The sequence below is a fragment of the Oryx dammah genome, unplaced genomic scaffold (genome assembly GCF_014754425.2).
Source record: "Oryx dammah isolate SB20612 unplaced genomic scaffold, SCBI_Odam_1.1 HiC_scaffold_27, whole genome shotgun sequence".
Classification (NCBI taxonomy): Eukaryota; Metazoa; Chordata; class Mammalia; order Artiodactyla; family Bovidae; genus Oryx; species Oryx dammah.
In genome coordinates, this window is record NW_024070211.1 from 47,363,741 (window position 1) to 47,435,829 (window position 72,089).

The following is a 72,089-nucleotide window of genomic DNA, read 5'->3' on the forward strand; positions in this document are numbered from 1 at the left end:
AATTATAGCCAATTAAACATTTTGTCTATAAAATTAGATTTTAATTACATCTGTTAGGAGAAATGCTTTTTCTACATCGATAATCCCATTAGGTTCCCAGTAGTGCCCTTAGCATCTGATGCTCCTCATAGTTTGTGCTTGAATATTTTTTTTCAAGTCAGAGGAGAAAAATTCACGTTTGAAAAAGAGGAAGAAACTTTAAGTCTATTGTGTCATCTTTCAATTTTGCTCTCCTTTTAGATTTAGAATAGAGGCATATAAATACATATTTAGGTCAAATGCCCAATGACTTAGTATTATATCAACAATTTTCAGAGGCTGAAGCTGGATATCATCATAGAATAAACTTCTTGGATAGAAGAAGAAATGTGAAGTATACTTGCAATTACCCTTTTACAATAAAAAAAATCTCAGTAATAAAATTTTATAAATTTGATATCATGATACAGGAATAAATATTCATATTATCATCAATCTAGTCCGCATTTCTCCATTCAACAACTTAAAAGTTTTTTTTTTTTTTAACAAGATCATCTGCCTCCACAGTTTTCCCAAATTTTGTAACACTTTGCTCTTCCAGTACTTCCAGCATACGAGGAACTTTTAATTCCAGTTGTAGCTGTACATTCAAAGTTAATATTCAAATATTAACCAGTGTGTTAGAATGTCTTACCTTGTTGGCCTTATGAGCTCCTTTGCTGACAGTAAAGATGCAGATATGAAGATGATGACGTAGGTATATGGCTATTTGACTTTCCAAAAGCCAAAGGGCAGGATGTAATTGAAGCCAAATAGAAATTTTGGCCAAATATCAAAAGTTGAAGTCAAATTTCAACTAAGTCCCTAATTCAGAGTTCAGTAGAGCATTTCAATAAGCAAAGAATGTCCAAAATTTTAAAAATAGTTTCTCTATTTTATTTTTCTCCTTATCTACAGAAATATTTATAACTAGACATTTCAAACTGAAATCAATGAATTCCTCTAAAATCCACAAGATGGTGCTATGAAGCGGCATTTAGAAAAATTTTAAAAACCATATGCCTTCTAGGAGTAATTTTTAGGCAAGGCCAAATAAGTACCATTTAATAACATCCACTAGAGATAATATACTGTTTTTATAAAAAGCAAAACCAGATCCATTGATATAAGAAAGGCATACTTATTGCTTTTTAATAATTTATCCCATAGACTATACTTCTGTTAACTCTGTTATTGATCTCAGGTTTTAAGAATATTTTGGAGAGGACTAAGAGCTGAACTTGGATCTCAGCAGGGAGAAGTCTTAATAGGAAAAGTACTGGAATGAAACAGAGACCAGAGTTTTAATATCTGCCTTCGACTTGAATTGCCACCTCCAGTCATCATTCCATCTACTCCCGCTGTTCCTAACCAAGGGCACATTTACCTTTGGCAAAGACTAGAGGCATTTTTGATTGTCACAACCTGAGGGGTTTGCTGCTGCTGGCATCTAGTGGAGAGATGTCAAGGATGCTGCTAGACGCTCTACAATGCACAGAGCAACCTCCACAAAGAATTATCCTCCCCTAAATACTGATAGTGAAGTGAAGTTGCTCAGCCGTGTCCGACTCTTTGCGACCCCATGAACTGTAGCCTACCAGGCTCCTCCGTCCATGGGATTCTCCAGGCAAGAATATTGGAGTGGGTTGCCATTTCCTTCTCCAGGGGATCTTCCCAACCCAGGGATCGAACCCAGGTTTCCCACATTGGAGGCAGACGCTTTAGCCTCTGAGCCACCAGGGAAGCCTTGTGCTAAGATAAAAAAAATGACCTATTTATTCACTCCTTTGTTGGTTTGTCAGTTCATTCATCAAATAGTTCATATATATAAGTTTATGCATAAATGGATAAATCAGTCCATTAATTCACTCTTCAACAAATTCTTACAAAGTGTCTACAACTCAAGACTGCACTAAACTCTAGGGGTTAAAATGACAAAAATTACCTTATTCCTGTTGAGTCTAACAGAAGAAGAGAGACACTTATGAAATAATATAACAATAATATATGATAAATATTTCAGTGGTAAGATGTTCTGAGAACACAGAAGAGTATGATGAATTTTGGAGAAGATGGCAGAATTCAGGAAGGTGTCCTAGAGGTGGAGATTGTTTACTAGGTGGGGAGAGGGTGGTCATAGAATAAAATTTTGAACAAAGCACAAGCAAAGCTAGAGACATACAGTAGTTCAAAGTGTGTTTTGGTGAATAGTATACTGTTGTGCTATGAGATTAGAGAAGGATTAGGAAAAGGAAAGGAGAAAATCTGTTAAAAGTATATAGATGGGACCCCACTGAGAAAGGTCTTGTATTCCATCTTCCAAACACTGAATTTTTAAAATAGAAGACTGATGCTAGACATGGGCTTCTCTGGTGCTTCAGACAGTAAAGAATCTGCCTGCAATGCAGGAGACCTGGGTTAAATCCCTGAATTAGGAAGATCCCCTAGTGAAGAGAATGGCTACCCACTCCAATATTCTAGCCTGGAGAATTCCATGGACAGAAGAACCTACCGTGGGCTACAGTCCATGAGGTCACAAAGAGTCAGACATGACTGAGCAACTAACACACACACACACACACACACACACACATATGGCAATCACTTAACTTTTTAAGGTCTGGGTTTCACATCCTTAAAGTGTTTGATGAGATATATTTCAGGTTTATTTTTGGTTTTAACACTGTTTTATAAAGTCAATCCATTAGATATATTAAATGCTATATATTCTTTGATTTATATTACAACCATCAAAGTCAGTATCTGTAAAGAAAATACTACTTTTCATCTATAAAATTTGTATTATTATAGATATTTTAACTTCATTATAATGAACAAAGTATAATATATTCCTATTAATGTATTTGGTGTTTAAGGCTGGACATATTTGAGAAGATCAAGTTATCTTGCAGAATATACAGTCTTCTGATTAGTTTATTCCTATTTCAGTAACTACTATCGGTTGACCCAGGATAAATTTTTCAAACATCTTTTCTGCACACAGTCTTCTCTATTTGTACTTTTATCAATGTTTTAAACAATCTAATTAGATTGGAATAGTTAACATATGCTTTATACTCTGAATAGTTACTTCAAAAATGTTTTAGGGAAATGAAACATTGGGGTCTTTTAAAAATGTTTTTCATTGAAGTATATAGTTGATTTGCAGTGTTGTATTAGTTTCAGGTATATAGCAAAGTGATTCAGTTTTACATATGATATATATAAAAGAATATTTACATTCTTTTTCTGATTTCTTTCCCATATAGGTAATTACAAAATATTGAGTATAGTTCCCCATGCTATACTGTAGACCCCTGTTGTTTATCTATTTTATATATAGTAGTATGTATATGTTCCTCTCAAATCTCTAATTTCTCTCTTCTTCCCACCTTTCCCCTCTGGTAACCGTAAGTTTGTTTTCTATGTCTGTGAGTCTGTTTCTGTTCTGTAAAAAAGTTTATTTGTATCAATTTTTTTAGATGCCACATAGAATGATATCATATGATATTTGCCTTTCTCTGTCTGACTTACTTCAATTAGTATGATAATCTCTAGGTCCATTCATGTTGGCATAAAAAACACTGGGCTCTTTTCTATGTCTTACATTAATAAATGAAGAAAACTCAAAGATTAAGAATTATTTGAATTTCACTTGAGTAAATTAGTAGTAAATTAGTATCAATATCCATGATCTTGATTTACAAAATGTATTTTCATTATATATTTTTCACTTAATATTTTAACATTTGTAATTTAAATTCACCTTTAAAATATGAGTAGCTGAAACTGCTGCTACAGACCAGTTCTGTTGTCATTCAGAATATAAGCCTATCGATCAAATGGCATAACATGAAAGAAAAAAAATTGAAAGGGGGTTTTCAGAAAAGAAAAATGGGCTCCATATATAAATAAAATACAGAAATCTCCTATGAGGAACACTGCCATTCTTTTGCCCCAAATAGGGAAATGAAAATACTGATGTCAAAAGTGACAGCGGCACCAAGAAGGGCTGGGCGGTATCACAGTTTCATGAACCCATTAGTGATACAGTATCTAAATCACTTTCATCCTTGCCTGTTGTCTGACTATAACTGTCTACTCTATTTGATTATATCTTTTTGAGTCTTTTTTTGCTTCTTCCCCCCTATCTTTATCCTTCTGCTTTCTGTACCACATTTCCACAAGTATTAATTAAAACCCTTGATAGATCATTTCAGATTTGAATATCCATTTGTATTTATTTTCCTCCACAGAAAAATACTATTAAAACCAATCCAATAATTTTAAAAAGTAGTGTGGATTTTTTACAGTGCTTGTGTTTTGAGGCAGTATCATGGGTTCAATTCAGTATAGAAGGTTAATATTAAAAAGATGAGAACTTTGTATGATGTTACAAAAAGGGTTTCAAATCCCAGAAAAGTAGTTAAACTAGTCAGTTGTTTTCAAAGCCACCTTAGAGTTGAGGGCCCATGGAAGCAGCAGTTAGCGGGTTAAAATGCAGGACTGCAGGGACACCCCCACTGCCTAGTCTAACCCTACTTTATCACCCTACTGCCTATTTGTTCCAGGTCCAACACTGTTTGAACAAACATTATAAGAATTTCTACGGTCCCTTCTGACCTTAGATTCTATGAGTTTTTATTTTCAAATCTTTTTTAAAAACACAGAACTTCAAGTAAGATTTCAATAATAATTGAGAGGCATAAGGTAGGATAAAGAAAAAATTAAAAATAACTAACAAAAATTTTAATTTTTCCACTTCTTCCTCTGAAATTAGACATTTTCTATTTAAATGTAATGAAAAGTCATGAATTTAAAAAGTTAAATCCTTTCAAACACTGAACCAGACAGTAAAAGACAAACAAATCAGCGGTACAAATCCAGAAGGTTCAAAATCCCTTGAACCTTCAGTTTGAATTCCCTGCAGAGACTGACCTTGCAGATCTGCCTAAGAACAGGAGAACTGGTTCTCTCCTTTTCAGAGCAAGGGATGGCTCTGAACACAAGTGGGAATTAGGGCCTGCAGACGTCACAGGATGCTTCTGCTCAGGTCTCAGATTCCTGTGCATGCGAGAGGTTATCCTGTTGTTGTCAATAAGAGCTGGCATTCACTTGCATGTACCAGGACATTAAACAACAATAACACAAAAGTGCCTACAAGTGCACAGAGCATGACTGAACACTACTGGACTGTCTGTCACAAGACTTGTCATTTTTCTTAATAAAGTTGGCAGTCATCACCTACTAGTTGGATTTCTTAAGTAGATACCGATTAAACCTCATAATGCACCAAAAATTCATGTTTTTTGAGGAAATGTTTCTAAACATTCTCAGCATTTTTGTGGATAAAATAAGATACATTTTATGAATTAATGTAGTCTCATAAATTAAGACAAATTTTCAGCAAAAACTCAAAGTCAATTTAGGGATTGCTCTTCCTCTGCAGTATAAACAATAGGTTGTTTTTTTTTTTTTTTTTAACAAAACAACAGCTTTGGAGAGAGGCTTTGGGAGACACTTCTTTCCATTTGACACCTAGGCTGCATAATGAAGGAATGGATAAGGAAATGACCATGTGGAAGGCAGGAAAGGAAAGGAATTAATTAAAGGATGAATAGATCATAGACTTACTTTTTTTTGCTAGTTACAGGAGATATTCCAGCTATGAAGGAACAGAATGCATAACAAGGGATTGCAACGTAGGCTAATACCTATGCTTACATTGTAGTCTACTGTTCTTTCATGATAAAGAAGTCAGTCAACTAAAGAGGAAGAATCCAGCCCATGTTGTGTAAAGGGAAAGATATTTCCCAAATATTAATAAAGATGAAAACTTGCTAATTCTGGCAGTTTCTCTTTTTCCCACCCCCCCTTCATTAAGACAAAAATGGCCAGAGTTCCATTTCCCATAATTAAAGGTAGAAATGTAAGGCCAATGGAATTTTTTCTCTTGTTTATTGTAACTTCTTTCTGGATATCAAGCTCCTTTTCTTTGTTTAAAATAAATGAATAGCACAGTTTCCCCATGCTAAATAAGGCAGCACTGAAGCCTATTTGCTATTTAGAAAATGACTAATAGAACACATTTTTCATAATATCACATAATTCAAATAATTTAATCCAAACAAGTAAATCCGCTTCTGCACTTAACTTGTCCCAGAGTGACAACTAAAGTCGCTCTTTTTTAATTCTTCATTTGTCAAACCACATTTATATGAAAGAAGAAACAAAATTCTTCTCAAGTTCCCAGAGAAGGGAAGAAGGCAGTATGAAATCTGACATAGTGCAAAAATATGGTGAAAGTGTAATCTTAGAAAAATTGCACAAGGAATTAGACTTCTTTTTTCCTCTTTTTTTTTCTGCACTGCTTGGGGATACCAACCCCAAGAATCGAACTGTGCTGTGAACCCTGCTGTGGAAGCTCAGAGTTGTAACCACTGGATTGTCTATCTTTCCAAGAAAAAATTTCTACTCCTATTTCCCTGAACACAGATAAATGCTAGAATATGAAAAGAGAAAATGATTCATTGTATTAATTAAAATGTGCTTTAAAACATTATTTCAAAATTCCACAGCACAGTAGGACGCTTTCTGATTATCATATTCTGAAATGCATCAGGTAAGTAGGTAGTGGAATGGATTGTTAGTAGTGCTGGTTCTTTTGCTTGTCCTAATAAGGATTTGTCTTCAGATTGGCCAAGTCTCCTATACATGAAACTCTTGTGTGTGTTATGCGAGTTGCTCAGTCGTGTCTGACCCCCTGCGACCCCTTGGACTATAGCCCGTCAGGCTCCTCTGTCCATGGAATTCTCCAAGCAAGAATAATAAAACTCTTGAACAAACTATAAATTATATGTATCTTCTGCTGGCCTGGAAATTTCTACCCTTGATATTTTTGGTTTTGTTGCCCATTTCAGGGGCAGAAGAGAGGATGTAGGTAAGGCAGAGTGGCGTAGTTTCTTCTCAACCCTACCATCAGAAATGGGCTGGCACGAAGGGGAATACAACCACAGGGTAAGGTGAGTGTGACTGAGCCGACAAGTGCAAAACAGGCTCCTGATGTTACTTAAAATTTTGATATTTTGCTCAGCACTGATTTATTGTTTTGTATTGGCTTCTTAAAGTATTGCATTACTGAAGTTTTTGGCACCACTTGTATTTTGTGCCTGAGCTGAATGGCTCCCTCACTCACCCTAGTCCCAGCCCCATTCAAGCAGCACTGGGCTCTGGATTCAAGTGGATCTGTGGAGCCCTGCCTGAACGCAGCCTCCCTTTTTGACCCGCCTCAACTCTGATGGGCCAAGAACAAGAACTGTTTTCTCTCTGCTTGCAAAAATGAAAATGAAGAATATAGAAAAGTGTCCTTTTGTCTCACAGGGAAGCGATGGGAGTGTTCAGAAGCAGTTGTCATTGATCGAAGTGACCCTGGGACTTTGAGCTGTTCTCTGTTTCCAGTACTTACTTGTTTCTGGACAGAATCCACGATGAGCAAAACAACTAATGCCTAGAATGTGGATTTACAGCAGGAGAAATCAGGAATCAAAGTAACACATTCACCCAAAAAGTATGAAAATGTCCCTCCGAAGCATGCTAAGTTAAACAAAAATGAGATGTTTAATAATATGTAATTGTAAATGTGACGTACACTCTTTTAAAACAGGGCAGAATTATATGTGAATAACTAACACCGAGGGTACTTTTCCATTCCTGAAGACAGCAAAAGACTTTCAATCTCAATGCTAAACTTCTCTTTAGCCTTGCTGTTATCCGTCTCCTTGTCTTTTTCAAAAAGATATGCTCTCAGTCGTCAGGCAGGGGCAGAGGCTGCCCCCTTTCTAAAAGAACCCTGGGCCCTGCTTTCTCTCCATTGTGTTTGACATGACTAGAGTGGAGAAAAGGACAAGGTTTACTAAGTAACTCCTCTGTGTTGATGCTTTGAGAGGCCTTATCTTACTTGATGCCCCAGCAGTCCTGGAAGCAAGAGTGATTCTCACAAAGAGGATTAGGAGATATGGCGAGGAAGATTTAGTCCAGCTATAATCATGAAGCCCCTGTCTTCTCTGGAGGGATATCAGAAGACTAGGTGTAATGTTACTACTCTGTCTTTTGTTTTAGCAAGTTATCTCATGGGATTGTTGGAAAGGTGAAAAATAAGGGCTTCACTTCTATTGTCCTCCATGGAAAGAAACTTTGGATACTTAGGTACTTTTTTGAAACTGGAAGTTAAAGCTATGGGCAATAAGAATTTCTGGAAAGAAGAGAAAGATAGGAATGTTGATCTGGTTAAAGAGCTCTCAAAATTATCTGCTGACATTAGATAACAGATATTAACATGCATATAAATCTATTTTATACATTTTTTATGCAGATTCAATAGGAAAAAACCCTCAAATATATATTTAATTCCTTAGGGTCCCAAAGCACTTTGAGGATTTAAACTGATAAACCAACTTCAAAGGGACTGATTCTTGCAACTAAAACACAGACACCTCTGGGGTGAAATGTGGCAACAGTTTGACAGGCATAGCAGTAGCTTAGGCCAGAAAGGATTTATCCAATTAAAATTATGGGATGAATTTTGGCTGGCAGAATGTAATTACCAGCCTTGGAAAGGATCCAGGATCCTGAGGTTAACACCCCTCCTCTTGCCAACAACCCTCCTACCTGCCAACACTCTGAGATGGAGAAGGCTGGATCTGACACAATCGCACATAATACTGTTGTGACATCCAAGTACAATGATGATGATGTGAGAAGCATCATGAACCTGGTTTTTTTTAACACTCATTATGTTACTTATTTTTATGCCACATTAGGCTAGAAACCAAATGTCCACATAAATGTTAATTTCCTCAAATCTGTGTTTAAAAAGTATAATTAGAAAATAAAAAATAGATTTAAAAATTAATGTATTCCGCCCAAGTAGTTATTTAGTGATTATTTCACTTCAGGAACAAAATTGGACCAAAATGGTGACATTTAATCCTTGTTACAGTAAAAAGAAAAAAAGCAGGTCCTGATTTTTTTTTTTTTTTTTTTGGAAGAGAAATGTATTCTCAAGGTTCACTGGCCTAGAAAAAAGGGAAATGCTTAATGCCTGGTTCCTACTCGTTGTAATTTTGACTAAACGGGTATATGCTTTTGTCTTGGTCCAGATCATATTGACAGTCGCTCGCGTACAGTGTTTCTTAGGAGGGAATTTATCAAAGGGGTGTGTGTGTGCCGGGCGGGGGTGGGGCGGGAATGTGTGTTTCTGTGTAAATAGAGAAAAGAGCCCCCTGCTGGTGTACGATCAATAAGTAATGACCTCATCATTAGATTCTAATTCCCTTTTAAAAAGTCATTCATTTACAAGAGAACCGTGGAGAGTTCCAAGTTAAAGCAGGCGGGGTGGGAAGGCACTTCTAGAAGAAAGGTTAAGCTCTCCCGGACGCAGCACGCGGTCGGGTCGGGTCGCGTAGAGTCAGGCAGGAAGCTCAGAGCCCAGCCAGCGGGCGGCGGGGCTGGAGCGCGCCCGGGAGGCGGGGCCGGCGGCGGAAGCGGCGCACTGGTCACGCGCGGCGACTGAGGCTGGGCGCCGTCCTACCCCGCCGCCATCCGCGCGCGCAGGTGGCTTCCGCGCAAACCGCCGAGCGGCCGGGGTGGCTGCAAGCTCGAGGCAGGTCCCCGGTGGCGTCGCCGCCGGCCGCCCCTGGCTCGCGGCCCCGCCTCCCGCGGACGCTGATCCCCTTGCTGTTTTCCCCCGGGGGCCCACAGCGAGTCCCTGGGTTTTACCCCTCGGCCCACCCCCTCGCCTCCCGTGGCCCTGGGCCACTCCACGCTAGAACCCGCGCGGAACCTCACAGGGAGTGCCAGTGGCGGCGTCTGCCCCACACTGCGCTGTGCCTCCTGGACGAGCCTCTGCGGCCCGAAAAGTGCTAACGGTGGTGCGTGCGCCGGACGCAGGTGATGTGGCAGAGCGTTGGGGACTGCTCTGCCCCGCACAGGTCCACTCAGTTCCTCCGAGGGAGGCAGGTTTTGGGTCTCTAGCCGGAAGTAATCCCAAAGGTGATGCAAGGGGTGGGCGAATTACGATCATCCTGTCAAACCACCAGTGTTTGGGGTCTTGCTCCGGGTCAAATCCTTAGAGGAGGAGGAGGAAGAAGAGAAAGCCTTGCCCTTTCTACTAATAAGCCTGAGTGCTTGCCAAAAGCCTGATATTGCCGCTAATTTCAGCTTTTGCAATGAAGGTAGACTTTTCTAACACCATCTTTGTGTGATTTAGCTGTCCACAGGGAGTCAAACTGTGGAATGAGAGGATGAAACTAATCCTTTCTTTTGCACTGTTAGGGGTTGCCATAAACACCATTTGTTAAAAAGCATAATTATGTTGGGAAAGTGCCTGATGAGACAATTAAGCTACATAAACACACTGAAAACAAATGAAAGCCAGAAGACGCCCACACCCCTTGTGTAAAGCAATTTTTTGTTTACATAAAAACGAAAGAGGTCTGAGCTGCTCTATTGCAACAGTGTTATTAATGTCTACAGAATCCTAGTGACCCTATTTTTTCTGAATTTTCAATTGTGAGATGATGGTCACAATGTGAAAACTTGGAACTAACAGTGAAGCCCTGTTATCTCCTCTTCGGTTAAAATGATCAGGCCTAGTGAACAGAAGCCATTGGATTTATACACGGAGAACACTATTAATTACACCACAGCATGTTAGCTTTAACTTATGAGCTTAATGTGTGTCTCAGAGTTGTACACCATTCTCTGCAGTATCCCTCGCAGGGAGGACTTTTTACCTGTCACAAAATGTTCCACAGTAAAATTTACTGAACTAGTTCATGAGGGCCACGTTCACTTTTAGCTATATTTAAAAGAGGTGGAAATACGATGACCTGATCTTTAAAAAGGGGAATTTTTTTTTTGCAATATTTAAACTTAAGTTCATAATATCATTTGAAGTTTGGAAAGATAACTAGTTGAAAATACCATTCTGGGGTATTGAAGAAAGTCAAAGCAACCTCCAAAACTTGTATGATGATTCCATTTTCAAAGAAATCAGTCACATTTTTGGCTGATTATTGAGTAACATATCTGAGTACTCCATGTCACCTTTCAGTTCAACGTACAAAGTCCTGTGAAAGATTTTAAACTGGTTTAGGGACTATGGAGATCAAAGTACAAGAGGAACTTAGTCAAATAGTTGTCATTTAAAACCTCCAAGTGAATCTCCTTTATTTGTTCATCCATGGCATGGCTGGTGGAGGTACCCTTTCTGTCCGAATAGTTTTTGTAAGAATCAGCATATTAAGTAATCTCTTGTTTCTCTTTTCTGTATTTCCCCAATAATCTTATTTAACAAAAGTATCATGCTTCTTCAAAAACAGGATTAAGCTATAGAAGGCAATATTTAAAAGAGTGACATACTTAAAAGTTTCCCGTGACAGAATTCAGACTGAGTGCTTGATGGCTATTTTCTAGTGTGTTACTGTCTTCACATATTCACATGTGCATGACCGCATGTGCATGGTTTTTTGGCTGAGTCAATGTGAGATACAATCCTTTAGGTGTTACCTACGAATGAAATAGTAAAGTATTCATGTTATGGCTACCTGGTTTCCAAACAGCTATGACTTTTTAAATGTTTAATGAATGTGAAAATATGAATAAACTGTAGAAACCAAAATGAAGACTCGTTTTTCTCCTTTCCTAGAAGGAAATCACCATGTCTTCTTGCCGAGTGGGGCTCCGTTTGGCTGCCTGTTTATTAAACATTTCAGAAGCCAGAAAAAAGTACGTTGTTGAGAACATAGCAAAAGCTGCTCTTCTTGAAAGAAATGGTAGGAACAACAGGCAATAGATGTGAATATGTAGTGTTTTGATAATAATAATTTTTTTTATTCTGCTGACAGTGTCTGTAGAACACACTTCTGCTTTCTTCCTGAATTTTCTCCCTTGTTTTTGGGCTATCATAGCTTGGCTTCAGGATGCTGAGATAGATCACTTACTCAGATGTGCATATACACTCTTTTCCAAATGCCTGCATACCATCCACAAGCATACTGATATTGGAGAGTGTGTCTGAAATGCACGTTGTTCAGGATATTGACAGACTCCTGAAGAGGATATATTTACATACAGATTTAATGTTTCCCTCATGGGCCATGTGTATGATCATTAATAGAATGAGCATAATTCATTATGCTTTTTATTCAGCAGGTTAAATAAAAAATAAACTTGTCAAATACCAAGTACTTTTCAAAAGCACTCCTGCCAGCAAAGCACAGGCTGTCATTATAGCATTAATATTTCTACTCCATTTTCTCCGTGTAAAGACTCTTAGGCGTTTAAGAGATGTGTGTAAGATCATTCAGCCATTCAGATTCAGAAGACTGAAACTCAAGTCTTCTTTACCCCCAGACCAATATTTACTATTAGAGATGCTACTCGTTCTCTTTTTTCTTAACCTTTGTTAAAATGTTCATGTGATGACATATAGTTCTAAATATTATTTGTTTTTACTTTCACACATACACAAAACACAGTGTATTTACAGGTTTACCATCACTTAAATACAAAAGCTTTGTTATTAAATCAACGGCTTTTTGGCAACAGGTGAGTATTAGGGTCATAGCCCTGAAGCATTTGAAACCGTCTATTTTAATTTCTGGTTGTCATTTTTTATTTGGTTATTGCTTTTCATGAGAGAGAGGTGCTTTTCTTAGGCCTGTTTCTAACACTGAGCACATTTAAATTACCATCTAGCAACTTTGGGGGGCTAGGAATGTCTGTGAAAATTCCTGATAATTGCTGATAGGAAAACTCCTCTGGAGTCAGCATGCAGGTGTGCTTTTGCATTCTCTTTGTGGGAAGAGCCAGTTTGGGCCCCACATTGTTAGATAGTACATCTAATGGGATTGGGTGAATGTGCAGAGACACATTCTGTGATTAAGTGACCGGGCAGAGACATTTGTGGAAGTCACACACTGATGGACACCTGGGTCTCAACTCACAGTTTTTATCAGCTAATTAGTGGCAGCAGCTCAAATGGAATTATAGCTATTATAATCTATTACAAATACCAAACAATTTACTTCTGCTGAGATTCATACTGACAGCTCCTCCTGCCAGAAGTAATTTTTTTTTTTTATATGCATGCTTAAGAAATTGCAGGAGAGAGTGTTTCATTCTTTCAGCATTTGAATCAATTGAATCATATGAAACTGAGAATAAAAGCTTTTCAGAAGAAGATTTCGGATGAAAAAAATAAAATTATCTCTTTTCTTCTAAAAGCTATAGTATGTTGAAAAAAACACATAAAAAGGAGGTTGTATGATCTCGTTTCTGCTCCGTCTTTCATAGTTTTTAAAATGCAGGGAAGGTAGCACTAGTTAAGAAAATGACCTGCTGTTTTACAGATAATTTAAAGGCATTTACTTTTAAGTGAGTGGAATCAAACTATATCACCTATATTTTTTCCAATTAAGCAATGTGAAAACATTTAAATGGTCTGAAAGGTCTTATGTAAAGAAAGCTGAGTTATAAATTTTAGACCTACACCAGGGTAGGTCTCTATAGATGCTCATTTGGCTAGGAGTGAGTGACATAAGTTTATCTTTTCACATTATTAAAATTAATAGCATAGGGCTGCTATAAGCTCTGTAGTTCCGTATGTAACTTATTTTCCCTCTCCTTGGAAAGATTAATTGTTAAGCTGCCAGGGGACAGGGCGACAAAGGTATAATGGCATAGTGAAAGGCTTAATTACCTCCTGAAAACTTTTGTCCTTCACTTTGAATTTGCTTTTGTAGGCATACGAGGAACTTTTAAGGAGCTTGAGCAAGGCTTGTAAACTTCAAAAATAACTACGGGGTTATGGGTGGCCACCATATAAGGGTATGGCAGCTTTCTCCTCCAGGTTACACGTTTCAGTGAGTCACACGTGGCTGGAGGCTGGAAGTTGTTAACATCTGAAGGCTGTTGGTGGCCTTTGAAAAGGAGATGCTGGAGTCAGAACAGTTTCTAATAGGCAGGTGCATGTATCCCAGGAACCTCTGCTCTAGGCACTAATTGGTCTATCCTAGTTTTTCCAGATGTTATTTTTTGATCTGGTTTGATCTCTGGGTTTGGAAGGAAAAATTCACAAGGCGCAGAAGATGAGATTGAAAGGGAACAGAATTTAGTGTGATACGATTTGGTAATAGAAGAGGCTATCGTCTTGGACTGAGTTAAGAGAACTTTGACAAATTCAGAAGCAAGTGCAAGAGAAGGTCTCTGATAGACACTGAAGCTTAGTATCTGAGCTGAGCCATCCGATTGTAAAGGAAGACAATATAGGAAGTGGACATTACTGTCTATGAATTTCCTGACTAGTCAGTGTCACTTCAGAGGTCACCCCTTCCCCCACATTTTTCTGTTAAGCTAAATTTTGTTGTATCAAGAAAAATAAAGTATTGAAGTTTCACCAGAGGAAAAAAATTCTTTCATTTATGTGTTGTTTTTTTTATATAGGACAGAGACATCCTGAAGTATCAGTGCTCAATATATTTTCTGATCCAGAGTACAATAGATCAGTCATTACAATAGCAGCTTCTATTGATGAGTTAGGTAAGATTTCAGTTTCTTTTTCTATATATGTCTTTTGGTGAAGGGTGGGCTTCCAGTAGACCCAAATGGTCCTTAATCATTGATTTCCTGTGTTAATCTGAATACTCTTTGCCATACATAAGAAGTCTACCTCAAAATTGCATTTCTTCGTTTTTCTGAACAGGTACATCTTTGAGATATGCATTTCCTACTTCCTCTTCATTAAAATGAATCTTGGGGTCCAGTATTTAATAACATTCTTTCCCTGAAGATGATCACATATTTTTTGTGGTTAAGAAAAATATCTTCAGATTTTAACCTGTGAAGTTGTAGTGTTGAATTTGGTTTCACTGATAAGTTGACTTGAAATGAAACATGCTAAGCAGTTGTGTTTTGAGTCAGGAGCCTGAAATCTTGAGATGGTCCCTTGGGTGAAATGAAATGGGTTTCATGTGTCCTGCTGTAAGATTTAGTGGGACAGCTTGAATTTGAAGGATCATACTTGATTAAACAAAAATATGTATTATCTTCAGCATTGCTTGGTAAAGAATTTAAATTATTTTCAGATAAACTTGGTTTCAGCTGAGCAGATTGTCTTTTCTCAAAAGGTATGTTTGTTTGGAAAGCAAAGAGCTGATGGATGATTCTCAGCAAATGCAGGACCAATTATGGTCATGCTGCTGCTAAGTCACTTCAGGCGTGTCCGACTCTGTGTGACCCCACAGACATCAGCCCACCAGGCTCCCCCATCCCTGGGATTCTCCAGGCAAGAACACTGGAGTGGGTTGCCATTTCCTTCTCCAATGCATGAAAGTGAAAAGTGAAAGTGAAGTCGCTCAGTCATGTTCGACTCTTAGCAACCCCATGGACTGCAGCGCACCAGGCTCCTCCATCCATGGGATTTTCCAGGCAAGACTACTGGAGTAGGGTGCCATTGCCTTCTCCGAAAATGGTCGTACTGCACTGCTAATGAAAACTCAAGAGTAATAACACTCTGAGGTGTCTATATGTATTTAGATAGAATAATTAATGAACCTGGAGAAGGAAATGGCAACCCATTCCAACATTCATGCCAGGATAATTCCATGGACAGAAGAGCCTGGCAGGCTGCAGTCCATGGCATTGCAAAGAGTTGGACAAGATTCAAAGGACTTAATACACACACAAAATTTAATGAAAATCTAGTTATAAGAGCAAAACTAAAATACTTATGGTATACTTTTCAATTGTATTTTTGTCTTTGTTGTTCAGTCACTAAGTCATGTCCGGCCCGTCTCTCACTATCTCCCAGAGTTTGCCCAAGTTGATGTTCATTGAATTGGTGATGCTATGCTATGTTTGTCTATTTTAATATAAATTCATAAAATATTCTGAAGATGACAAGGAATTTTATCAGATTAATTTGATAAAGTTGAAACAATTGGAAGTAACCAATTGTAAAAAAAAAGATACAACGTTTTTTAAGGCCAATAAACTTTGCTTTCTTCTTCCACTTTGGGAAGTAAAGAGTTGGAAGAAATGTGAAACTTTATGACACTTGGGAGGCAGGGAGAGGGGAAATGTTGGATCTTACATTTTTCTTTATTTTGGATGAAAAAACAATCTTCTGTACATTTTATGAAAGGAAAACAAAAGGACAGTAATAATTACAGCTGCTTCTTTAAATGCAATTGAGAATTTAATGATTTTATTTTACTTTTTTTTAAATTTTACATTTTTAAGGCAATTCCATTCTGGCTGCCTGCTTGGAAGCCTTCCAGTCTATCAATATGGAGGTTCAGGAGGGGATCCATCCTTGCCTGGGAGCAGTGGACCTGATTCCCATTTACCCTCTTTCTGGTGTCGGAGTGGAAGAGTGTGGAGCTGTGGCCAGAAGTAAGAGAAAGTTTGGGGAAGTGTGTTATTCCTTAATGGAAACCATTTTTACAAATCAGAACAGCTTGTGACAATATAATCACTCCTCAGTTCCCTGGGAAAAATCGACCTTGAAAAATTGTGTCAACAATAAGCTTTCATGGGTTGCAGTGGCACACACGGTGTCTTTGTGACTCATCCTTCCACTTTCCATCCCATGACGCTGTGGAACACTCAATGCTGTGGGATGCAGCCAATCAATCACTGTGTCCCCTTACAAATCCACGATAGACCATGAGGAAACAACACTAGTTTTTAATGAGTTCCTTAGACTCTTCAGGGCAGAACGATGGTGTGTTTTGCCCATCTGTGTTCTATTTTCTTGAGCAGGGGTAATGATGAGGTTGAAAACCCACTTAAATGTTAACTCCTACCCCTTTTTCCTCTGATTCTTTTTTTCTTCTCTTTTTTCCTTGTGTACAACTCTCTTTAAGATTTTCTTTAGAACTGAACTGTCACATGCTTGATTTCAGCCCCAGGGGTAAGTTTAATTTGGAAAATTTGAGCTATGTCACTTGAGGTGTTTTTGAATTAAGCAAATTGGGAGAAAAGAAAGACCTTTTGCCTGGACTGTCTCGCTGGTTAATTATGAGATTCAGAGGCCCATAAGCTTTGGGGGAAAGTCCGCTGTAGGATGATTGCAGACTTCTCTCTATGACCTCAGAAATCCTCTGTGGTATTGCCTCATTTTTAGGTAACCGGGAGGTGTGTAACATTTGGGATGTCGATTTGGACTCTAGCTGAGCTACGTCAAGCCCTAGAAATAGGAAAGGAGGCTTGTTTCCAAAGGTGTACCTCACTGCTTGTGCTGCGTTTTTAACATGACCTAACAATCTGTGGATTATTTCTCTGGGGAAATCTCGGCCCAAAATTTGGTTTCCTTTTCCTCTAAGAAAGAGTTAAAACTCAGCATAGGGGAATATACATTTCACATGAAAATGAAGAGTTCAGAGTTGTTCAGATCAGAATAATGATTTTAATTGTCTTCAAAACAATTATGTTCGGTTATATTAAATCTCAGATTAGCTAGTACAAGAAGTTCTTCATTACATCAGGACTGGTCCACCCCAGATTCTCGGCCAGCATAGGAACAGTTGACAACAGGAGGGTCTGGACAGAGTATTTCTCCCTTCCTTTGCCCTTTTACTTCATTGGCAGCTACTGTACCTCATGATTTAAACATGGACATTTCTAATTAAATGTGAGCTCAGCTGCATTCTTGAACTAATTTATAACATTCAATTTGAAATGTAATAGCTTCAGTCTTCATCTGATTAAAAACAGTCATATACTGTACATGGTTACTATTTTGATGCTCCAACATGCAGTTTTTATTTTTACATTCTCCTTTCTACACAGCTGTTCATCTAATATCATCCAGTTTTTTTAAGTTTTTGAAAATTTTTTTGGTAACAGCATGCTCAGGCATTCTTATGAGAAAGAAGTGTTCATATTCTAGGATCTCACTGTTCTCAAAACAGTGACAGGATGTTTTCTACTAGGGTAACTGCTTCTCATGGAAACTACATTAAAATAATAATTTAACTAACTTTCTTTGGAAAGAAGGGCAATGGAGAACATTCTAGTGATGTAGAATATAGTTAATATGTCTGTTCACCTATGCTTTATGTGCAGAAATCCTGAATAATATATTTCAAACGTTTTGATAACAGTTGGAAGCTTGCTTATTCCTTAAGGAAGGGCTTCGTAAAGTAGGGTCCAAAATTGGTGTTCAGGGAACTTATAAATAACATTAGAGTCACTTGAAGTTTTTTATGATGTGCATTTGTATATACATACATAGCTACACACACATAATTTTGCATATAATTTTAGTTTAAGAACTTCTACCTCTCAGTTCAGTTCAGTTGCTCAGTCATGTCCGATGCTTTGTGAACCCACGAACTGCAGCACGCCAGGCCTCCCTGTCCATCACCAACTCCCAGAGTCCACCCAAAGCCATGTCCATTGAGTCGGTGATGCCATCCAACCATTTCATCCTCTGTCGTCCCCTTCTCCTCCTGCCCTCAATCTTTCCCAGCATCAGGGTCTTTTCAAATGAGACAGCTCTTCGCATCAGGTGGCCAAAGTATTGGAGTTTCAGCTTCAACATCAGTCCTACCAATGAACACCCAGGACTGATCTCCTTTAGGATGGACTGGTTGGATCTCCTTGCAGTCCAAGGGACTCTCAAGAGTCTTCTCCAGCACCACACTTCAAAAGCATCAATTCTTCAGTGCTCAGCTTTCTTTATAGTCCAACTCTCACATCCATACATGACCACTGGAAAAACCATAGCATTGACTAGACGGACCTTTGTTGGAAAAGTAATTTCTCTGCTTTTTAATATGCTGTCTAGGTTGGTCATAACTTTCCTTCCAAGGAGTAAGCGTCTTTTAATTTCATGGCTGCAGTCACCATCTGCAGTGATTTTGGAGCTCCCCAAAATAAAGTCAGCTACTGTTTCCACTGTTTCCTCTTCTATTTCCCATGAAGTTATGGGATCAGATGCCATGATCTTCGTTTTCTGAATGTTGAGCTTTAAGCCAACTTTTTCACTCTCCTCTTTCACTTTCATCAAGAGGCTCTTTAGTTCCTCTTCACTTTCTGCCATAAGGGTGGTATCATCTGCATATCTGAGGTTATTGATATTTCTCCTGGCAATCTTGATTCCAGCTTGTGCTTCCTCTAGCCCAGACTTTCTCATGATGTACTCTGCATAGAAGTTAAGTAAGCAGGGTGACCATATACAGCCTTGATGGACTCCTTTTCCTATTTGGAACCAGTCTGTTGTTCCATGTCCAGTTCTAACTGTTGCTTCCTGACCTGCATACAGATTTCTCAAGAGGCAGGTCAGGTGGTCTGATATTCGCATCTCTTTCAGAATTTTCCACAGTTTATTGTGATGCACTCAGTCAAAAGCTTTGGCATAATCAATAAAGAAGAAATAGATGTTTTTCTGGAACTCTCTTGCTTTTTCCATGATCCAGCAGATGTTGGCAATTTGATCTCTGGTTCCTCTGCCTTTTCTAAAACCAGCTTGAACATCTGGAAGTTCACGGTTCACGTATTGCTGAAGCCTGGCTTGGAGAATTTTGAGCATTACTTTTCTAGTGTGTGAGATGAGTGCAATTGTGCGGTAGTTTGAGCATTCTTTTGCATTGCCTTTCTTTGGGATTGGAATGAAAACTGACCTTTTGCAGTCCTGTGGCCACTGCTGAGTTTTCCAAATTTGCTGGCATATTGAGTGCAGCACTTTCACAGCATCATCTTTCAGGATTTGAAATAGCTCAACTGGAATGCCATCACCTCCACTAGCTTTGTTTGTAGTGATGCTTTCTAAGGCCCACTTGACTTTACATTCCAGGATGTCTGGCTCTATACCATCATGATTATCTGGGTTGTGAAGATCTTTTTTGTATAGTTCTTCTGTGTATTCTTGCCACCTCTTCTTAATATTTTCTGCTTCTTTTAGATATATAACATTTCTGTCCTTTATCAAGCCCATCTTTGCGTGAAATGCTCCCTAGGCATCAGTTCAGTTCAGTTTAGTCGCTCAGTCGTGTCCGACTCTTTGCGACCCCATGAATCACAGCACGCAAGGCCTCCCTGTCCATCACCAACTCCTGGAGTTCACCCAAACTCAAGTCTATCGAGTCAGTGATGCCATCCAGCCATCTTATCCTGTCATCCCCTTCTCCTCCTGCCCCCAATCCCTCCCTGCATCAGAGTCTTTTCCAATGAGTCAACATGAGGTGGCCAAAGTATTGGAGTTTCAGCTTTAGCATCAGTCCTTCCAAAGAACACCCAGGACTTATCTCCTTTAGAATGGACTGGTTAGGTGTTGTCTATTGACTTCTCACTGCAGATGATGAGAATTTAGCTTCCTTTCAGCACATCCCTCAGCCCCAGTGTATGTGCAGACACACACGCACACACACTTACATTTTTTGGTTAGTATTCAGTGGTCATATTATTATCACTATGTAAACATTATTCACGATGAAGCATTTAGACTTTTATTATTACTTATTATTTACTTACTGTAAAACCTTTTCTTTTTGCTAAAATGGATTGTTATCTTTTTGAAGGACTTGTTTGTTTACTTAAGTTTTTTATATCCTTGAAAGTGAAGTCGCTCAGTTGTATCTGACTCTTTGTGACCCCACCCCCCGGACTGTAGCCTACCAGGCTTCTCCGTCAATGGGATTCTCCAGTCAAGGATACTGAAGTGGGTTACCATTTCCTTCTCCAGGGGATCTTACCGACCCAGGGATCAAACCCAGGTCTCCCACATTGGAGGCAGACTCTTTAACCTCTGAGCCACCAGGGAAGCCCAACTTCCCTGGGCTTTATATACTTACCACTGATTTAACCCCAGACTCTGTCATTAATAACATTTATCCATGCATTCAGATAAAACACATCATGTATTGACTGTTCTATAAATTTTGTCTTCTTAAACAACTATCTCCTAGAACTCTTTGATCTGATCCAATTAGAACCAGTTACTCTAAATTTGTTGAGGATAACTGTCATCATAGCATTTCCTATTACTATTTTCCTAGGTTTTCCCTTCCTCTTTCTACATTTTGGATATCCTGGTTCCTGAATCCCACATGTTCTCTCCCCACCCCCCCACCCCCCCACCCCCGCCACCTTATTTTATGCCCTTGTTTTAGTGGAATGTATCCTCTTCTGGCTTTATAAAAAAGGGGGGGAGGGGAGGAGGAGAATAAATTTTTGAGAACTTACATGTCTGAAAATGCCATTATTTTACCTTCATACTTAATTTTTAGTTTGCCTAGGTATAGAATTATCTGTTAGAAATGATTTTCCTTTATTTTGAAGACATTGTATCAATTCTTATTTCCATGTTGCTGTTGAGACTTCTGAAGCCATTATGATTCCTGATCTTTGTATATGATCTGTGCCTTCTCTCTGGAAGCTTGTAAGATCTTCACTTTGTTTCTAGCGTTCTCGAATTTCTATGATGTGCCTTTGCATGCATCTGTTTTCATCCATTATGCTGGACACACGGTAGGTCCTTTGAGCCCTTGAAACTCATCCTTCATTGCTGGAAATTCTCTTGAGTTATTCCATTGATGACTTCTGTTTTCTCAGTTCTTTCTGGATGCCCCATTATTTGGTTACTGGAACTCTGTACTGGTTCTCTATACTTAAACTTTCTCTCTCTCTCTCTTTTTAAAATCGCTGTGTATTTTTACAATAATTAATTATAAATGTTCTCTACTTTATATCGAAAGCCTTCAGTAAGTTTTCATTTCTTCTATATTAGTTTCCAGGTGCTTTTATTTACTCTCTGAGTGTTCATTTTTCTAAATAACATCCTGGTCACATCTCATGAATATAGTAGCAATGTATAATTTTTGACAGTTTCTTCTTTCCGCATGTTGTCTGTTCCCTACCCCCATTTACACTCCCAGGTTGCTTTCTCCTGTTTTGTTTTAAAACCTTCCTCAGATGTCGGATGATCATTGGTTGGCTGTTTAATCCAAGAGTGGACCCTGAAAGACTGAGCGGATAATCTGAGGATGTAAGTGAGGTTTGTGGCCGGGTTGTTTCTTTGGAGAATTCCTATTTCAGTATCTTTGGGGTCTTTCTTCTTGGGTTTTTCCAGTTTCCTAAAGAAGAATCCACCAGTCTTCAGCCTGGAGTAGTCAGCTGTCCATGATTTAGGAACTGAGTTGCAGAAGAGGCTAGAAGAGTCTTAACAGTTAGTATGCAAATGTTGCCTTCATTCTCCTCTTTTCATGAATCCCCACTGCCCTCAGCTGTATCCCCTAGTCCAGACACACATAGTATTTACCTCTTATGTCTTCTGCCAGTTCCCCGTCCGTGTGGAGGGGGTGGGATCTAACTGCTGCTTAAACAGACTTTCCACCAGTCTCCCTGTTTGGAGCTGTGCCTTTAGCTTCTATCCCAGAGTGAGGTCGCTGGTTGTGACCGTTTCCAGGGGCCTGTGCTGTAAGTCAGGCCGCTTCTCTGCTGTCCAGGGTCTCCTGCTCCTCTTATATCTGTTCTCCAAGTTCTAGTGCCATCGCTTCCTCTTCTGTTTCTGTTTGTTTGAGGGAATCAATGCTTTGCAAATAGATCTCTTTGACATCTTTTTTCTGGGATTTTTGGAAGAAGTGAAAGTAAACATAGGGATGGATCTACATCTTCATCTTTACTTGGAAGTCCCTACTTCTCTGATTCCTCTTGGTGATTTTGATTATCCTGGATCCTTCAAGAGAGCAATGAATTCACCTAATTGGAACCAAAGATAAATTTACAGGAACATTACTCTTTTTTCTGACTTCTGCCTCATAATCACAGGTATTTAGTCTCAATTTCTAGACTTTGGTTATTTTTTTATAGACTGATTACTGGGGGCCATTGCGCTGCGTGTATGTTTTCCACTTGTTCCTTGCTCAGTGTTTCACGTGCCAGAGACAGTGTCTCTGAAATGTGACCTTGTTTCTCACTCACCCTCAAACCTTCCTAAGAAGGACTAAATGAAGATGGAGGGGCGGGGTCAGAGCAGGAGGTACTCAGACAAATCCCCCCAATGATTTGCCAGTGAAAGTGGGCTTAACTAACCTGTGATTTCATAATATTCTGCTTTGAAAGTCTAGACCATGAATAGCTATGAATATTGTAAACCATATGGAAACTTGCTTTTTGTGTTATGTCCTTAATCAAATGAAATGACATTTATATAATGCTTTGTGAATTGACATTATTTAGAAGATTGGAAAGATAAAATGCTAGTTAAATAAGTTATATAAATAAAGATTTAGCACTTACATGATTGGTTTTTTTTAATTTACCTTAAAATATATGACCATTAATGAATTTGATTAGATTTGTCAGCCTTGTTAGGTGATGTTTCAAGTGTTTTTATGCCTTGGAGAACATGTGCCATGACAGATTCACACAACATCAACACTTGTGTGGTAGTCTTAAGACCCTTCGATTACCTTATTACAGATTGTCAAAACATGGGCTGATCTGGCAAATCAGGAACAACTTTTCACTTCAAGAATTTCCTACTCTGATTCTCCAGTTGCTATGGAGATTGTCTCATAAAACAGCCTTGGATTTCATTGCGATTAGTGAGTTTAGATGTTGAGTTCTGATATTGTTCTCTCTACCATTAACACTACCCTCATTGCCATAGCATAAAAACAATGGTTGATTTTACAAGCATATGTTAACATAGTTTTAGGACATAGCATTTACTTTGAGATTTACAGGATACTGCCATCAGACAAAAAGCTGGAAAAAAAAGGGATTATGCATTGGGAAAGTACTTAAAATACCCAAATTGATTTCCAGCAACTTGAGTATATTTTAACTACAAAGAAGAGTTACTAGGTTGTTCATAAACGCATACTGCTACAGGCTTAATAAATGCAACAAGATTATATCTACTACTGTCAAACAGAGCTACTCATAAGGAAGAAAAAGGCCAAATGAGAGGACTGGGATAAACTAGGTTATTCTACCATGACAGGCAGTTACCGACACACACAGTCATACTTGCAAAAGCTGCTCCCTTTCTATCACTTTGGCTCTGCAGCAACTTGAAGTCCAAGTAAATTAACAAACACTCCGTGGGCACCCCTTGGCCAGTGGGGTACCTGAGCCTGTGGATGGACGATTCTAAGGCCCATTCCAGCAAGACCAGGCCCCAGTTGCTCACAGCAATGACTGGTGTGATAACACACCCTTGTATTGGCTTTTCTTTCTTCCCTGTTTCACTCTTGGTGTGTACTGAATAGACTTTATTGAAAATTTTGACAGGAATAAGTGTATTATTATTTTATTTAATTAATAAAATAATTGTTATGCTTCCCAGTTGGTGCTAGTGGTAAAGAACCCACCTGCCAATGCAGGAGACATAAGAGACACAGGTTCGATCCCTGCGTTGAGAAGATCCTCTGGAGAAGGAAATGGCAATCCACTCCAGTATTCTTGCCTGGAGAATCCCATAGACGGAGCAGCCTGGTGGACTATAGTCCATAGGGTCGCACAGAGTCAGACACATCTGAAGTGACTTAGCACAGTACACATGTGTATTATAAGAATCTTCTAATTGGGATGAGTAGGTGGAGTTCGTGAAATCTTTGCTGCCTGACTTTATACTTCTCATAATTCTTCCCTAGTCTAAAAGTCTATAGTTTAAAATTGGGAGACCCCTACCCCACCACCACTTCACCTAGGGAAGGGGTCTCCTAGAATACTCAGGATTAGTCATGGGTCACTGTGGGAGATGTTAATACTCACCCTTTAACTAGCATAGGCAGGTCTGGGGTCTCAAAGTTTAGAGGTTCTAAGTTTTCTGATTTTCAGTATATATATATGTGTGTGTGTTTGTGTGTGTGTGCATAGCACCCAGAATTACATTTATGTTATTGCTAATGTTATTTTAGAGAATATTGACCTAACAGAGGATTTATAGCAGATGATTGATATGATGCTAACTTTTTTGAGCCTAGACCTCTAACCTTGGCTATGCTTTTCCTGAATTCCTTTCCATCTGTCCTTCCTAGTGTATGGAGTGATTTCCAGGCCACTAGGATACAAACATTCTGAAGAAATAATGTAGTGATGCTAGTGGCATTGATGGGCCTGTAGAATTAAGTGCATCAGCACAAGTCTCTGTACACCTCATGTGTCCACCAGCCTATCCACTGGTCTCCACTTGGCAAGTGAGGGTGTGCTTCTCAGGAGACCCAGAGCATGTGATAATAGTAATGATGACAACACTGGTCATCGTGAAATGCTTTTATAATAATTATAGCATTATTTATTATATTTTCATTTATTGTGTGATTCAAAATGGTATGTATTAAATAACTCACACTCCAATTTTAATTAACCAAAATATATCATCAGGTAATATCTCAAGATAAAAATTGTTGTGCCTCTCTTAACCTCATAGTCTATACATGACAGTGTCCTGGATAGTCTTAAGTTGTCTGCTACCTTGAGGGAAATAGAATTCTTATAATGTGAGTGAGGAAGTAGCCGTCATTGTTTGTGTGTGAATTTTTAGGAGCCATTTAATTTTTAAATTTTTTCTTAATATATACATTTCATTGAAGTATAGTTGACTTACAATGTTTTAGGTGCACAGCAGAGTGATTCAGTTATACCTATACATATATTGTTTTTCAGATTATTTCCCATTATAGGTTATTATGCAGGTCAGGAAGCAACAGTTAGAACTGGACATGGAACAACAGACTGGTTCCAAATAGGAAAAGGAGGACGTCAAGGCTGTATATTGTCACCCTGCTTATTTAACTTCTATGCAGAGTACATCATGAAAAACGCTGGGTTGGAAGAATAACAAGCTGGAATCAAGATTGCCGGGAGAAATATCAATAACCTCAGATGTGCAGATGACACCACCCTTATGGCAGAAAGTGAAGAGGAACTAAAAAGCCTCTTGATGAAAGTGAAAGTGGAGAGTAAAAAAGTTGGCTTAAAGCTCAACATTCAGAAAACGAAGATCATGGCATCTGGTCCCATCACTTCATGGGAAATAGATGGGGAAACAGTGGAAACAGTGTCAGACTCTATTTTTGGGGGCTCCAAAATCACTGAAGATGTGACTGTAGCCATGAAATTAAAAGATACTTACTCCTTGGAAGAAAAGTTATGACCAACCTAGATAGTATATTCAAAAGCAGAGATATTACTTTTCTGACTAAGGTCCGTCTGGTCAAGGCTATGGTTTTTCCAGTAGTCATGTATGGATGTGAGAGTTGGAGTGTGAAGAAGGCTGAGCACCGAAGAATTGATGTGTTTGAACTGTGGTGTTGGAGAAGACTCTTGAGAGTCCCTTGGACTGCGAGGAGATCCAACCGGTCCATTCTGAAGGAGATCAACCCTGGGATTTCTTTGGAAGGAATGATGCTAAAGCTGAAGCTCCAGTACTTTGGCCACCTGATGAGAAGAGTTGACTCATTGGACAAGACTCTCATGCTGGGAGGGATTGGGGGCAGGAGGAGAAGGGGACGACAGAGGGTGAAATGGCTGGATGGCATCACAGACTGGATGCACGTGAGTCTGAGTGAACCCCGGGAGATGGTGATGGACAAGGAGGCCTGGCGTGCTGCGATTCATGGGGTCGCAAAGAGTCGGACACGACTGAATGAGTGAACTGAACTGAAGATATTGATTGTAGCTCCCTGTGCTATACAGTAAATCTTTGTTGCTTATTGCATATCTATTTTTTTTTTCATTAGAAATCTAGCATTCTTTTCACACTAACTCAAACATGTGAGTCAAAATATTATAAATTTTTTAGTTAGGCAAACATTCATAAGTTTTCTAAGGTATACATATTATTCATAAAATTTATATATGTATTTACAAAAGCTTTTCTACTACGCTTGATAAAAGCTTGGAAAAAACATCGGAAACGTAAAGGAGAGATGGAGAAATTGGAAAACATAAACTAAATGAAATGGGAGCACTGAATATAAAATAGAAAAAGTGAAACAAAAAAGTAAAAGATCATCATATAGTCCAGTTGTTTTTAAACATGAGTACTCATTAGAAATATATCTGGAGCTTTGGAGAAAAAAAGCAGTATCTGGGCCTTTGTATTTTTCAAAAAATTCCAAGATAACTCTGATTTTCATCTGGATGTTAAAAAGCGTTCACAGATTTTTCCATTAAATGATAGTTTTGGTGATATGTAATTCCATTATTTTTCTGTTGACCAGTCATGATACAGTGTTATTAAGTGAGTAATAGTTATATAATCATAAGAGTAAAAGATGTTAATCAGTTTTTACAGTCAACAGCAGGACAAGAAAAAAGATAATTACAATTGCAAGCCACAATGGGAACACGATTAACCTAACAATATAAAATAATTACATACAGTTTGGGGGAGTCAAGCTGTATGATGTGATAAGTGGAAGTACATACAAGCACATTTTCATCCACCAAGCCAGTCTGTGTTTTTTGGTTGGTGCATTTAATCCATTTACATTTAAAGTAATTATTGAGATGTCTGATCCTGTTACCATTTTCTTATTTATCTTGAGTTTATTTTCTGTAGGTCTTTCCCTTCTCTTATGTTTCCTGCCTAGAGAAGTTCCTTTAGCATTTGATTTAAAGCTGGTTTGGTGGCGCTGAATTCTCTTTTGCTTGTCTGAAAAGCTTTTGATATCTCCATCTAATCTGAAGGAGAGTCTTGCCAGGTAGAGTATTTTTTGTTGTAGCTTCTTTGCTTTCATCACCTTAAATATATCTTGCCATTCCCTTCTGGCTTGTAGAGTTTCTGTTGAGAAATCAGCTGATAACCTGATGGGCATTTCCTTGCAAGTTTTTTGTCATTTTTCCCTTGTCGCTTTTAATATTTTATCTTTGTCTTTAGTTTTTATCAGTTTAATTACTATGTGTCTCGGTGTTCTTCCTTGGGTTTATCCTTCCTGAGACTCTGTGCTTCCTGGACTTGGTTGACTGTTTCCTTTCCCATGTTAGGTAAATTTTCAGCTATTATCTCTTCAAATATTTTCTCAGGTCCTTTCTGTTTCTCTTCTGCTTCTTGGACCTCTCTAATGTAAATGTTGATGTGTTTAATGTTGTCCCAGAGGTCTCTTAGGCTGTCTTCATTTTTTTTTTTCATTCTTTTTTTCTATATTCTGTTCTGCAGTAGTAATTTCCACCAATCTGTCTTCCAGGTCATTTATCCATGCTTCTGCCTCAGTTATTCTACTGTGGATTCCTAGTATAGTGTATTATTCATCTCTGTTTGTTTGTTCTTTGGTTCTTCTAGGTCTTTAGTAAACATTTCTGGCATCTTCTCCATTGTTTTCCTGAGATCCTGGATCCTCTTCACTATCATTATTCTGAATTCTTTTTCTGGAAGGTGCCTGTGTCCACGTTATTTAGTTGTTTTTCTGGGATTTTATCTTACCCCTTCATCTCAGACATAACTTTCTGCTTTTTCACCCTGATTAACTTTCTGTAATGTGGTTTTTGTTCTAGCTGTGGGATTGCAATTCTTCTTGCTTCTTCTGTCTACCCTCTGGTGGAGATGGCTAAGAGGCTTATATAAGCTTCCTGATGGGAGGGACTGGGTCTTGCCCTGGTGGGCAGGGCCTGGCTTAATAAAATTTTAATCCAATTATCTACTGATGGGTGGGGTTACACTTCCACCTTGTTGAGTGTTTGGCCTCTGGTGACCCAGCTCTGGGGTCTGTGGGCTGTATGGTAGGGTTAATGGTGACCTCCAAGAGGACTTACACCAAAGAGCACCTTCCAGTATTGCTGCTGCCAGTGTCCCTATCCCTGTGGTGAGCCCCTGCTGACCCACACCTCCACAGGAGACCCTCCAACACTAGCAGGTAGTTTTGGTTCAGTCTCCTGTGGGATCACTTCTCCTTTCCTCTGGGTCGTGGTGTGCACAAGATTTTGTTTGTGCCCTCGAAGACTGGAGTCTCTGTCTCCCCCAGTCCTGTGGAAGTCCTATAATCAAATCCCACTGGCCTTCAAAGTCAGATTCCCTGGTGATCCACAGTCTCTTTATCAGATCCCTAGGCTGGGAAGCCTGACGTGAGGTTCACAATCTTCACAACAATGGGAGAATTTGGGGATTATTGTTCTCCGGTTTGTGAGCCACCCACCTGGTGGTTACGGGATTTGATTTTATTGTGACTGTGCCCTTCCTGTCGTCTTGCTGTGGTTTCTTCCTTGTCTTTGGACTGGGGTATCTTTTTATAGTGGGTTCCAGCATCCTTCTCTTGATGGTTGTTCAACAGCTAGTTGTAATTTTGGTGCTCTTGCAGGAAGAGATGAGCACATGTCCTTCTACTCTGCCATCTTGAACCAGAGTATCATAAATTTTTTAGTTAGGCAAAAATTAGTAAGTGTTTTAAAATGTAGATACTATATATAGTATTTATATATATATGTATACAAAAGGTTTTGATACAGGCCTTTTGATATAAGCCTTTTGATAAAGGCTTAAGAAAGAAAATTTTTAAAAAAAGAAGAGATGGAGAAACTGGAAAACATTAACTTGTGTGTGAATTTTTGACAACCAAAAAGATAGGACTTGTGAAAACAGGTTACAAAGTGTATTCCATAGCAATACAGTCGAGATAAAAGGAAGGCCACCTCACTGTTTGCTCCCAGGAAGATCAGGACTGGGGTTGGGCTTTGGAAGGAGAGCATTACAAATAGTACTTGTCTTCCTTTCCCAAATCTTGAATCAATTCAGCAGTAGAGAAAGGCAGATGAGAAGTGGAAATACTAACTTTATTACTGATAAAACTAATGTGACAGCTCAGCTTACCCACCTGGAGAATTAGACATCCAACCAGTTACAGGCAGCACTAGACAACACAGGCCTGACCCTAGCAAGCTAATGGCAAGGAGGAGATGGAGTGGAATGGACGTTTCCTGCTGACAGCTAGCTAAGAAAAAGGAAGAGAGGAGGGTGGAGCAGGCCTCTGCACACCCCACTTCTCTCCCAAACTCCGCATCAGGGAATGGATGTTGGGAGGGAGCAAGGCCAAGTGTTGTAATTTCCTAAAGGCTGTTGTAACAAAAGTGCCACAGACTAGGTGATATAAACCTCAGGAATTTATCATCTCACAGTTCTTGGGGCTAGAAGTCCAAGCTCAGGGTGTCGTCAGAGCTGGTTCCTTCTGAGCACTGGGAGGGAAGGAAGGATCTGTTCCATTTTGGCTTGTGGATGGCTCTCTTCGTGTTCACATGGCATCCTTCTTGTATATTGTCTGTGTACAAATTTCCCTTTTTATGAGGACACCAGTCATGTTGGATTAGGGCCCTGCTCTAATCCAATATGTGACATCATGTTAACTAATTATATCTCAATGACCCTGCTTCCAAATAAGGTCACGTTCTTATATCCTGGGGGCTATGACTTCTACAGATGAATTTGGCAGGGGCACAGTTTAATTCATAACAGCCAGTAAGACCAGCAGTACTCTCTACATGTGGAAATAAACATCAGTAGTGAGCAAGAAGCATTTTCCTTCAAAAGGAGATTTATTTATTTATTTATTTATTATCCCACACATGGTACACTTTATTGAGTTTAAACAGCACAAAGTTCTGACACATGTTATTGATGGTAGATAAAATATTGTTTTTACTGAGTCTATGAAATATTTATTTTTACTTGTTAGAGATATTTTATTATTTTTTTAATTAATTTATTTTAATTGGAGGCTAATTACTTTACAAAATTGTGGTGGTTTTTGCCATACGTCGACATGAATCAACCACGGGTGTACATATGTCCCCCATCCTGAACCCTCCTCCCACCTCCCTCCCCACCCCATCCCTCTGGGTTGTCCCAGAGCACCGGCTTTGAGTGCCGTGCTTCATGCATCGAACTTGCACTTGTCATCTGTTTTACATATGGTGATATACAGGTTTCGATGCTATTCTCTCAAATTATCCCACTCTTGCCTTCTCCCACAGAGTCCAAAAGTCCGTTCTTTATATCTGTGTCTCTTTTGCTGTCTTGCATATAGGGTCATCATTACTGTCTTTCTAAATTCCATATATATGCATTATATGCATATAATGTATTTTTTATATATGCATATAATACATCAAATGCATTCTTTTTTATAGCTGAGTAATACTCCATTGTGTATATGTAGCACAACTTCCTTATCCATTCTTCTGCTGATGGACATCTAGGTTGCTTCTATGGCCTAGCTATTGTAAACAGTGCTGCAGTGAACATTGAGTTACACGTGTCTCCTTCAATTCTGGTTTCCTTGCTGTGTATGCCTAGCAGCGGGGTTGCTGGGTTGTACGGCAGTTCTGTTTCCAGTTTTTAAGGAATCTCCACACTGTTCTCCATAGTGGCTGTACTAGTTTGCATTCCTACCAACAGTGTAAGAGGGTTCCCTTTTCTCCACACCCTCTCCAGCATTTATTGTTTGTAGACTTTCAGAAGGAGATTTAAAGTGGTGGGCATGGGTGCCTGGAAATGGGCATCCCCTGAGAGGTGATAAAAAGGAGACAGATTGTGCATGGTGGATGGGAGGACTTGCCCAGTTTTGGGGGCAAGTGGTGAGAGTTCAGGCTAGACATGAGACTTCTAAGAGGTTGTGGAGTGTTGACACTGGCCAGTGGCCAGGAAGATGGAAGAGGTATGAGAACCAGACACACACGAGGAGCATGCAAACTGCCTCATGCAAACTATTTGTTTGGCATTTGGGTATCTCTGGTTGTATGGAAGAGCCACCTTTACTGTCCCTTGCTGTGGGGAGTTGACTTCATACTGAAGACTGTTTACACATTGCTGATCCATTGGCCAGCAGAAGGCTTCCTGGCCATCCCCAAAGTTTAGCCAGGTCTCAGCTGAACTCCTCTTTTGGGGAGCCCCAACTTCTTAACATCCTCACTGAAAGAGAATGAGAAGTCCTTACGAAATGGATGCACTATAAGGAACCACAGGCCAATTTCAATCCCACCCACCCTTTACAATATACATATGCCCATGAGCTTTTGATCAGTGTGACCTAAACAGTTACATCACATTGAATGGCTAGACAGGGAAGCCAGATGGTAAGTGGACAAAATAGGGTTTTTGGAGCTGAATAAACCTGAGCTCAAACCTAGATATTCTACTTACTTGCCAACTGACTTAAGGAAAATTGTCTAGTCTCTTTTATAGTCTTTTTTGGTCTTATATCTATACTATGGGGAATAATATCATCCTGTCAGGATGGTTATGAAAAATGGGGAATAATATCGTCCTGTCAGGATGGTTATGAAAAATAATGCCCATAAGTAAAGCCCCTGGTCCCCTGCCTTGCACCAGGAAAGAGCTGTCACTATTTTTAGTGATTCTCTGTGGCCTTATGGAGGGGGTTGCTGAGCAGTGGGGGCCTAGGTTATCCCCTTCCACCATAAAAAGAGTAGATTCCTCTTCTCTGTTTTGTATTATTGAGATTCTAAATAAAGTACCTCTTGAGAAAGGGATTGCATGACAAGATGTTTGCAGACCTCTCAGGCAGAAGATCTGTGAAGTGCTTTCAACTCTAAAATTCTAAGTCCTATAGCAGACAGCTTCTTCCATGTCAGTTCTTATCTTGCAGAATGGTATTCAGCTCCCATTTCAGAGAACTGCTGTGCAGGTAAATGAAGAGGTATTTGTGAGCATCCAAGCAGTGCTGGAGTGCCTGTTATGTTTCCATTTACCATAGGACAGGCTATGGAACTATAGGAGAAGCATAATAGAGCTCCTCCCCCCAAGAAAGCTGGGCCATGAAATCTGCACCTGAAATAGGAGAGAACACCATTTGTTGTTGCTGTTTACATGGGACACAATAAAGCAAGTGACTGAATGCAGTGTAAGTTCCATATGTTAGGTCACTCAAGGAAGTGTAATTCTTTAAAGAAAGAGTATTATGTCTGAACGAAATCTGCAGCATATTTCCTACAGAGGAATAACAAGCTCTCTGTATACACATCTCCATGAAAGTGTATGTTATATGCAAGGAAACAGTAAGATTCTTGGATATAAAGATCTATGTGTGGGGGAGTTCCCTGGTGGCCTAGTGGTTGGGATTCCGGGCTCTCACTGCCATGGCCCAGGTTCAGTCCCTGGTCAGGAAACTGAGATCCAACAAGCCAGGTGGCACAACCAAGAAATAAAAAGTAAATGCATATGTGTAAAACGTGTCCTAGACTACTGGTATACCATATGCATGCGTGCTATGTCGCTTCAGTCCTGTCTGACTCTGTGTTGCCCCATGGACTATAGCGTGTCAGGCTTCTCTGTCCATGGGATTCTTCAGGCAAGAATATTGGAGTGGGTTGCCATGCCCTCCTCTAGAGGATCTTCCTGACCCAGGGATAGAACCCACATCTCTTCCGTCTACGTGCATTGGCAGACGGGTTCGTGTATTTTTATGGATACCTATATTGCCATGAAATTGTATGATTTGCTAAGGTTTTGGGGGCACATGAGGATAGGTCCAATTTTTTCATTCTATAGCTGGAAAACAGACCTAGAAATATTAAGAAACTTACTCATAGTTTTCCATCAAGACAGCAACAGAACAGAGGATCCTCACAGCTGTTTATTTACTTGACCTTGCCTAGAACTTTTTGTTCTCTTTTTCAAAATTTCAACGTTACAGATGTGGTGAAAGTTCACCTCTGTCCATCAGCTACATCCCTGCCGAGTTATGGCATGGTATGCTCACATTCAGTCAAGAATTTCCCCCATACTTTTATTTCTACCTATGTATTTACTCATAAGTCCAATATAGTATTTGTTGTATGTGTTTGTAGTCTAAATGCTATTGTACTATCACTTAAAATTTTTTTATTTTATTTTTTTAATTGAAGTGTAGCTGATTTACAATTGTTAGTTTGAGGTATATAACAAAGCGATTATGTTTTATATATGTATAGTGTATATATAATATATATACATATAATATTGAAGATTCTTAACTTTTATATTCAGCAAGATATCATGGAAATCTATCTATCTAGTTCATTCCCTTTAACTGCTGTGTAGTTATCATAATATGCATATATCACATTTTTTTCTATTCTATTTATAGACATTCAGGTTGTTTCTCATTTTTTCCAATACAAATAATGTAGCAGTGAACATTCTTGAATATACTTTCCTGTATACAAATATAAGGATTTCTTTAGAGCAAAAAAAAAAAAAGAATGGAATCTTTAGGTACAAATGTTTCAAAATATTTTCACAGATTAATTTTTATATGAAAATCAAGTGCTTATTCTGACCTTGTTTCTGTTAGTACATAAGATTTTTTTCTTTGCATTTTATTTTTTACTGCCATGCCAAAGGTAAATTGACAGCTCAGAGACACAAGTGAAATGACGTTCTTTTAGCAAGTACTATTCATTTTGAATTATAGACGCTGTTGTCAGCATAACATTATTTGTAAGCTTATTTGTCCTTTAGAAAGGAAATGCGATAGGGTAAACAGTAGCATCCAGTGATATGCAGCAGAGTTTTGCACTCCCCGCCCCCAACACGGCTAAATTGTTTTCTGCTCCCTCAAGAAAGGACAGGCCACAGAATGTGTCAGTAGAAATGCAATTTAGGAATTGCACTTGATCTTGTTTTTCAGCATAATGTTTCTGTTCTTTCATCATAAAGATCAGCTGCATTTTATTTTTTTCCAGTCCCTTAGAATAACATCCAGTTCTAGTCAGCATGTTTAATGTACTTCTCAATGATGTTCTAGCACAATAAATTTTCGTATCTCGTGCATGTGTACATATGGTAAAAATTTCTTCAAGTTCTAGCCATGTGGGGGAGGAATATTGTGGTTGCTTTGTTAATGCAGTGTTTGTGTTGGAGTGGTTACGGCCCCGCGCTTTAACTCTCAGCGCTGGGCATAATGAGATGGCTTTGATGGTGGCGTAAGAGTCTGGTTGGATGGTCACAGCTTCACACTTCAAAGCCGAGCATATGGGGCGAATACTGGGTAGCTTTGTGCTCTTTGGGGATGGTTGGGAGACAATTCTTAACAGCTCTGTTTAATGAAGACATTGGAAAAGAAACACTCCATCTTTAAAATAATTTTGAATTGCAAAGAGAGAAATTACCACTAGCCCCCTTCCATAGACTAAACTAAGAATAATTTTTCCTAGTCTGCACTTAATTAGAGAGAGTGAAGCATCACAACTACACTGTATTTTCAAATGTCTTCTTTTTCAAAGTAGTGTAGCAAGATTAATCGGCCAGTTTTATTTTAGGTATGTGTATGGATTTAGGCAAAAACTTTTAGGGCTATCTGTTTTACCATCTGAGAGATTTTTATGGCTTCTGGTAGAGAATCTTTTTTTTTTTTCCTTCTCATTAAAAAATACATAAATAAAAAAATCAACTAAACAAGAAACTTGGCTATATTAAGATAGCTATACTAAAACTAGAGGATGCTTATAAGATTTCAAGTCTAGCACTCAGTTTAATTTTTAGATTCTGTGCTTTTTTTTTCCCCTCTGCTTTTTATTGAGTATGAGGTGATGGGGTTGAAAAATACACTTTTTGATTGGTATGTCCTGATGAGAATGTGTCAGTAGGCTTTTTTGAGTATCATTAGAGTTCTGGTTTAAAAATAATAGTAATAAGCCTTACTTTCAGACTGTGAGCCGGGGAAATAGAATTTATCTATTCCTAGTGGAAAGGGAATGACAGGCTTGAGGTTTTTCCTAGCTGTGCATTTTGACTGCTATCAAAAATGTAACAAAACCAAGCATATCGGTTATGTTCTTTGAGCTTCTGAAATGCAGTTTCTGTTTAACAGTTAAACTTTAACTCCATTTACATCAGTAGTCCTGAAATGCTCCTGAAAGAAACAAAAGCAGAAAGAGAAAGAATGATGTCAGATATTTCTGTAGACATGAAGTATATGTTAGTGTAAGGCAGGTGAATACATAATAAAATGGATTCTTAAATACTGTCTTAAATATTGTACATTCTCAATAAAATACTACATTTCAGCCATAGTTAAATCCATTACAGGCTCAGAAATAAACATTTGTGTTAGGGATGTGAAGCTCCTGTCTCATTGAGCTGATCCTCCTTTTGCAAAGAGGAATAACCAAACTAATAATAATAGAAGTCTCTAGAGGTAAGGCTAGAGGTAAGTCTATAGAGGTAAGGCTAGAGGTAAGTCCATAGAGGTAAGGCTGCAAATGATAGTTTTATACATGTGTAGAAATGACTAAAAATCATTTTCAAGTACAGAAGATCAGCTAACCATAAAGGTTGCATATGTTTTCAAATACTGTCATTAAATCAGCCTTTTTAGAATATGACTAGTGAAAATGGAAAGATCAGAAATACAAATAATAGTGGTAGGGAAAAGTTATCAAGAATGGCAGAGAAACTACAATTTAGGAAGCTGCAGATTTGCTTTATCTGTTTCAAGCCAGCAGGATGACATCATACTCTCTTGGCACAAGGTGATTCAGATGTTTTACCTCTCTGACGTTACTGACTGTCTCAGGTAGCCCACAGCTGCAGGTGGGTCTGACAGCTGGGGGCTGGAAGACAGCTCGTAAAACATGATGCGGGTGATGGAAAACTGATCACATGGTTTCTCACTAGGGATACATCGGGTGCCTGCTGGTCTTAAACCCTGTTCTCCTTTTGTTAGCATAGCGACCCTTTACTCTCATGTGTAGGTTTGGAATGGATGCTGCTATTTCGGGTTTGTAGCGTCCAACATCTGCAAAGTGCTTAGGAACCAAATTCAATTCATTCAACTTAACAAATGTTGATTGTTTAGGGAGTTTGAAACCTAGATAGAGGAAAAAAGTCCACGATTAACTATATAATACAAGTAGATTAGATTCTACATGTATTCTTCAGGCAAGAATACTGGCGTGGGTTGCCATTTCCTTCTCCAGGAGATTTTCCCGACCAAATCCAGGTCTCCTGCATTGCAGGATTTTTTTTTTTTTTTTTTTTTTTTTACCATGTGAGCAGCCAGGAAGCCCACTATATGAACATGAGAGGGAGAAATGAAATCAGTGGAGGACGGGGGGAGTGCAATGACAAAGCAGGGATAAGTTCAAAAGTTCTGGTTTCTTGGGACTCATTGAAAATGTGGAAAGTTCCTGCTCTGGAAATGCCTGATTCCACTATTGGGGGAACACCCGATTTACAGGAAATGCACACAGAACTATTCCTTTAAACAATGCCACTTACCTAAAAACTGTGAGACTTGAGTTTGAAGATTCAATAATTTTATCTTCTTTAATAGGCCTGTTTGTTTGCATGATGTGAGCATTTGCAATTAGTACAGGGGATAATTTTTACATAGACTAATTGTGAAAATAAAATGATAAAACTAAAACCCTTTTTAAAAATACAGTTCATATAACAAGTAAAATGCCTTGCTAGCAAGTATTCTTCTGACCAAATTTGAGACATTTCTCTAAAATTCAGGCACTCTAATTTACTCTTCAGTGACATTATAAATGCTTAACCTTCCATGGGCCTTTGGGTTACAGTCTTTAGAAACATAAAAGTTACTTCCTTGAGTATGAAGAGTATAATGTACTACTATCTCTAACGCTAAATATTATTTTGGCCTTGGTTGTCTTTCATTGCATGAGAATAATAAAATGTCTTATTCATTATTATAATTATAAGAATATAAATTAAGAATTTATAAGAATAACATTTCATTATAAGAATAAAAATTAAGTTTGATTCTTTCCATCATGAATTGCTGTAGAAGAGATAATGGCAGAGGAGTGCTGTTTAAATATGTGAGAATTTCGAGTACGTAGGAACATACCCATCCAGGAAGGTATTTGGAATTTTCAGAATTCAGAACAGTGGGGTAGGCTTGCAGAGGGCAAAGAAAGGAAGCGATGTGTGCTGGGTCCCATGCACCCACCATTGTGTTCAGCCATGCTTTTCTTAGTTGATCTAATCTTAATCTCTCTATCCATTCTATGGAATAGCTTCTTTTTTTTTTTCCTTCCTTTCTTCTTCTTCTTTTTTTCTTCCTTCCTTCTTCTTTTTTTTTCCTTCCTTTCTTTTTATCTCCCTCTTTTTTCTTTTAGTTTTATTAAAGGTTTTTTTAAAGCAGGTTTCAGAGGTCATATTCTTTCACCCTTATTTAAAATATCTAAGCAATGTGAACATGTTTTTATATCACTACAATGCCATTATCACATCCATCAAAATGATCATTTTTTTGGTACCATCTACTATTCACTATGTAATCCAAGCAAATGTCTTTCTGTGATTGGCTTGTCTGAATCTGGATCTATATATGATTCACATATAGAGGTGATTGTTGTATCCCTGTCTCTTTTGATATAATCCAGTTCCCTGCACACCCTGCCCCAGATCTTTTTCCTTCTGATTCATTGGTTTTAGAAACTGAGTCAGTTGTCCTATGGAATTCCCACATTCTGGATCTGTTTGCTCCCTGGTGGTATCATGTAATTTGTATCTTTATCCCTGTCTTTTCCTACAAACTTTAGGTTAGCCCCAGAGGTTTGATTGGCTTGAAGGGTTTTTTGTTTTTGTTTTTTGGCAAAAGTTCTTCAGAGGTAGGCTGTGAGCTTTGTATGTATCCTGTGAGGAAGCCATAGTGTCTGATTATCTCACATCTAGTGATATAAAGATGAACTACCTTTGTTCGTAATTGACTTTTCAGGAGTGTTTCATACATTGATGATCTTTGCCCTGAAACAGTTATTTTCTTAGGAGATCCAAAATAGTGATCTTCTAATGCTTTCTTCCACATTTATTAGGTAAGAGTTTCTTTCTAAGTTAAAAAATCTTTCCCTCATCAGTTCAGGCTATCTCGCTACACTGAAATACAGTTTATATAAGAAAGGGAAGGTAAATGCTTATTTTCATTCCTTTTAATCACCAGATTTCTAGATAAGGATTTGGTGCATTAGAGGAAGATTTTTTTTTTTTTTTTTCGTCTAATAGATAGAGAACTTGAAGGTCAGAGGTGGCAAAAAAAAAAAAAAAAATTGCTCAAGATCTCAAACAGCTATTAAGGAACAGAAATGGTATTCAAACCAGTATCTTCTGGCCTCAAAAGCTTGTGCTATTTCTACTATGTACCCCTGCCCTCAACCCTGTCAACTGCTACTGCAACTGTCTTTGTCCCTTGCTTTGTCCCCAGGAACCAGCTTCAAGACTCCTCCTTTACAGCACCGTGGGCTTTGTATGCTTATACAGTACTCTAGCTCCAAATGGAGGTGCTGGCCTGTCTAGGTCAGGAGCTGGGCCAAGCCAGGAGACAGGTCATATTGTCTCTACTTAGGAGAGGCTTTCCCATCACAGTTTGTGCTTTAGGCTCCTGCAACAGCCAAAATGTGAGTCACTGTAAGTTACGGTTGGACCAAATATCGGTGATGGGTATACTTTGGAGAGTCCTCAGATGTTAAGATGTCTTAACTAGCTCTTCTAAACCACTTTCCCTTTCTTCTGCCACCCTAGCTCTCTGCCATTCCAGATTTGAGGGGAGTATTTAGGTAACTGCCTAAAGGTTATCCTGTAATTCCTAAAGCTCTGTTGACTGTGTCCCTGGCATCTGGCCCCAACCACCTCCCAGAAACCTGTGGTCCATTAGTATCTTAAAGTAGTGTTAAAGAAGCAGAGATCACTTAGTAAATTTGGGAGATTTTCTTGGCTTTGTGGTGTCACCAATATCATGGGTTTCTAATGCTGGCATCTCTACCTGACCCAGAGGAAGAAAGAACATTTCCCTAGATTTTGTACAACCCAGAGGTGCAAAATCTTTTTTTAATGTCCTCTACATTTCACCCCTCCCAATCAATGTGGCAGTCTACCTTATAAAGAAGCAAATACCAGACTTCAGAATTGCAGATTGAGGTTTCCTATGCTTATTGTGGCTAAAGGCTCCATCTCAGCCTTGGATGTCCCGTGATGCACCTCTAAATCAAGGAGGCCTACACTCTTGCCGTCCCAGGCCAGTACCCAAACTCCCTACAATAAAATACCTAAAATAAAACATCAAGAAAATAAATTATGTTATCTCTATCCTTGCTTACCGGGGACTATACTTAGTGACATGAAAACAGCAGTTCCCTGAAGCAGTTCTCTAGAAAAAAACAGGAAACCAATTCTGTAATCTGCCTTGAGAAGATAAGGTCAGAGATAGAATCTAGATATAAAAGTGGAAGAAGAAGGTGAAAAAGCATTGATATTCAGAGTAGCCTCCATAAAATTGTATTTAGATACTAGGCTTCTTACAGAATATATGTCCCAGTGCTGCTATCCAGAAGGACTTTCTGTGATGATGGCAATGTTCTGTATCTATGCTGTCCGATAGGGAGACCACGTGTGGTTACTGAGCGCTTGAAATGTGGCTACTGCAACTAAAAAAACTTACTGCATTTTAATTAATTAAAATTAAAATTTAATGGCACGTGTAGCTAGGAGTTACCATATTGGACAGTGCAGATCTGGCCCTTGTATTCTTAGATTTTTCTTTCTCCTAACAGTGTACACATTTTGGAGCTGTTATAAAATTGTTCAAAAATTGAAGGTACTGATTTCATTCATCTTGGTGATAAGTTTTCCCTATGGAATTAGATTTGTAATGGCTTAGAAATTCTAGCCTCCTTTAAAGTGTAACGTGTTGCTCAGTGGTGTTCCACTCTTTGCAACCCCATGGACTGTAGCCCACCAGGCCCCTCTGTCCATGGAATTCTCTAGGCAAGGATACTGGAGAGGGTTGCCATTTCCTTCTCTAGGGGATCTTCCTGACCCAGGGATTGAACCCAAGTCTCCCGCATTGCAGGCAGATTCTTTACCATCTGAGCCACCAGGGAAGCCTTGTACCTAAATTTTATTATGAGACTAACCAAGGAAAAGTTAATTATGCTCAAACTTTGAGTTTGAAAATTTGTGTGAATTATATACCCTTTAGTCGTGATGAGTATAACAGTGATGGGAAGGCACTTAATGCGACTAAACTGTACACCTAGAAATGGTTAAAATGGTAAATTTTGTGTTAAGTGTATTTTACCACAACAAGAAAATTCTGTGTTTTGTTTTCTTTCAGCAGTACTGACTTTAATTTAGTCTTGTTAAAATTTCCTGCTGCCCGTAGGCCTCGCTGAGAATCTGGTCCTCAGTGTTCCTGGCTGCAGTGTGTTTCTCTTTGGTGAGGCTGACCTGCCCGAGAAGCGGCCCCTTGTCCAGAGAAGGAAGCAGCTGGGCTGGTTCACAAGGAGGGATTTCAGCGCTCTTAAACCTGACCTGGGACCTGCACCTGCCAGAAGATGTGGTTTGACAGGTTCGCAGTCTGGATTTTTTTTCTGCTTTGGTTTTTAAACTTGAGAATCCTGAGGTTGCCTTCATTTGGTCTCTCCCACATAATGCAGGAGGGTTACAGCTGGAGCTTTCTTGACTTGGCTTGAAGGTCTCCTCTCAGCTCTTTCTACTCGCACCTCCATGAGCCGCTCAGGGAGGCTGGAAGCCCTCATCAGATACTTGATAAGAGCCCCTAAGAGGGATGTTCAAGATAGACAATGAGTCCTGTTCATCAGTGGCTGCACTGATGATGGGAATGGTTATCACTGGGATGATGGGTCCTGTTGGCCAGGCATGAGGTTGTATCTGGAGACACCTGGCGGCTCAGGATCTGGGTGTAGCTTACTTTTAGCTGGTGAGAAAGGCTTTCAGTACTTAAACATTCAGAGTGTCCAGGCTGATGCTTACACCTGACAGTCGGTGGTGGAGGCACCCTGGAGAGAGGCTTTTCTACACTGCGGGCTCTAGAACAGAGAGTACAAACACAGGGAGCAGTATAATCCCTTGCCCTGGATCTCATCCATTCTTGTCTCTCTCTGCTACTCCTGCCCACACTTTGCTTAGAGCATATCTTCAGAAAAGGCAATGGCATCCTGTCAAAAACTCCATCCCCATTTGCTGCACTTCACCATCCCAGGTCCATTTATTTGAGTCTTGATTTTTTTTATCCTCTAATATCTTAAGTTAAACCATGTTAGGTCACATTTTGGTAGTTAATATCTTAGCTGTTACTAAAATACTAGGTCCCAGGAAGCAAGAGGTGGGCAACCATAAGAAACACATTTCCTCAAGGCACAATTACACATAGGCTTTTGGTTACTAATCCCTGGTGCAGAATTCTGCTCTCAAACCAATGACATCTGTCATCAGCTAGAGCAGTACAATGAAAAGAGTACAGGCTTTGAAAGTGAAAGTCGCTCAGTTGTGTCTCACTCTTTGTGACCACCCCATAGACTGCAGCACACCAGGTTCCTCTGTCTTTGGAATTCTCCAGGCAAGAATACTAGTTGCCATTTCCTTGTCTAGGGGATCTTCCTGACTCAGAGATCAAACCTGGGTCTCCTGCATTACAGGCTGATTCTTTACCATCTAAGCCACCAGAGAAGCTCAGAGTGCAGGCTTTGAGGCTATGCTCAAATCCTGACCTTGCTCTTCATTGGCCATGTGACTTCAGAATGTTCTTTAGCTCAATAAGCCTCAGTTCCCATATCTTTTAAATGGCCATATTAATTATTTTTCCCTCATGAGACTGTAAAGTTGAAGGGATGGCTATTAAGTGCCAAACGTGGTACCAAGGGACCATTTTTTCCTTCCGTTTAGAGAAAACATTTATTTAAAAAGTGATTATAAATGTGTTTTAGTCTTTACTTGTGGAAAAAAAGGAAGAAGCTGATTGCTTCCTGACAGTTTGAACCTCACATATTTTCCCATAATTTGTCTCACAAATGGAGAAGTCTAAGTTTGTGACTAAGTTTTCAGAAAACTATTTCCTGGTTTCTAATTTGAGCCTCACTGAAGACCGAAAAGATTATTCCACAAACCTAGTCAGCACAGTGCCGAGTGACTGAGATTACAGTTAGAGGATGGGAATTAGAAGCAGGAATCCTAGTACTAGAGAACAGAACAGGATTTAGTGTTGGGTTAGACAGTCCCTAGGAAAACTTAACTCTCATTTCTGCAGTGTTGTGGGGCTGAATGGGTTGGTGTTTGGGAAGAACTTTAACCTGCTCTAAAAAAGCATATCTGAGTTAAAAACTAAATGTTCATGTTATCACTAATCATGTTCAATCTTCTAAGAACAGACTCAGTTTGTAATTGTTTAAACCAAAGTGAACAGTGATCCCACCTAATGATTGTCTGATAATCTTACCTATTTTACATTGTTTGTTTGGAATGTACAGCCCATTGGGGATTTTGGTTCCTTCTCTGTTTTTTACTCCACATGGAGATCTGTGATTTGCATGGAGAATTTCATCAACATCTGAAAATCCTAAGTTTACTTTAAAATGCCAAGATTGACACAGAAATGTTTAAAGATGGTATTGTAAAGGTAATATTTGACACTGCTAATGATGTAGTTAGGGGCACTCATGCAACTAATGGTATAAATTAGTATCAATTGGTATAAACTTTTTGGAAGTGAGTTGGTGATGTGTATCAAAAGCTCTAAAAATATATGTAACTGCTTTGCAGAAATTCTAGTTCTAGATTTATCTTAAATAAATAGATTTATTCCTGAGAAAGCAGTAAAAGGTACATGTACTTATATAACAGAATGTTTATCAAAGAACTATTTATAACAATAAATACTGGAAATAATATAAATGTTCAGAATTTGAGAGTGATTAAATAAACTATGGAATACCTTGATAAGAGACCATTATGCAAGCAATTAAGTGTGAAGGTTTGGAGGAATTTTTAGACAAGTGGAAAATACAGTACAATGTAGAGAGAATTTTTAGTTTATTAATTAATACAACAAATAGGCACTATTATCAATGGCAAAACAATTTATTTGCCTTCAAAGAATTTATATGCCAGTGGGGAAGGGGTGAAGAGAATGAAAAGAGAAACAATAAGTTACAAGCTTAATAAATAATTAATTATATGATATGTTAGAAAATAAGTGTTATTTTTTAATCACTAAATCATGTCCTACTCTTTTGTGACCCCATGGACTGTAAGCCTACCAGGTTCCTCTGTCTATAGAATTTTCCAGGCAAGAATACTGGAGTGGGTTGCCGTTTCCTTCTCCAGGGCATCTTCCCAATGCAGGGATCGAACCCAGGTCTCCTGCATTGGCAGGTGAGCCATGGGGGGAGCCCCTAGAAAATAAATGCTACAGCTAAAAAAAAAAAAGAAAATCAGCAGGACAATGTACATCATGTGCCCAGAATGGGAGTAAACTATGGAGGATAAACCAAAGTAGGCCTCATTGTGAAGGCAGCATTGGAGTAAAGACTAGGAGAGAGGCAGTTGGCCATGTGGAAACGTGGACAGGAGACTCAGGCAGAAGGAACATCCAGGATCAAGGCCAAAGAACATAAAGCTGTATAGTGTGATTTCAATATTGTAAAATATATATGCACCTATTTATTTTATTTATCTTATATGTTTGTAAGGAAAGGAAATTCTTAAAGCTTCCAACTTATTTTCACTATTTCTCTAAATTGATCTTGTTGTTATTCCCATCATCTTTCATAAAGGGCAATTATTGAGGTTTATCAGGTCTGTAGAAGCTGGATTTCAGTGCATTCATTTATACTGCTGACAAAAGAGTCAAGTAAAAAAGGAGAAGCAGCACAACTTTTCTCCATATGTCTTTTTTGCTAATATCTCCTTTCAAGTGGTAGACTCTTTAGTTTGTACAAAGACATGAAAATTATAAGTTGCCAAGTTTAGGTAGACCATTACTCCTTGAGGGACTCATTTAATAGGCTCAAAGCAGATTCTAATAGAAAATTAAAATGTTTCAGAGAGGAACATAGAGTATAGATAAATGGTTTCATGAACAAGATTGTAATTTGAGTTTAAATCACATGATCAACTGAAATCTTAGGTTACCTTACTTGCCCAAATTATCCGTTAAGAAACTCATATGTAAGAAGGAGTAAAATGATTTCATTTTTAAAAGTAATATCTATTGCAGTAGAATTTCTAGCACCTCTGTCACTAGGGTAGAAATATTATTCATCTAATTTTTCAACAAGCTTAGTTCTCAACCATAGCAGTTTCTCTCCTTATTTTTAAATTTAATGGCTTTATATATTTTTCTAACATTCTTTATTTACATCAGTGTTTCTCAACATAATTTTCCACTCCTCCCATCAAAACAGAAAAGCTTCAACACATTGTTGCTATGTTTATTTCTTTTCCTAAAAAATTTAAATAGAAATGATTGGTGTTATGAACTGAACACTTAAAGTTAACTTTCCAATGACAAATTAATCTATACAGTACCCGAAAGGAAGCAGAATCTATAAGGGAACAGGTTTCTGTTTTGAAGTTCCTTGAGAATATTATAAACAGAAGAGAAAAAAGTGAGCTCAGAAATGATTAACACCCAGAGTCAGTGCCAAACACACAAAATCTTTTAAACCAAATTCCTTTTAAAAGTTTGTAGTTGGCCAGCTCATGAGGAACATAAATAAGGACAAAGCAGTAATAGTTGATACTTTTAGATCTATAAATAAATACTTTATACATATATATTTTAAAACCCTAAACATTTATGGGATAATTTAAATGCTGGCTGATATATTGTATGACTGGCCTGCATATATGCATCATTGTTTAAAAATGAAGGACAATTCTTTGAACTGTAGTTTCACATGATGCCGTAGGAATCGTAGATGGAGGTAACTGGCACATCTTGGAATCAGGGACTTCTGTTTAGTTGTTTCAGTGGGTTACTGAGAGCTGCCCCTGCTTACTTCTTTCTCTCTGTAAATGAGAAGCTGCAGCATCAGGCACTTTTCTTGACATTGAATAATGCCATTTACTGCATACCCCAAATTTTACCTAGTCTTTGAAAAATAATTTCTAGCCTTAGAATGAGTCCTGTTTTCAGGAGCCTATATCTGTAATTTTCTATGTTTGCTTGTAAATCTGTTTGGGATGATGGAAGATGAAAGTCTCAATGTGTAATTAAGTATGTTACCCGTAATTGAAACATGAAGGACTATGTCTCTGCATGAGCTAGTGAGAGGTACTTTTCTATAGAAAACCTGGGAGCAGGGAAGTCACTTGAGGTTGCTTTCACCTGGTCTGGCTTCATTCCATGATGATGTTAACATGTATCCCTGTGATTTCGTCTCTGAATTGCTGTTACTCTGAAAGATTCAGAGTTGAGAAATTGAGGCTTACGGTTCCTCACAGAGTGGAAAAATGTCATAGCTATTTTGCAGAAAGACAGCTGAGCAGAGGCAGTGTCCCTGAAGAAGTGGAACTTGAACTCAGACCCCTGGGGAGCCATTCCCAGCCCTGTGCCGCACAATGTCACTGAGCTTTCTTTTCTGTGGATTTGGCCACAAGCACAAGAGTCCTGCGTTCTTCCCGCCATGGGAGTATCGGACTTAGCAATTATGTTTGAGTTTTATGGCTTTAGTCATCAAATGTCCTGTTTCAGCTGCGGTTTCTCTTTAATACATGTTCTAAAAAATGTAAAATACCAATATGTAATGATGACTAATTGCTTTCAGTGTAATAACAGCTGTTTATATTTTTGAACCTGAGTTCCAAGTCTGTCGTCTTGCTCTGTTTGTTACTCTGAAGCAAGGCCCACAGTTAGGCTAGGTTTTATCTTTGTTTAACCTTCGTGTTCGTACACCCAGTAACCTGCATGGTTCCTGGCACTCAGCAGGTTTCAGTAAAAAGAGAGCCACACATTAGTTCATGAGAATCTCTTTATTTATTCAAACTGTAATGCAATCCATAAATTTGAAATTCTCTCTTCAGACATAAAAATGCCAAATACTCCAAAATACTACCTCGGTTCCCTCCTCACGCATCTTTTAAAGCTAAGCCATCAAAGACGAGCTTAATATAATAACAAGAATTTTTAAATACATCCCTTAGCAAACTTCTGACCCTCTAAAACAAAACCTTTTCTATTGGAGGAAAATATTGAAAATCTTTTCACCATTAATTGATTGAAAGTGATGGTGCCTGGAACAATTTTTGAGAATAATTTTGATCTAAAGGGAAAAAAAAAAGTTTTTTCTGAGTGCTGCTTTTCCATTTTTTCTAATGGGCTCTTCACTATTGTTTTGTCTGAATGCAGTTTTTTATTTGTGTTATTCCAGACGTGGTCCTACCACAAGCATCTTTAAACCAGACATTAATAGCATAGTTCACAGTCATTACTGCCAGTGCTCAAACACAAATATTGCATTTGTGTTTGTAAAAACTACACATCAGATGTTAATTAAGTGCATTTGTTTTTTTTATGCTTAAACAATCTGGCATAAAGAGTTTACATCTATATCAGTTCACCATAAGGTCTCTACAATATCTGAATCACCAGCCGTACAGTATATGATAAATACAGTGTTTCCACACAGGAAAATAACAGAATTGTCAGGAAAACATCAGGCCTGTTATATTTCCCTGTGAAATAATAGCAACTGAATCTCAGTTTCTTTTTGATAAAAAAAAGTATTTAACTAGCAGTAAACACCAATATTTAGAATGATAAATTTTTCATTAAAGAACACATGGAAAGTGAAATCATACCAAAGATTTTTTTCCTTGTTTTTAGCTTGCTTCAGGGCGTTGTGACAGTTGCTTTGGAATAAAATTGGAATTTCAGCTTTGCAGTGAGATTCATGCTGCCGCCAGAGCAGCCGAGTGCCAATCTGCGGGAGGCAGGAGCCGAGCGAAACCGCAAACTGAGAAACAAACTTTCACATCAGGTTTCTAATTTTAGAGCAAAAAATGGAATTACTTTAATTATATGACATTTAACTAGAAATACAATTTGCTGGGATTAATTGCCTCCCTTATTTAAAAAATTTTTACTAAGTTTAAATTAGCATAAAAAGTCAAATTCAGCATCTTAAATAAGGTCAGTGGGACTGCTGGATTTAAATGCAGAATTTGATTGATTAGAATTGGATCACCATATTGGTGTTGGACTTGGGAAGGATTAAATGGAAGAACTAGAAACGTGTGCATTTGGGCAGAAAACAGTTTCTCTCTTTTTCCTTCTTTCTTTCTTCTTTTCTTCCTTCCTTTCTTCTTGTCTTTTTTTTCTTCCTTTCTTTCTTTTTCCTAAGGCAGAAATGGATCATGGCCTTATAACCCCTCAGGGTGAAAACTACTACCTGCTTAGACCAGAAACTTAACTTCATTGACTTGTCTCTGTTAATTCACTGCTAGAATAAGATATAGTGGTAATACAAAATCAATTATTGTATAGCTAAAGCTTAATAGAAGAATTTAAAATACACATAATAAGGACATATACTAGAAAGTATCATTCTGTATATAAGTGATTACTCTTACTTTATTCAAAAGAGAATATAAAAGTTACTTCTTATGTTTAATTTTATTTTTCTAAGAAATGATTAATTTTAAAGTATGCTTTTGAAGAAAGTTTTTAAATAGAGTTTTATTTTAATTGATTAAGTCAGTGTTGGGACAAGTGAATTCTTTGTGACACTCTTGTGCTCTGGACTTAACATCTAAATTTCTTATACATTTAATAATTTATCTTAGGTAAACTATTGATTACATTATCTTTTATCTTAGGTAATGAATTCATTTATTAGCAAGAATGATCAATTTTAGAAACTCTGTGACAAAAGGGACAGTTATTGGGCACATGGGGATAAAAGGTGCCTTGCAATCTGCTAGAGGATTTAGAAGTCCTGTCCCATGTATTTAAGGATCGAATGGTCCATGCTACCATATTGTCAGGAGGCCCTGGGTCCATATGAATGAACTTGCCTTGAAAGTGACTTGCTCCCCCAAGCTGATAAATTACATATAAATATCTGAACGTTGACTAGGCATATCAAAGTTCTGGAATAGCAGAGCACAATAGTCCCAATAGATGTTTTGAATAGTACTTAGTATAAGCCCCTCCCCCATATGAAACTCCATATATGTATGTTTATATATACACACACACACACACATACTTTTCAGCAAAATCTGAGCATGATCTAGCTATTTGTTTGAATAGTAATAAAGGTGAGGCCACTTCTTGAGTCAGAATAGGGTATGTGTGTCAGATAGAGGAAATGGGATTGTTTGTAACACTACCTGTTCAGGGATAGAGGAGAGAGAAACTGTGCTTGGATGCTTTCGATTAATGAATGACATTAGCACTGACCAAAAAAAAAATTTCCAGTTGTACTCTGTGAAATGTTAAAACTGATATAATTCTCAAAGATATTTAGAGTAAGTGATTGGTGTATGAGGTTGAGAGAGATATGTATTGACTGTTAGGAAATTTAATTTTTATGAAATCAGCATTATGGAGAAATACTGTAATTTGATTCATTCCTGCAGAATTCCCAGTAGAAAGAGGCCCAGCCTCAGGAGTTGAAATGTTTCATTATGTACATGTGTGGGAAAAAGATGAAATGTGGTTTCCGTGTGCTGATTTTCTGTAAAGTGTCTATTAGTATGAGAGTACCCAGGCTAGGCAGCAAAGCCCCCAAACCACAGCTGTCAAGGGGAGAGTGAATTCAACAGGATCTCTCGTTGGATACTGACATCGTGAGCAATAAGTTTGAAAGTAGTAAGAAAAAACAATGACAGTAAAATGATGTTGAAATAGTAGCTAAAAAATTGTCTTATGCTGAAGATGAGGTCAGCCTTTTATCCCTCATCAATCCCTAGTCAACTTTGCCTTTAGAAATGTGAAGTTGCCCCAAAATGAGGAAACTGCAAACCTAAGCTTTTTATACCAATGCTAATTTAACCAAGTTGTCCATCTTATAATGTAAACTATAATTAGAGCAGGGATATTTGTGTAATATGAGCTGCATCATCCCCAAGGCAGGGTAAAACGTGCTCTAGAGTAACTGGGCTCTGGAATAGCAATGACAGTCCTGGTCCCTTGGGAAGCCAAGGATGGAAGAAAGAGATACCTCCAACTGGTTATACCAAGAAGGTGTACATAGTGCCCCAAATCCTGCCCTGCCAAACCTACATCGTCATGAGACACAAGAGTCCCTTTGTCCTTCCCAATTCCAAGACTATTTGTCACTTTTTAGTGACCTCCTTTACTAGCCAAGACTGTTGAGGTTCATTCAAATCTGATCTTAACCTAGCTCAGTGATGACAGGTCTGTGTTTGGGGAGGAAGAGATGAGTACAGAGTGTGATTTATTCCTGTCTCCCAGACCCATAGACCTGGCACTGAATTCCAGCCCCTGTGGAGATGGCCTTGGAAATGAATGGAAGGCCAATACATTTTACTGCTGTTGATATTTAATTTTCAAACGTGCCTTTTGAAATATCTGTTGATTTTTTCAAAAGTCCGAGCTTTTCTTAACCATTCTAGAGTAAACATTGAGATACATTTAGAGTAGATAAAAATTTCTACTTATAGCACAAATAACTCTGTTGGTAAAAAGTATGTATGACCTTTAGAAAATTCTTGAGTTGATAATGAGGAGTATTTCTGTGTATTATTTTAAAATAAAATCAAGTAAAGTTAACAGAAAATAATAGAATTGGGTAAAGAATAGAATCTTCAAGATGAGGCTTTTACTTTGCTTGACTAACATGCTTTTCTAATGATTTAGGCATCGGTGCTAGCCCATACGTGATGAACTGCAATGTTACCATAGATTCTCAAGACTTGGCTCTGGGAAAAGAAATCGCTAGTGCCATTCGGGGCTCGAATGTGAATGGACTGAAGGGTGTCCAAACAATGGCTTTTCCTCATGAAGGGAAAATTGAGATAGCTTGCAATGTAGAGAGTTTTGAAGATCAAGAAGTTACAGAAACCTCCGAAGGCTCTCAATACATGGCTTACAGTGTCCTTGGGGACCATTTTTATTATGTATCTCCTCATTACATCGAAGCTCAAGTTAAAAAATTGGCAAGTGATCGAGGAATTGGTACGATAGGGAGAGCATTAATTGGATTTACACCCCAAGAGTGCAAGAGCTGTGCTGAGTATGCAATAAAAGAAAGTATTGGGGAGTTCTGGAAGATACGGGAAGGTGTTTTCATGTGATCCAATCTAAGGTTTCGTTGAAATTGGAAGAAAAAAATATCAGCCATTGCGAACTTTTCTTATTGGCCTGTGAAGACAAGAAGATCCATGAGCTTGGTTCCAGGTGTGAATTGGAAAACTAGAAGCCTTCTCTGTCCAACGACAGCAATAGGTGTTTATAGATTGTAATTGCCTTATGATATTTCTAGTCATCACTGAAACTTTTGAAATTTTCCTCTGTATCAAGTTCATGCACTTGAGTGTACTAGAAGCCCCCCTGAATGAGCTGGATAAAATGGCAATAGTTATGGAATCATCTTTGATTATCATGAACTAAACTAAAAACAGACTCCATTTATTTGGTGTTCCTGAGCTCTTTATTCCAAAGTCCTGTATTCAACTCTCATTTTCTGAGTAATCATTTTTTTTTAATGTGCACTTTTAAAAATCAAGTACTAAGTAACTAAAAAATGGGGAGAATTATAAACTAAAATTATCAAATAAAAGACTAATCATGTTCTTTTGTTCTTTCTTGTCTTGTTTAGGATGACCTACTGTTCATTCTGGAGATAATTCCAAAAGCCAGATTTGTCTAATTTTTTTTATGTTTATGTGGGGATGTGGAATGGCGGTGTTGGGCATGACTTCAAGGGATTATATTTATCCTTTTTGGAATTTAAATGTAAGTCTGAAGGTTTAGGGAATTTATTACTCTTGAGTGAAGTGAAGGGTATTGGTGGAAGAATTTTATTTGAAAGAAATCAAAATATGTTGCCTCTTTGTGAACTGAAAGAAGCCACTTGCTAATTCTGGCAATTTTATGTAAATCCTTAGTGCTTATGTTTTTTAGTACAAGGCGTTTTTCTATCCATAAAATACAACGAAATAAAATTTTCCATAGATTTTGTTTAGCAAATAAATTGTGGTTTTGGCTAATAAGAGCACATAATGTGAATTTAATTAATTAAAAATAAAAGAGGTTGAACTCAGTCTTTTTATAGGATCCAGTGCATGCATGCATTCTCAGTTGTGTCCAATTCTTTGAGACCCAAGGGACTCTAGCCCACCACACACCTCTGTCCATGGGATTCTAGAGGCAATAATACTGGAGTGGGTTGCCATTTCCTCCTCCAGGGGATCTTCCTGACCCAGGGATCAAACCCAGGTGTCTTGTGTCTCCTGCATTGGCAGGCAAATTCTTTATCATTGAGCCACCTGGGAAGCCCATAGGCTCTGGTGATCTATCCAGTCTGTATATTGGCTGCACTAGGTCTTCAGCTGTGGTGCGGGGCTCTTCACTGCGGCCCATAGGCTTTCTCTAGTTGCAGCATGTGGGTTTCTCCTGTTGCAGCCCATGGACTTAGTTCCCCAACTAGAGATCAAAACTGCATCCCCTGCATTGGAAGGCAGATTCGAAAACAAGTGGACCACCAGGGGAGTCTGTATCCTAACATATTTTTTTGACTTACATTTGAATCTTGACTGCAATTGCATTAATTTTGTTTCAGAATTATACTTTCTGGGTGTTTTCTTTTTGCTGTCAATATAAATACAACAAAGATGGAATAATGATGAACCACTTGTGGTTTTCAGATGCAAGGAAGTTTAGTTGCTGTGATGAAAAGAGCAGATGCTCTCCAGTTAGACCCAGTGGATCTGGGAGAGCTGCGAAGTAGTCATGCCTTGCTTTTCTCTTGCTTTGGCCGAGACCATGTGGCCTAGTAGGACAAGCACTGGACAGCAGATTCTGGCTTGGGTTCTGGCCCTTGTTATCTTTCATGGAGCTATAGTTTCAGTTCAGTTCATTTCAGTTCAGTCGCTCATTCGTGTCCGACTCTTTGCGACCCCATGAATCACAGCACGCCAGGCCTCCCTGTCCATCACCAACTCCCGGAGTTCACTCAGACTCACATCCATCGAGTCAGTGATGCCATCCAGCCATCTCATCCTGGGTCATCCCCTTCTCCTCCTGCCCCCAATCCCTCCAAGCACCAGAGTCTTTTCCAATGAGTCAACTCTTCGCATGACGTGGCCAAAGTACTGGAGCTTCAGCTTTAGCATCATTCCTTCCAAAGAAATCCCAGGGCTGATCTCCTTCAGAATGGACTGGTTGGATCTCCTTGCAGTCCAAGGGACTCTCAAGAGTCTTCTCCAACACCACAGTTCAAAAGCATCACTTCTTCGGTGCTCAGCCTTCTTCACAGTCCAACTCTCACATCCATACATGACCACAGGAAAAACCATAGCCTTGACTAGACGGACCTTAGTCGGAAAAGTAATGTCTCTGCTTTTGAATATGCTATCTAGGTTGGTCATAACTTTTCTTGCAAGGAGTAAGCGTCTTTTAATTTCATGGCTGCAATCACCATCTGCAGTGATTTTGGAGCCCCCCAAAATAAAGTCTGACACTGTTTCCACTGTTTCCCCATCGATTTGCCATGAAGTGATGGGACCAGATGCCATGATCTTCGTTTTCTTAATGTTGAACTTTAAGCCAACTTTTTCGCTCTCCTCTTTCACTTTCATCAAGAGGTTTTTTAGCTCCTCTTCACTTTCTGCCATAAGGGTGGTGTCATCTGCATATCTGAGGTGATTGATATTTCTCCCGGCAATCTTGATTCCAGCTTGTGTTTCTTCCAGTCCAGCGTTTCTCATGATGTACTCTGCATATAAGTTAAATAAGCAGAGTGACAATATACAGCCTTGACAGACTCCTTTTCCTATTTGGAACCAGTCTGTTGTTCCATGTCCAATTCTAACTGTTGCTTCCTGACCTGCATACGGATTTCTCAAGAGGCAGGTCAGGTGGTCTGGGATTCCCATCTCTTTCAGAATTTTCCACAGTTTCTTGTGATCCACACAGTCAAAGGCTTTGGCATAGTCAATAAAGCAGAAATAGATGTTTTTCTGGAACTCTCTTGCTTTTTCCATGATCCAGTGGATGTTGGCAATTTGATCTCTGGTTCCTCTGCCTTTTCTAAAACCAGCTGGAACATCTGGAAGTTCACGGTTCACGTATTGCTGAAGCCTAGCTTGGAGAATTTTGAGCATTACTTTACTAGCATGTGAGATGAGTGCACTTGTGTGGTTCCTCTTCACTTTCTGCCTGTAAAATAGGGAAAAGAGTTTCCATCCGGATTGTGTTCTGGGGAATTAAATGGAAGTACTTTGTAAGCTGTAATGTGAAAATGAAATATCAGCACTCTTTCTAGATCTCACCTGGAGCTTTGCTTCCGTTTTGGTCATCAATGTTAAGCAGGTGGGACTTCCCTGGTGGCTCAGATGGTAAAGAGTCCACCCACAATGCAGGAGACCAGGACTGATCCCTGGGTTGGGGAAATCCCCTAGAGAAGGGAATGGCTACCTACTGCAGTACTTCTGCCTGGAGAATTCCATGGACAGAGGAACCTGGCAGGCCATCCACCATAGGGTCACACAGAGTCGTACACGACGAGTGACTAACACTTTCATTAAGCAGATGATTGAGAGTAAAAACACAGGATGTCACTGTGTCATTTGGGGATGTAGTAGCAGTTGATTCATTTGCCATTTCCCTTTGTAACCTCTGCAGATTCATATCACTGTAGTCCAGACTGCTGGTTTTGAGCAAGGCTTATTTACAACCAAACATCTATTTAATGGGTGTATAGAGTTTCAGTTCTTGAAGGCAAAAAAAAAAGCAAAATTCTGGAGATGGATAGTAGTGATGATTGTACAGTAATATAAATACTTAATGCCACTGAACTACACACTTAAATATGGTAAATGTTATGTGCATTTTACAATTAATTATCGAAAATGATATATTAATTTCATAAAAGTTTAAAACAAAAAAAAATCTGAATAAGATAATTTCACTAACCCCACACTTCATAAATAAAATTTTGTTAAATTTCTAATATCCATTAAAGTATACAAGCATATGAGACCTGTTTTTCCCTTTTTCATCTATTATGATAAACTCAAGTACTACATATGAGGCTTAGTTCATTGGTTTAAAATAGAGTTGATTAAATTTGGCCTATAATACAGCTATCCATTTAAAACAATAATTTACTATTTTTGCTATAAATAATTTTCAAAACCAGGACAATTTTACTCCTTACCTCTTGTTCATATTTTAATTTCTCTGTTTTTTCTATTGTCTTTCTGTCTTCCCTTTCTTTCTTGCTCCACCGTGTCTCTCCAGAAAATCTGAAACAGTTGTTAAGTTGCTAAAGGTTTATCGTAGGGACAGACTTGGTATCATCAGCTGTTTCTGTATATAAGCTGACAGAAGCAGCTGGGTTGGGTCTATAATGATAAGGATTATCAAACTGGGTTGAGAAAATCTGACCAAACTACAGATACACAAACTAACAAATACCCTAATTCATATTAACCTTTTCTCATATTGCTCTCTTACAAGCAGACCGACACTTTGTGCTAATGTTCTGCAGTATCTTGTCCACTGGACCTTAAAGTGGACATTGGATGGAATGTGGCTTCATAGCTTGTTTAACTGCTGTCTCCTGCCAGACAACTTTGCCCATGACTTGTGCCAGTTGTAAATGGGAGAGAATTGATGTGGACAAAAAGAGTTTACGTTTTATTAACTCTTCAGTGTTTTTGCTCTACCCCACTTGCCACTTCAACTTTTAGTTTGTTAGAAGAGGGATAAGGAAAGCAAAAAGCTAGTCTATGAGGGTGATAAGGGCTTTTGTTGGTGGTGGTGAGGGGCAATGTCATTTGTTTCCGTCCTGAATTTGTGCTTGACTCCATGATGTTAAAATGTCTTTAACATAAGGGGGAGGGGCGGGCTAAGTGAAACATAACTGTAAAATAAAGCAAAATGGGGGGTGATATTTTCATTCCTCAACATAATGAAAAGCCTTGCTCTGTAATTGGTTTGTACTGTCTTGGAAGTGGCGTCCATGGACCACAAAGGACCACTCTATGAGAGATCTGCAAGGAATTTATCATTCCCTCTGGCTGAGCCAAAGCAGGCTTGATATACAGTTTTGTTTAGTATAAATATTCTCATGTTACTGTTTATTTTGTGGGGATATGAGGATCCCACTGACAGGGTACGTGCTCCACTGCCTCGCTTTTAAAAGGCATTTATTTGACTCTGTTGTTTGTACTTGCCCAGAAACTTCAGAGAATGGCTCAGGAACTTGTTTGATAAGCATCCAGACCATGCTCCCGGAGTATGTCGCGCTTGGGGGTTAGAAAAGCTTATTGTTTTAAGCAGGCCCGCACATGGCCTTGCAGGAGCCCATTTTTCATAGGTAAGAACGTTTAGGACACTTAACAGCAGTCTCTGAGAGTGCTCCCCTACGGTCCACGGAAAGGTCCTGGTGAGCGTGGCTCTGGTTGAGCTCAGCCTGATGTTGGGTTACTCTGTCACTTCTTTTGCCCTATTTGCAGTATTTTGGGGCAAATTAGTTTATTGTAAGTTAAGATATGCATCAGAGACCTAACTATGCGATGAGTTTCTCTTTTTAAATGCATGGTGTGTGTACGGCTCTGCTGTTGTCTCTCAGCCCACACCGACCCTTCCCTGCACTGCTTATGCTGCCAGGACCCTGCACACCGCCTTTCTTCTTTGCTAGCTGGTTCCCCAGAGGCTCTGCCTATATGGGGGAGCCAGATGCGAGGCTGCAGGGCTAAAGAAGGATAGGGGCTTGCTCTTGCTGCTTCCTTGAGGTTTCTGGCAGCCCCACCACAGCAGTGGCTCTTGACTTGATACAATGGCTCTTGGTTCCAGGCTCTAGCTTTTTCTCTTGGTACTTTAGGAACTGGCCTCATCAGGCCCCTCAGTAGTACCAGCAGGGGCTGAGCCCCGGCTTGTCTGCAAGGGCTCGCCAGGCCTCTAGGCTCCAGGAACACCGCCTCCTCCCACTGTTCCTCCAGCCTCAGGGCCTGGTGCTTCCTGCAGTTACTTAGGTCTCTGGTACCAGGTTTTCTCTTAGCTCTTTTAGTTCTCCAACAACTGTTACCCAAAATTTCAGTGTTCTTTCTTTTGAAATACTTAGTGTGATTTCCATCTTCCTGACTGGCTCTTGTCAGAAACATGATTTCCATCTTCCTGACTGGCTCTTGTCAGAAACAATCTATCAACAGACCAAATGGAAGCAAAGAAGGCAGAAGATATTCAGTGTGGATCTGTAGTTCCTAATGAAAACACCTTGTTGATATTACTCGCCTTCTCATTCGCATTGTATTCTCTGAATTTCATCGTTTTCTTGTTGTCACATTCTGTGTTTCCTCTGACAGTCTTGCTTTTCTTTCGGCTAATAGGAAGCCGAGTATTGAATTGGGGTAAGAAGAGGTGGCAAGAATACACAGAAGAACTGTACAAAAAAGATCTTCAAGACCAAAATAATCATGATGGTGTGATCACTCACCTGGAGCCAGACGTCCTGGAATGTGAAGTCAAGTGGGCCTTAGAAAGCATTACTACGAACAAAGCTAGTGGAGGTGATGGCATTCTAGCTGAGCTATTTCAAATCCTGAAAGATGATGCTGTGAAAGTGCTGCACTCAATATGCCAGCACATTTGGAAAACTCAGCAGTGGCCACAGGACTGCAAAAGGTCAGTTTTCTTTCCAATCCCAAAGAAAGGCAATGCCAAAGAATGCTCAAACTACTGCACAGTTGCACTCATCTCACATGCTAGTAAAGTAATGCTCAAAATTCTCCAAGCCAGGCTTCAGCAATACGTGAACCATGAACTTCCAGATGTTCAAGCTGGTTTTAGAAAAGGCAGAGGAACCAGAGATCTAATTGCCAACATCTGCTGGATCATGGAAAAAGCAAGAGAGTTCCAGAAAAACATCTCTTTCTGCTTTATGGACTATGCCAAAGCCTTTGACTGTGTGGATCACAAGAAACTGTGGAAAATTCTGAAAGAGACGGGAATCCCAGACCACCTGACCTGCCTCTTGAGAAACCTATATGCAGGTCAGGAAGCAACAGTTAGAACTGGACATGGAACAATAGACTGGTTCCAAATAGGAAAAGGAGTTTGTCAAGGCTGTATATTGTCACCCTGCTTATTTAACATCTATGCAGAGTACATCATGAGAAACGCTGGACTGGAAGAAACACAAGCTGGAATCAAGATTGCCGGGAGAAATATCAATCACCTCAGATATGCAGATGACACCACCCTTATAGCAGAAAGTGAAGAGGAACTAAAAAGCCTCTTGATGAAAGTGAAAGAGGAGAGCGAAAAAGTTGCCTTAAAGCTCAACATTAAGAAAATGAAGATCATGGCATCTGGTCCTATCACTTCATGGGAATTAGATGCTAAAACAGTGGAAACAGTGTCAGACTTTATTTTTGGGGCCTCCAAAATCACTGCAGATGGTGATTGCAGCCAAAAATTAAAAGACGCTTACTCCTTGCAAGAAAAGTTATGACCAACCTAGATAGCATATTCAAAAGCAGAGACATTACTTTGCCAACAAAGTCCATCTAGTCAAGGCTATGGTTTTTCCTGTGGTCATGTATGGATGTGAGAGTTGGACTGTGAAGAAAGCTAGGTGCTGAAGAATTGATGTTTTTGAACTGTGGTGCTGGAGAAGACTCTTGAGGGTCCCTTGGACTGCAAGGAGATCCAACCAGTCCATTCTGAAGGAGATCAGCCCTGGGATTTCTTTGGAAGGAATGATGCTAAAGCTGAAACTCCAGTACTTTGGCCACGTCATGCGAAGAGTTGACTCATTGGAAAAGACTCTGATGCTGGGAGGGATTGGGGGCAGGAGGAGAAGGGGAAGGCAGAGGATGAGATGGCTGGATGGCATCACTGACTCGATGGATGTGAGTCTGAGTGAACTCTGGGAGTTGGTGATGGACAGGGAGTCCTGGCGTGCTGTGGTTCATGGGGTCACAAAGAGTCGGACACAACTGAGTGACTGAACTGAACTGAACGGAAGGATGGGAAATATGGTAAATCACTGAATGGAGTTTTCCAGTGAATATCTTTCTTATAGTAGTTTATTGCACCATTAAAAATGTAGAGTAATATAATTTAAAGAATTAAAGTCTTTTCAATCTTTTAATAGGGCATGTCTTTCCTTTCCTTCACCTGCCAGGTAGATGATGGTTTTTAGCTGGTGGTAGGCGCTTAGCCAGACATCTTTCTCAAACCTTCTGTGCACCATCCTACTGACTTTTTCTTAGGAAACCCCATATGCAACTAGTCACTGTTTCCTAACTTCTTAGGTACCTCTGTCTTCATGAAACCAACTGCTCTGGAGAAAGTAATCACTATGATGTAGTCTAGAAATGACCTATTGTTATAAAACTATATTTTTTCTAGTAAGTATAAAGAATTTTTATTAATTGATAAGTGTTACTCTCTGTCTACCCTAAAATTATGTTTAATAGTTCAGCTTCCTGCACATACACTCCACTATTTCATAAGGATAAAAGCAAGATGAGGAGAAGGCAGTGGCACCCCACTCCAGTACTCTTGCCTGGAGAATCCCGTGGATGGGGGAGCTTGGTAGGCTGCAGTCCATGGGGTCACTAAGAGTCAGATACGACTGAGCAACTTCACTTTCACTTTTCACTTTCATGTATTGGAGAAGGAAATGGCAACCCATTCCAGTGTTCTTGCCTGGAGAATCCCAGGGACAGGGGAGCATGGTGGGCTGCCGTCTGTGGGGTGGCACAGAGTCAGACATGACTGAGTGACTTCACTTTCACTTTCAAAAGCAAGATGAAAGAGCAAGATGCAGAAAAGAAGTCTTCAGTGAACTCTTTTCACATGGTTAATTGTGGCTATCTTTCACTGAATTCCAACTAAGTATCAAGGACCATTGTGTGGTTTTTCCCAACAACCCTTTGGAGTAGAGAACTGTAAAGAAATAAAATCCCCAAAGTTCTTTTTAACCCACCCAGTCAATCAGGAGCCTCCTCCCACCATAATCCCTATTCTATAGGTTTATACCCTGACTCTAACCCTAAACAGTGCAGGGGACCCACATCGTCAGGACTTCAGGCCTCTCCGTCCTAGGCCTGGCCAGCTTTTGTCTCTAGTTTCAGAAACTCTATATCCAGTTGGTTGAACTTCCCCTTCTATGGCAGTTTCATAGGATGGCCCACCTCAAAATCCTGAAACTTCTAGACCTTAGACTGCTCTCCAGTGCCTCTGTACTCTTTTTTTCATTTAAAATTTCTTCCAGATCTGTGTTTTACACAATTATGGTAGATGGAGTTCTTGCCCATTCATTCCTTCCTCTTGCTGGAAGATCCATCAGCATCCAGTTTCATTGTTTCCTGCCCCCTAGACCGGCTTCGCCTCCTCTGTAGGACTGATCCAGTGCTGCTGCTAAGTATAACCCTGCCTTACCAACTGGGGAGGTAGAGGTTGAATCTGCATATTCCCAGGTTTTTCCATGGCTTGAGCCACAAAACTTGTTACAGTTAATGGGGAGATTCCTGGAATCATTCCCACTGTCCTGAAAAAGCCAAGATGGCCATAGGACCCAGGGCACAGAGGACACATAGGCCATAGGACACAGAGTGGATCTGTGCTGTGCTGTGCTTAGTCGTGGTCGTGTCCAACTCTTTGTGACCCCATGGACTGCACCCCGCCAGGCTCCTCTGTCCATGGGGGTTCTCCAGGCAAGAATACTGGAGTGTGTTGCCATGCCCTCTTTCAGGGGATCTTCCCGACCCAGGGATTGAACACGGCTCTCCTGCATTGCAGGCAGATTCTTTACCAGCTGAGCTATCAGGGAAACCTAGGGTGGTCCCTATCAATATTTAAATCAGGGAGGAAAATTGCCACCAGATGGTGCCAAAACTACAGCTAGGACCAGGGTGAATCTGAGTTGTGCAGCCAGCACCCCAGAACTCCTGGCCGACTGTAGAGTCTTTTGCTTTTTCTACTTTGAATTCATGTCCCCACACTTCATACATTTCTGTTTTTTGGACTTGATATGCTGGGTTGTAGCAGGGCTTTGTTGATCTTTTATTTGGCTTACTGGCTAGACTGTAAAGTCTCTGAGGTTAAGGCTTCGTTCCCACGTATTTATTGAGCACATACTGTGTTTTAGCAGGGCAAATATACCACTGTGCGAATGAAACTTAAACTGCAAGTGCCCGCGCTTGTGTGAAGCCCTTGTGAGGCCTGGGACAGGCCCTGGTCATAAACTCATGGGTTATATGATTTTGTAAAACTTGCAAACATAAGATCTTTAGTCACAGTTTATTGAAACTGCTGTCTCTTCCTAATAATACTTCATGAAGCATCTCCTCTTGACAGGTGGTATTGGAGCGGCCAGGTCAGCCTCATGGGCTTACAGCCTGCGCAGTAGCCCAGGGCACTCTGCGTGTTTCAGGGTTCTGTTGTCATTGAAATTCTGAATAAGTTTTCATTGCACTGGGCCCCACAGATTATGTAGCTGGTTCTGGGAGTGGCCATGGGCACTTGGACCAGATTAAAGGGAGGTTGGGTTGGGGATAATTAGGATTTAGTGTGATACATATATGTGGTTCATAGTCACTTCCATTCATAGTTAAGTTACTGCCAACTCTCCCAGTAGGGAAATGGCTTCCAGGAATTATCGCCCCCCACCTCCTCCCCAACTGTGATGGCTCACCCACAGTTGTGACACACAAAACAGGGCCAGAGGCTTGTCACCAATGAATACATCCTCTGATGTGCAGCCCCAGAAATGCCTAAGTTGAGTAAAAACAAAAAACTGAGGCTCAGAGAGGTTAAGTGACTTCCTTGAGGTCACACAGTTGATAAGTTGCAAGACCAGATTCCCATTTAGATTTGTCCTTTCTCAAGTTTGTGATTTTTACCCATTGCTCTCTAGTTTCTGGAGCAATGAGTCATTTCCTTGGAAACATCTTCTAAGACCATCAGGTTAGGATATAGGCTCCATAATGCCTGCTGTTTCTTTCAGAGCCCACATCACAATAGTTTAAATACTAAAGTAAATGTCATTATTATGCTTTGCCTTCCATGGAGGAAACCTTCTATTTCATTTGCAGCATAGGGTCTTGGCATGTATAATCAGTATAATCCTTTCAGTTCAGTTCAGTCACTCAGTCGTGCCCTACTCTTTGCGACCCCACGGACTGTAGCGCACCAGGCTTCCTTCTCCATCACCAACTCCCGGAGCTTGCTCAAACTGATGTCCATTGAGATCCTTTAGGTCTACTAATTTTCCGAGATACCTTTGAGTGGCTTCTTGCTTCAGACATTTTCTTTCTTACCTGTCCTCTTCCCCACCCCGAGTGGAGGTGGTGGTGGGGTCTGGGAACTACAAAATGTTAGGCTCCGAGTTAACACCAGGATATGTTAGGGTGGTGCGTTTGGTAAAGGAGTGATGTTATCATTTCTTCATTTTCACCTTCATATGGCTGCCTGGTTCCCACTCTAGGTACCAGGTACCCAGTTCTAAGGGGGTACCCAGTTCTATGGTGCTGGCCACATGCCATACATGTATCTGTTTCATCGTCATGGTTTTGTAAACTGAGGCTTCTTAAAATGGGGGAACACCTGTATCCAATTTTCCCTGGAATGTACAACTGAGTTCTCTTATACTCCTCATTTCAAACGAGGTTTTCTGGATAACACCATCTGGGAAATGTCACTTTGATTAAAGTAAATATGCAGCACAGCTAACACTGGGAGCCTATGTGAATTTCCCTAAGTAGCCACATCTTACAGAAGCAGAAGGCAGCCAGCCCTTTGGGTTGGGAGAACTTAAGAGTGTTGCATTCCACGCTTTGGTGTCAGCCGAATGGCAGTGTGTGGCCAACTAAGCTCTGAAGGGTTTTGTGTATTTTTCTTTTCTTAACATTGGGCATTTTTTTTTTCTTTTTCAGTTTATTTTGACAGTAAGAAAAAAATATATAAAAATAAAAAACCGAGCCTTATGATTGCCAAGTTTTTCTTCCAAACTAAGAAAAGAAACCAGTTGTTGAAAAATATGATGAATGGCATCCTTTGTTTTATTTTCAATGCAGCACACGAGGGCACTGCCGTTGGAATGAGGCCAGATTCCCCAGGCAGGAGGGGGGCCTTGGGCTGAAAGGAGACCCAGTGATTTTGTGGGGAGGGGGTCAGGTTGGTGTGTCAGGATTTCTTCTCAACTCTCGCAAACATCTCTTTGCTTGCTCACACGCCCACCCCTCCTCTCTTTCAGTCATTCTTTGTGTTTTCAGCACTTGCTACTGACTAGGATGTCGTCTGTTTTTAAGGAAACACCATTGGTACAATGTGGGTCTTTCAGCCTTTAAGTTGTGGTTTTCGCAGCTTCCACAGCTACTGACTTATTTGACTGTGGGATCATGTATGGTTGAGGGCAATAGTTGGTTGTTAATGTGTAAGCAAAACCCTATGATTGTTAGCATTACTCCTCCTTTATTGTTGTCTTGTCACCAAGTGGTTTGGGAGAGCCAAGGGGCAGAGTCTTAAGTCCCTTGTCTGCAAGTCAGCCTCAGAGCAATCCCCTTTGGATCTCCCTCTGCCACCCACCCACATGCTGGAATTAAGGGGAAGGGCTGGGTAGGGAGGACTTCACTCTCAAGGAAGCAAGGGAAATGTCTCAGATGGCTTCAGAGCATCCACGTGTTTCCTAAGAAATTAAATCTAAAATTGCTCTGTGGATTTGGGTAAACCATAACCCAGCAGAACCTGTAGTGTTTCCCCAATTCGGAAGTCCCCTCTGAAAACTGTGCATACCTTGGCTGGCATATTTAACTCCTCTGTTATTAATTTTGTTTGCAAGGATGTTTTCCTCGCTAGACTGTGAGCTCTTTGAGACTATTTCATTCACCTTGGTAATATCAGTGCCTGGCATGAGAAAATCTTTGTCAAATGGATTAATGTTCAAATAACTGAATTCAGAGCACTGAGAATGTCAGAACTAGTCAGCTCTTAAGCATAGATGGTTTAATCATTCATCAACAGACTTGAGGTTTTGTTGCATGAAGTTAAGTTACACCGAGGAAGTACATTTAAGGGAAGGAACAATGTGGAACTTGCGGAAAACAGAAAGTCTGGCTGAGTGTATGTATGAGGCTGCAGAAACAGGATGGAGGCACTGAAATACTTCATGAAGGCACACAGGAAAGTGACTCCAATGCAAACACCTGACTCTTGACTCCCCATGGAAAGGTCAGCAGAGGGCAAAGTGTTCGTGTGAGTGCCTCCCACATCTTCCTGTTGGCATTACTTAGATTCACACTGTCTTTTAAATGTCCTGGAGATCCACTTGAACACTCTTTAAGCAAAAATGATGCCAGTTTCTGTTCTGCGGGTACCAGATTGGAGTTTTTCTCTCCCTGTTTCATTGAGTTAATTGAGCTGTGCTGTAAGGTTCAGTAATTTATTCTATGGAGTCTTTCTGTGCAAACAATTGCAGGCTGAGGCAAAGAGACTTAGCTGAATCTCTCCAACACTTGAAATGCAGAATTCATGTTTTGGAAAACATCAGTGAGTCACTGTCCTCAAATGTCATCAATAAAAGACAGTCTCCATCATCAGCTTTTCATTAACTGAGCTCAGAGTTGCCTCTTCTTATTGCTTTCTACATGTTTACAGTATCTCATTCTTTCCTTGATTCTGGATTTTCACACCATATGGCCACATCTTTAAGTCATTTTTCAGCTGCTCTATTAAATAGTAAAATGAGATTCAGAACAGATTTCTTTGATTTTAAAATAGCATTTTGGGTGTGTGACTTTTTTGTAAATAAAAAAAATTAAAGCACTCCAAAGCATGAAATTTCAGGTATTCCTATCCAGACAGTGGAAGACATAGCTTTTTACTTACTTAGAGTAAATATATGTTTATCTCATGGAATTTCAACTGCAGTATAAATTGATTCATTCATCCTGCATATTGAAATTCATTTCTACTTGATTTAGCCTCCACTATTGCTAATGAGCATAGATTGAAAAGGAAATTGAAAGTATATCTTTTATCACTATTCAATATCATATTTCTCATTAGAAATGATTGCTATAGCTTAAGAGCAAACATACTATCTATCAATAATGCTCTATTGCAATAATTGTGGTTGTGATTCTAATAAAATAAAATGTAGGATTTGTTTATGTTTTACTTTTTTCTGGGATATTTAGTTTAAGTTTCTTGAGAAGCTGAAAAGGAAAGAATATTACTGGTCACATTTAGATCTCACCAGTGTAGAGTTGATTCATGAGGCTAAAAGCATTGAGTTCTATCATTTAATACAGCTTACTTTGTAAAGAATTAGACATTTAAAAGGCTATTAAATATTTACTAGTATTTTTCTGAGCCAGAAGGGACATTTGAGGGTAAGCAGATTGGTTTTCTTTTGTTTTTTTTTTAAAGAATAGCACTTAAAAAAAATCACTGCATGAACAAATTTTGTAATATGAGTAAATTTGCCATTGATCCAGACTTTAGCAGCAGAGACTGTGTCAGTCACAATTAATCAGCTTATGAGTATGTGATCTGAAATCTTCAATTACCCATTAAAATCTAGACATCAACTTGAAGAAATGACTGACCTGGAGTTGATTGTTTAAAGTTAAAACCTAGTGCACTCAACATCCAGAAGGTCAATAGTCTCTTAATTGCAATCCAGTGAAGTCAGCTTTAAGAAGTATAGACTTTGTGAGTTTTATAAATAAAGTTCACATGTTTTGACTCTGATGGTGATACTATTTGCTAGAGAAAGATACTTCAGTTGAGAATAAGTCCACTGAATGAGTATATTTTGTTTATCAATATTTTCTTGGTTCATTATTTAATGTGATATGCAGGAAAGTAGCAATTTGGAGCAACCATTCTAAATAATTCTGGTAAAGTTATGCTTTTTCTGAATTACTTGGTATATTCATTGTTTTCATTGTCACCATGATGAGCTTACACAAAACCTTAAATGACAGTAGCAAAAAAATAAACAATTATTTTAAATCTGGTATAAAATATTAAAGCTGCAGTCATTTCCCTGTGTTCTATTGTGTCTTTTTTATAACATAAATCTCAAAGACATAGGAAATATCATCAAACATGCTGTGTACTATTTCCAGAGTATAAAAATTATTTTTAATAAACTAAAATTCAGGGGGCTTTGTGTTTTCCACAGACCAAAGAATCCTCACCTCTAAGCATTTACTAAGCACCTAAAAGTTATTAGTGGTAGAATATAATATAGACCCAGTGCTTTTCCTAAAAGTTTGAAAGTAAGAGAGATGGCATTTAAATAAGTAAAAGAAGGGTGAGTGACAATGTGATAAATAGATCAGAGCGACCAGCATTCCCCAAATTCTGCATTTTCAGCCTGAAAGTGAGCACAGAGATCCCCTCCTTGAAGGAGACCCCAAAGGGGGGTTGGAAGAAGTGCCTGTCTGTTGTTGCTTTCAGGTCCTTACGTGGCAGGAGGCAGCCTATTCTTCTCAGAAGAGTATTTATTCAATAACTATTATAGAACATCTTGTGTGTGTCAGGCAGTGTTCTGGAAGATAGAGCTGTGAATGAGACAAGGCCCTTGCCCTTGTTGTTCATTCACTTAATCTTGTCTGACTCTTTGCAACCCCATGAACTGCAGCATGCCAGGTTTCTCTGTCCTTCACTGTCTCTTGGAGCTTGCTCAGACTCATGTCCAGTGAGTCAGTGAGGCCATCTAACCATCTCATCCTCTGTCTCCCGCTTCTCTTCTTGCCCTTAATCTTTCCCAACATTAGGGTCTTTTCCAGTAAGTCAGCTCTTCTCACCAGGAGCTTTAGCTCCAGCATCAGTCCTTCCAATGAATATTCAGGGTTGATTTCCTTTAGGATTGACTGGTTGGATCTCCTTGCAGTCCAAGGGACTCTCAAGAGTCTTCTCCAACACCACAGTTCAAAAGCATCAGTTCTTTGGTGCTCAGCTTTCTTCACAGTCCAACTCTCACTTCCATACATGACCACTGGAAAAACCGTAGCTTTGACGAGATGGACCTTTGTTGGCAAAGTAATATCTCTGCTTTTTAATATGCTGTCTAGGTTGGTCATAAGTTTTCTTCCAAGGAGTAAGCATCTTTTAATTTCATGGCTGCAGTCACAATCAGCAGTGATTTTGGAGCCCCCCCCCCAAAATAAAGTCTGTCACTTTTACCACTGTTTCCCCATCTATTTCCCATAAAGTGATGGGACCAGATGCCATGATGTTAGTTTTCTGAATGTTGAATTTTAAGCCAACTTTTTCACTCTCCTCTTTCATTTTCATCAAGAGGCTCTTTAGTTCTTCGCTTTCTGCCATAAGGGTGGTATCATCTGCATATCTGAGGTTATTGATGTTTCTCCTGGCAATCTGGATTCCAGCTTGTGTTTCTTCCACCCCAGCATTTCTCATGATGTACTCTGCATATAAGTTAAATAAGCAGGGTGACAATATACAGCCTTGATGCACTCCTTTTCCTATTTGGAACCAGTCTGTTGTTCCATGTCCAGTTCTAACTGTTGCTTCCTGACCTGCATACAGCTTTCTCAGGAAGCAGGTCAGGTGGCCTGGTATTCCCATCTCTTTCAGAATTTTCCACAGTTTGGTGTGATCCACACAGTCAAAGGCTTTGGCATAGTCAATAAAGCAGAAGTAGATGTTTTTCTGAAACTCTCTTGCTTTTTTGATGATCCAGCGGATGTTGGCAATTTGATCTCTGGTTCCTCTGCCTTTTCTAAATCCAGCTTGAACAGCTGGAAATTCATGGTTCATGTACTGTTGTAGCCTGGCTTGGAGAATTTTGAGCATTACTTTACTAGCATGTGAGATGAATGCAATTGTCTAATAGTTTGAGTATTCTTTGGCATTGCCTTTCTTTGGGACTGTGATTGCCTTGGGAGGGAAGACAGATTGAAATCAAAATCACGGGTGGTGGAACTGAACTGAAGTTCCTGTGGTTGCCGGGAGGCTGGGCTTCAGAGGAAGGTGAGCCAGGCGACAGTGGTCACCAAGCGGGAGAGACCCCGAGGTGGCTTGGGGCCAAAGGGAGTGACTTAAGCCGGAGCTAGTCAGTTCAGTTCAGTGTAGTTGCTCAGTTGTGTCTGACTCTTTGCGACCTCATGAACCGCAGCACGCCAGGCCTCCCTGTCCATCACCAACTCCGGGGGTTCACTCAGACTCACCTCCATCGAGTCAGTGATGCCATCCAGCCATCTCATCCTCTGTCGTCCCCTTCTCCTCCTGCCCACAATCCCTCCCAGCATCAGGGTCTTTTCCAATGAGCCAACTCTTCGCATGAGGTGGCCAAAGTACTGGAGTTTCAGCTTCAGCATCATTCCTTCCAAAGAAATCTCAGGGCTGACCTCCTTCAGAATGGTGGAGGCTGACCTCCACCATAGTTTGGCCTCAGGTCAAATAATAGGGAGGGAACACAGCCCTGCCCTTCAACAGAAAATTGGATTAAAGATTTACTGAACATGGCCCTACCCATCAGAACAAGACCCAGTTTCCCTCTCAGTCACTCTTTTTCATCAGGAAGCTTCCATAAGCCTCTTATCCTTCTTCATCAGAGGGAAGACAGACTGAAATCACAATCACAGATATTTCTCCAGGCAATCTTGATTCCAGCTTGTGTTTCTTCCACCCCAGCATTTCTCATGATGTACTCTGCATAGAAGTTAAGTAAGCAGGGTGACAGTATACAGCCTTGACATACTCCTTTTCCTATTTGGAACCAGTCTGTTGTTCCATGTCCAGTTCTAACTGTTGCTTCCTGACCTGCATATAGGTTTCTCAAGAGGCAGGTCAGGTGGTCTGGGATTCCCATCTCTTTCAGAATTTTCCACAGTTTCTTGTGATCCACACAGTCAAAGGCTTTGGCATAGTCAATAAAGCATAAATAGATGTTTTTCTGGAACTCTCTTGCTTTTTCCATGATCCAGCGGATGTTGGCAATTTGATCTCTGGTTCCTCTGCCTTTTCGAAAACCAGCTGGAACATCTGGAAGTTCACGGTTCACATATTGCTGAAGCCTAGCTTGGAGAATTTTGAGCATTACTTTGCTAGCATGTGAGATGAGTGCTATTGTGCCGTAGTTTGAGCATTCTTTGGCATTCCCCTTCTTTGGGATTGGAAAGAAAACTGACCTTTTGCAGTCCTGTGGCCACTGCTGAGTTTTCCAAATGTGCTGGCATATTGAGTGCAGCACTTTCACAGCATCATCTTTCAGGATTTGAAATAGCTCAACTGGAATTCCATCACCTCTACTAGCTTTGTTCATAGTGATGCTTTCTAAGGCCCACTTGACTTCACATTCCAGGATGTCTGGCTCTAGGTGAGTGATCACACCATCGTGATTATCTGGGTCGTGAAGATATTTTTTGTACAGTTCTTCTGTGTATTCTTGCCACCTCTTCTTAATATCTTCTGCTTCTGTTAGGTCCAGACCATTTCTGTCCTTTATCGAGTCCATCTTTGCATGAAATGTTCCCTTGGTGTTTTTCTCTAATTTTCTTGAAGAGATCTCTAGTCTTTCCCACTCTGTTGTTTACATCTGTTTCTTTGCATTGATCGCTGAGGAAGGCTTTCTTATCTCTTCTTGTTATTCTTTGGAACTCTGCATTCATATGCTTGTATCTTTCCTTTTCTCCTTTGCTTTTCGCTTCTCTTCTTTTCACTGCTATTTGTAAGGCCTCTTCAGACAGCCATTTTGCTTTTTTGCATTTCTTTTCCTTGGGGATGGTCTTGATTCCTGTCTCCTGTACAATGTCCCGAACCTCCATCCATAGTTCATCAGGCACTCTATCTATCAGATCTAGTCCCTTAAATCTATTTCTTACTTCCACTGTATAATGATAAGGGATTTGATTTAAGTCATACCTGAATGGTCTAGTGGTTTTCCCTACTTTCTTCAATTTAAGTCTTAATTTGGCAATATGGCAACCCACTCCAGTACTCTTGCCTAGAAAAGCCCATGGACAGAGGAGCCTGGTAGGCTGCAGTCCATGAGGTCGCTAAGAGTCGGACACGACTGAGCTATTTCACTTTGACTTTTCGCTTCCTTGCATTGGAGAAGGAAATGGCAACCCACTCCAGTATTCTTGCCTGGAGAATCCCAGGAACGGAGGAGCCTGGTTGGCTGCCTGCTATGGGGTTGCCCAGAGTCAGACATGACAGAAGTGACTTAGCAGTTCATGATCTGAGTCACAGTCAGCTCCTGGTCTTGTTTGTGTTGACTGTATAGAGCTTCTCCATCTTTGGCTGCAAAGAATATAATCAATCTGATTTCGGCATTGACCATCTGGTGATGTCCATGTGTAGAGTCTTCTCTTGTGTTGTTGGAAGAGGGTGTTTGCTATGACCAGTGCATTTTCTTGGCAAAACTCTATTAATCTTTGCCCTGCTTCATTCCGTACTCCAAGGCCAAATTTGCCTGTTACTCCAGGTGTTTCTTGACTTCCTACTTTTGCATTCCAGTCCCCTATAATGAAAAAGACATCTTTTTTAGGTGTTAGTTCTAAAAGGTCTTGTAGGTCTTCATAGAACCATTCAACTTCAGCTTCTTCAGCGTTACTGGTTGGGGCATAGACTTGGATTACCGTGATATTGAATGGTTTGCTTTGGAAACGAACAGAGATCATTCTGTCGTTTTTGAGAGTGCATCTGAGTACTGCATTTCGGACTCTTTTGTTGACCATAATGGCTACTCCATTTCTTCTAAGGGATTCCTGCCCACAGTAGTAGATATAATGGTCATCTGAGTTAAATTCACCCATTCTGGTCCATTTTAGTTTGCTGATTCCTAGAATGTCAACGTTCACTCTTGCCATCTCCTGTTTGACCACTTCCAATTTTCCTTGATTCATGGACCTGACTTTCCAGGTTCCTATGCAATATTGATCTTTACAGCATCAGACTTTGCTTTTATCACCAGTCACATCCACAACTGGGTATTGTTTGTGCTCTGGCTCCATCCTTTCATTCTTTCTGGAGTTATTTCTCCACTGATCTCCAGTAGCATATTGGGCACCTACTGACCTGTCGAGTTCCTCTTTCAGTATCCTATCATTTTGCCTTTTCATACTGTTCTTGGGGTTCTCAAGGCAAGAATACTGAAGTGGTTTGCCATTCCCTTCTCCAGTGGACCACATTGTGTCAGACCTTTCCACCATGCCCACCCGTCTTGGGTGGCCCCACAGGGCATGGCTTAGTTTCATTGAGTTAGACAAGGCTGTGGTCCTAGTGTGATTAGATTGACTAGTTTTCTGTGATTATGGTTTCAGTGTGTCTGCCCTCTTGCAACACCTACCGTCTTACTTGGGTTTCTCTTACCTTGGACATGGGGTATGTCTTCACGGCTGCTCCAGCAAAGCGCAGCCGCTGCTCCTTACCTTGGACCTTGGAGCTAGTCTCAGTCTGTTATTTAGTAGTTGGGTGACTAAGTCATGTCAACTATCTGGGCTTCATAATCCTTATCTTTAGAATGAGTGAGGAGGGATGGGTGTTACTCCAAAATGTCAGTAAGGACTTGTTATCATTCCTTTTGTTTGGTCAAAGTCTCTAGTCGGCTGCCTGCCTGCTCTCAAGGAAGGGCTGAACTCATCCTTGCTTAGTCTCAGCCGAAGCTTTCGGAGGGAGGCGAAGCTTTCGGCTTTTGCTATTGCAACTAACTTGAAGGCTTCTTGCTAAGTTTCCAGTCTATCCTTGACTGATATTTATTAACTAAGTGGTGCGCTGGAGAAGGCAATGGCACCCCACTCCAGTACTCTTGCCTGGAAAATCCCATGGACGGAGGAGCCTGGTAGGCTGCAGTCCATGGGGTCGCTAAGAGTCGAACATGACTCACTGACTTCCCTTTCATTTTTCACTTTCATGCATTGGAGAAGGAAATGGCAACCCACTCCACTGTTCTTACCTGGAGAATCCCAGGGACAGGGGAGCCTGGTGGGCTGCCATTTATGGGGTTGCACAGAGTTGGACACGACTGAAGCGACTTAGCATAGACAATCCACTATTATGTGTAAAAACTACACAGTTCCTTTATGCATACTTGAAAATGTATTAAAGATTTGTTGGCTCCCACCTTTTCCAGTCTGTACTCAAATATATATTAGTAAGGTTAATTGCCATTACTATTCA

General features: G+C 39.6%; 1 protein-coding gene across 1 annotated transcript; it reads left to right on the plus strand.

Annotated features, from left to right (window-relative positions):
• The first annotated feature begins 9,604 nt into the window (after positions 1 to 9,604).
• Positions 9,605 to 52,017, plus strand: FTCDNL1 (formiminotransferase cyclodeaminase N-terminal like). The gene is made up of 6 exons (XM_040228857.1): positions 9,605 to 9,966; positions 11,726 to 11,852; positions 14,524 to 14,619; positions 16,321 to 16,473; positions 41,151 to 41,336; positions 50,613 to 52,017. The coding sequence occupies exons 2-6, from the start codon at positions 11,738 to 11,740 to the stop codon at positions 51,047 to 51,049; spliced, it is 987 nt and encodes a 328-aa protein (XP_040084791.1). The 5' UTR covers positions 9,605 to 9,966; positions 11,726 to 11,737; the 3' UTR covers positions 51,050 to 52,017.
• The last annotated feature ends 20,072 nt before the right edge of the window (positions 52,018 to 72,089 follow it).

Bases quoted from the DNA above. Each gene is read 5' to 3' on its own strand.
- FTCDNL1 (XM_040228857.1), top strand. From the start codon at position 11,738: ATGTCTTCTTGCCGAGTGGGGCTCCGTTTGGCTGCCTGTTTATTAAAC. The intron at 14,620-16,320 runs GTAAGATTTCAG...TACATTTTTAAG, and splicing joins AGCTTCTATTGATGAGTTAG to GCAATTCCATTCTGGCTGCC. The intron at 16,474-41,150 runs GTAAGAGAAAGT...TGCTGCCCGTAG, and splicing joins GTGTGGAGCTGTGGCCAGAA to GCCTCGCTGAGAATCTGGTC.